This window comes from Herpailurus yagouaroundi, unplaced genomic scaffold, assembly GCF_014898765.1.
Source record: "Herpailurus yagouaroundi ecotype Mexico unplaced genomic scaffold, PumYag 182, whole genome shotgun sequence".
Taxonomy (NCBI): domain Eukaryota; kingdom Metazoa; phylum Chordata; class Mammalia; order Carnivora; family Felidae; genus Herpailurus; species Herpailurus yagouaroundi.
In genome coordinates, this window is record NW_024412413.1 from 46,737,673 (window position 1) to 46,809,761 (window position 72,089).

The following is a 72,089-nucleotide window of genomic DNA, read 5'->3' on the forward strand; positions in this document are numbered from 1 at the left end:
AGGAAACACTGAGTTTTGTGCCAAAACAACTAGAAAGTCTAAAAAATATCTCTAATTATGGTGATGATGAGAAGAAGTTGGTGATTTGGGGAACAGTTGTTTTATTGATAAAAGATGGTTGTTTTATCATACCCTTGTATCTCCTTAGAAATCCCTGAGGGGAAAAAACAAAAATCAAAGCTTTTATTTACTCTTCCATTCATTCAGTATGTGGTTGACACAGTTCATGGTAAGACAGACACAACGTTGAAGAAATCTAGACCCTGGTTACTTGCATGCTAGTAGAGAGAAAATACAAATAGACAACTAAGTCTAATGGAGAATGTTTAAATTGACTTATTGGGGGGGGGATGCTATAAGAGTTCAAGAGAAGGAAGAGATCTATTAAAAAAAAGCCTCATGTGAGAGGTATCATTTGAATTCAGAATTGAACAGATCTGATTGTATGATTGAGTTGTTGACATGGGAGAGCACTTGGGACAGGGAGAATGGGAGGAATAAAAGGATAGAGCTGATAAAAACAGGAAAAAGGAAGAAAAATCCATATTGGTTGACATCGGTGGTACCAGTTGGGAAGTCTTTTTTTTTTTTAATTTTTTAAATGTTCATTTATTTTCGAGAGAAAGAGAGAGTCAGAGTTCAAGCAGGGGAAGGACAGAGAGAGACGGAGACACAGAATCTGAAGCAGGCTCCAGCTGTCAGCATAGGGTTCGATGCAGGGCTCAAACTCTGAAACTGCGAGAGCATGACCTACGCAGAAGTCAGAAGCTCAACTGACTGAGCCACCCAGGTGCCCCTGGAAGTCTTAGGAATATAAGAGTGGAAGGGGAGATTGGGAGATTGGTGTTGAAGGGCCTTGAATGCTCTGCTAAGGAGTTTATATTTTGTTTAGGAAATAGGGAATTATAAAAGATATTTTTGTTAAGAAACTTAAAAAATTGAATTCTTACTCTTACCTTACTCTTACTCTTACTCTTACCATGAGTGATGAAAGATTATTTTGGGAGAAAATTCTTCATGGGTCCCACATTTCTGCACAACTTCTGAGCAAAGACATTGAAAGTTTTTGGTTTTTTTTCCAAGAATGTCCTTGGAAGTTAGAGGCAGAGGGAAGATTTTTAAGGGAGATTGAGATGTAAGAGATTGGAGTTTCTTAAACTCAGAGTTCCTCAGTGTGATACAAATTTACTGTGTACTCAGCATTCATCTGGACTGCTGGGCATCTTTACTATGGGACATAGGGATCAAGAGACCTGATATAAACATGAAACTCATAGAGTTTGCTGTGCTGTGAGTTGTGAAGTCCTTTGTTCCTGACCTGGGAGTCTCATGTCTTTTGACAGCAACCATTAAACTGTAGCAAATTAACTTGTTAATTTGTAAGTGGGGTAAAATCTCCTAGCCTTCAAAGTTCATGACAGGCTGAAATCTTGAAGTTCCAGGAGACAGTTATTATAACTCAATAAGGCGCTATAAGGTATTGGTAGTGGACATAAGTCTAACATTTTCTAGAGATAGAATTGACAAAATGTATCCATACATTGAGAAAATAATTCATTAAGAATAATGGTTTTTGAGGGGTGACTGGGTGGCTCAGTTTGTTGAGAGTCTGACTTTGGCTCAGGTCACGATCTTGCCATTCCCAACTTCAAGCCTCACGTCAGGCTCTGTGCTGACAGCTCAGAGCCTGGAGTCTGCTTTGGATTCTGTGTCTCCCTCTCTCTCTGCCCCTCCCCTGCTCATGCTCTGTCTCTCTTTGTCTCTCAAAAATAAACGTTAAAAAAATAATGGGTTTTGAGCCTCAGTTTCCCATGGGATGATGCTTATCTCATTAATAAAAAATAGGATTAAGAGAATTAAAAGGGGGACAGCTGGGTGGCTCAGTCAGTTAGGCGTCCAACTTCAGCTTAGGTCATGATCTTGTGGTTCATGAGTTCAAGTCCTGCATCAGGCTCTGTGCTAACAGCCCAGAGCCTGGGGCCTTCTTCAGATTCTCTGTCTCCCTCTCTTCCTGCCCCTTCTCCATTTGTGTTCTGTCTCTCTCTCTCAAAAAAAAAAAAATAAACATTAAAAGAAAAATTTTAAAAAAAGAGAATGAAAGGTACACCACATAATGGGAGAGAATATTTGCAAAACACATATCAGATAAAAAGACTGATCTCCAAAAACTTAGCGATAGGAAAATAACCTAATTAAAAACTGGGCAAAAGATATGAAAACATCTCACAAAAGAAGATACACAGATGGTAAATAAGCATATGAAAAATACTCAAATCAATTGTCATTAGGGAATTGCACATTAAGCCAACAATAAGATATCACTACACACCTAATAGAATAACCCAAATCCAGCACCAACCCCACCAAAAGCTGGTAAGGATGTGAAGAATCAAGAACTTTCATTCATTACTAATGGGAATACAAAATGGTGAAGCCACTTTGGAAGACAGCTTGGCAGTTTCTTACAAAATAATCATATGCCATGCAATCCCTGAATAGCCAAAGCAATCTTGAGAAAGAAGAACAAACCTGGAGGTATCACAATCCCATATTTCAAGATATACTACAAAGCTATAGTGATCAAAACAGTATTGGGATGCCTGGTGTCCCAGTCAGTTAAGCATCTGACTCTTGATTTCTGCTTAGGTCATGATCTCATGGTTTGTGAGTTTGAGCCCTGCTTTAGCTCTGCACTGGTGGTGCAGAGCCTGCTTGGGACTCTTTCTCTCTCCCTCTCTCTCTGCCCCTCCCTTGCTTGCTCTCTCTCTCTCTCTCTTAAAATTTTTTTAATTTTATTAATTTTTTGCACGAGAGAGAGAGAGAGAGAGAGAGAGAACACAAGTGGGAGAGGGGCAGAGAGAGAGAGGGAGACACAGAATATGAAACAGACTCCAGGCTCTGAGCATCAGCACAGAGCCCGATGTGGGGCTCAAACGTGGGAACGGCAAGATCATGACCTGAGCTGGAGTCGGAAGCTTAACTGACTGAGCCACCCAGCCCCTGCCCCCTTCTCTTAAAATAAATATAAGTAAACTTTTTTAAAAAAGTCTATCAAAAAAACAAAAACAAAAACAGCGTGGTCCTGGCAAAAAATGGACACATAAATCAATGACACAGAATAAACCCACACTTATGTGGTCCATTAATCTACTACAAAGGAGGCAAGAATATATAATGAGGAAAAAACACTCTCTTCAATAAATGGTATGGGGAAAACTGGATGGCTACATGCAAAAGAATGAGACTGGACCACTTTCTTATGCCATTCACAAAAACAAACTCAAATGGATTAAAGACTTAAATGTGAGACCCGAAACTATAAAAATCCTTGGGGTGCCTGGGTAGCTCAGTCGGTTGAGTGTCTGACTTTGGCTCAGGTAATGACCTCACTGCTTGTGAGTTCGAGCCCTCCGTCAGGCTCTGTGCTGACAGCTCAAGCCTGGAGCCTGCTTTGGATTCTGTATTTCCCTCTCTTTCTGTCCCTCCCTCGCTCGTGCTCTCTCTCAGTCTCTCAGAAATAAATAAATGTTAAAAAATTAAAAAAAAAAAGAAACTATAAAAATCCTTAAAGAAAATATAGGTAGTAATCCCTTGGATATCAACCTTAGCAACATTTTCCTGGACATGTCTCCTCAGGCAAGGGAAACAAAAGCAAAAATAAACTACTGTGACTACACTAAAATAAAAAGTTTTTGCACAGTGAAGAAAACCATCAACAAAATAAAAATACAACCCACTGACAAAGAGAGAATATTTGCAAATGATATGCCCTATAAAGGGTTAATATCCAAATATATAAGGAACTTGTATAACTCAACACCAAAAAACAATACCATTAAAAATGGGCAGAGTATCTGAATAGACATTTTCCCAAAGAAGACATACAGATAACCAACAGACACATGAAAAAATGCTCAATATCACTAATCATCAGGGAAATTCAAGTCAAAACCACAATAAGATGTCACCATATCCAAGGCAAGAAATAACAAGTGTTGGCCAATGTGGAAAAACTTGTGCTTTATTGGTGGGAATAGAAATCAGTGCAATCACTGTGGAAAATAGTATGAATGGTCCTCAAAAAATTAAAAATAGAGATACCGTATGATCCAGAAATTCCACTACTGGGTATTTACCCAAAGAAAATGAAAACACAAATTAAAAAAGATATATGCAGGGGTGCCTGGGTGGCTCAGTTGGTTAATCATCTGACTTCAGCCCAGGTCATGATCTCGCTGTTTGTGGGTTTGAGCCCTGCATCAGGCTCTGTGCTGACCCCTCAGAGCCTGGAGCCTGCTTCAGATTCTGTGTCTCCCTCTTTCTCTCTGCCCCTCCCCCACTCATGCTCACGCTTTCTCTCTCTCTCAAAAATAAATAAAATTTCAAAAAAAATTAAAAAATAGGTATATGCATTCCTATGTTTGTTACAGCATTATTTACAATAGCCAAGATAAGGAAGCAACTTAAGTGTTCATCAGGAGATTAATGGATCATGAAGATGTGGTTATACACACACACACACACACACACACACACACACACACAATGGAACATTACTCAGCCATAAAAAAGAATGAGATCTTAGGGGCACCTGGGTGGCGCAGTCGGTTGAGCGTCCGACTTCAGCCAGATCACAATCTCACGGTCCGTGAGTTCGAGCCCCGCGTCAGGCTCTGGGCTGATGGCTCAGAGCCTGGAGCCTGTTTCTGATTCTGTGTCTCCCTCTCTCTCTGCCCCTCCCCCATTCATGCTCTGTCTCTCTCTGTCCCAAAAATAAATAAACGTTGAAAAAAAAATTAAAAAAAAAAAAAAAAAGAATGAGATCTTGCCATTTTTGACAGACAACATGGATGAACCTAGAGGATATTATGCTAAGTAAAATACCAGGCAGAGAAAGACAAATACCATATAATTTCATTTATATGTGGAATCTAAAACAAAACAAAAAAACCCAAAAAACAAAAATGTAATCATAAATACAGAGAAGAAACTGGTGATTGCCAGAGGGGAAGGGATTTGGTGGGGGGGGAGGGGTAGGTGAAAGAGGTGAAAGGGATTAAGAAGTATAAACTTCTAGTTATAAAATATATAGGGGCACCTGGGTGGCTCAGTCGGTTAAGTGGGTGACTTCAGCTCAGGTCATGATCTTGCTGTTCCCAAGTTCAAGCCCCACATCTGGCTCTGTGCTGATGCTCATAGCCTGGAGCCTGTTTCTGATTCTGTGTCTCCCTCTCTCTCTCTGCCCCTCCCCTGCTTGCTCTATGTCTCTCTCTGTCTCTCAAAAATAATAAACATTAAAAGAAATTTTTTTTGAAGAATAAAATATATAAATCAGGGGGATAAAAATTACAGCATATGGAATATAGTCAATAACATCGTAATAACATCATGTGGTGACAGATGGTAACTAGACTTCCGTGAATATAGCATAATGTAGAGAGTTGTTGAATCACTATGTTGTACACCTGAAATTAATATAACACTGTATGTCAACTATACTTCAATTAAAAAATAAAAAAAAGAAGCTGCCATAGCCAACTCAACCTTTATCAATACCACCCTGATCAGTCAACAACCATCAACATCAAGGCAAGACCTTCCACCAGCAAAAAGATTTTGACTCATCGAAAGTTCAGATGATTGTTAGCATTTTTTAGCAATAATTTTTAAATTAAGGTATGCACATTGTTTTTTAGACATAATGCTATTGCACTTAATAGACTAAAGTATAGTGTAAGTATAACTTTTATATGCACTGGGAAACCAAAAAATTCATTTGACTTGCTTTATTGCAATATTCACTTTATTGCGGTGGTCTGGAGCCAAACCCACAATATCTCCAAGGTATGCCTGTATATAAATTCTGGCTATAAATTTGGGATTTCCACATTCCTTCCTCAGTTTTGATAATTTGCTAGAATGAGTCACAGAACTTAGGAAAGTGCTTTACTTACTATTATTGGTTTATTATAAAAAATACATGTTTGGAACAGCCAAATGGAAAACCCATAGGAGAAGGTATGGGGGCAGTTGCTGTGTGCACAGCTTTCATGCCCTCGCTAGACATGCCACCCTCCCAGCACCTCAATGTGTTCACGGACTTGGAAGCTCTCTGAACACAATTGTTTAGGGATTTTTATGGAGTTTTCATTACTTAGGCAAGATTGATTAAATCAGTGGCCCTTGATGATTGAATTAACCTACCCTCCCTGGAAGCCAGGGGGTAGGGCTGAAAGTTGCAATTGTGCCTTGGTCTTCTGGCAACCAGCCACTATCCAGAAGTCCTTTAGGGACCCATGTTATCAATTACCTCATTAGCATGCAGATGACATTATTATTCCTTCTGAGATTCCAGGGGTTTTAGGAGCTTGTGTGCCGGGAACCCAGGGGGAACAAAGACCAAATATATTCCTTATTATGCCACAGGTATGTACTGTATGATTCCAAGTATATGACATTCTGAAAGAGGCAAACTATGGAGACAATAACCAAACCAGTGGTTGCCAGGAGTGGAGGGAGAGAGGGATGAGTCAGTGAAGCACAGGGCATTTTTAGTGCAATGAAACTCTACTGTATGATGCTGTAATGGTGGGTGCCTGTAATGATACATTTGTCAATACCCATAGAAGGTACAACACCAAGAATGAACCCTAATGTGAACTATGGGCTTTAATTATTAATAATGTATTAACGCTGGCCCCTCAGTTATAACAAATATGCCCTACTGATGCAAGATGCTAAAGAGGAAGAAGCCCCCTGGTGGGGGGCAGGGGAGGGAGATTAGAGGAACTCTACACTCTGCTCGAGTTTTCTATAAACCTACAACTGCTCTATAAAAATAAAGTCTATGAATTAAAAAAAAATAGTAAAGAGGAAGACGGTGATTGGGAGAGCAAATTCATTAATTTGACAGTTTTGAGTTTGAGGTCCTGAGATATATAAAGATATCAGTAAGGCACATAAAGCAATTAAACAGTCAGAGGGTCAAAAGTGACCCACCAAGGAAGGCCAACAAAATACTGGGTAAAAGAGCAACAAAACTGATAACAATAATTTATCCTGGTGGTGAGAATAGAGGGACCACCACATTCAGAATACAGCTTGTATCTGACTGATATACCTCTTGAAAGACATGCCATATCTAGGCCTCAAGCCTCCAGCAAGTTTGAGAGGAACTCGCCCTGTTGTCATCATTAACTTCTAGTTTTGGAAGAACTCATTTTCTTTTTCTTCTGGAGAGTAATCTAACATGTCCCAAATTGGTCTTTATTCTCTGAGAATACCATTGTAATCAAAGCATGGGCCAAAGTGGCCTTGTCCCACAGTAGATGCTCATAGAATATTGTTCTTTTATACATATCTGTCTGCTTGCATAATCTCCTGATATAATTAAGCCCCCTTTCCCTATCCTGAAAAATTGCGTAAGTATTTGTTTGGTCCTTGATCACTGACTTCCCCTTTATGTATTTAGACTCTGTCTCTACCCAGCTGGCATAGAGCTTATACCTTTCTGGCTCCCCTCTGATATGACCCAAAGCAGATCTTAAATGCCATCTGCAAGCCTGTCTGTTGGCATCTGTCCAGTTATCTGTCTTCTCAGATTTGAATTGAAACTCATATTTAAATTGAAATTAAAAAATTTAATTTTCTGGATAGCTAATATATTTGCATAGTTCAAAAATCAAAAGCAAATAAAAGATATACCATGAGAAGTCTTGCCTCCACTCCCTAGTCATTCCTTAACCTTAAGTTTCCTTGTTTATTTAGGTATTTTATAATTATGTATGTGTAACCAAGTCTGAGCTCGTTCTGCTCACCGTATGACAGGCTGATGAGTTGAGAGGCAAGATATTGGGGTAAGGAAAGCAACTTTATTTGGAAAGCCAGCAAATCGAGGAGATAGTGGACTATTGTCCCAAAGAAGTATCTCCCGTCAGTATGAAATTTGGGCTTCTTTTGTCAGTGAAAGGGAGAAGCAGGACGGGGTTGGATTCAAAAGGTGACTGACATCTGTAGGCATCTAAGGAAGGTCATGTAACTTCTTCATCCTTAGTTGATCTTTGCGTACGGCATCTGGTCATGTCATTCCTATAAATCTTAAACATAGCATAGGTAGTTCTGTATGTACCTTTCTTATCTCCTTGGGTGAAGTAGGTTTGGGGTAGAGTGGTATTTGCAAATGTTAGCTGTAACATGCCAATGTGCAGGGTTAAACAGAACTTTCTAAGCTATACATCATAGCAACAAAGGAAATAGAAGCAATATGGAGTCAGACATGCTAAGTTTCTCCCTGTTACATGTATATTTCTGTAAGTTGCCTAAGAAGGTTGTTCTTTCTGGAACATGGTATGATATAGCTATTAAAATTCTGACCATTAGTTTTCCTTAACTTCCCATTTAATACTGTTAATATTTGATTGGATTTATTAATTCTGTTGACAAGTAATGTTTCTTTCTTATTAATATCTATTGTGCAAGTTACGATTCTTAGTTACCAAAGCATTTGAGAGGAAATTTACCTAAGAACTTAAAAGAATTTAGTATCCAAGAAACTCTATATTTCTACTTTTCCTGTTATATATTGCAGTTTACTAACCTGTGATCTGCATTTATGATTTCCTACAGACTTTTATAGAATGAATGAAGAGTTTAATTCTACATGGTACAACATCATAATTTTAATGGTACATATGTTAAGAAACCCTCCAATTTAATTTACGTGGGAACGTATTTCCACATCCCTCTGAAATTCCCAGTGAGTGCTCCCCTTTACAGTGAAACTTGAAATAATTGTCTAAATGATTTTACTTTCATACTTCTCATTCCTTCTTCAACCCTTTCTAATTGGACTCTGTCTTTACTATGTGATTAAGACTAGTCTTCTCTCAAAGGCAGCAGTAATCTCCATGCTGCCCAAACCAGTGGTGATCGGGAGTGCTCATATTTCCAGACCTCTTGACATCTGCCCTATCTCTCCATAAGACACTTTCCTTTTCTCGCTTCCTGGAGACCACTCTGCTAGTTTTCCTCTTGCATCACTTGTAACTGCTTTTTAGTCTGATGTACTTACTCCTTTGTTAAACTTTAAATATTGGTATGCTGCAGGAATTGGGCCAGGGTTCTCATGTTTTATCTATGTATGGCTTCTCCTTAGATCATCTTATCCAGTACTTTGGCTTTAAATATCTCCCATGTGGCAAAGATGCCCAGGTTTATATCGGGCTCTGACTTTGTCCCCGAATTCCAGATTCATATAGTCAGCTGCCTACCTGACATCTGCACGTGGATGTCTAATAGGCATCTCAATTCTGAGACGTTCAAAACAGAACTTCTCCCTCAGTTGTCTCCATCTTTGTGGCATCACTATCCACCAAGTTATTCACATTAAAATCTTGCCATCCATGTTCCTCTCTTTCTCTCCCCTCTCAATGTTCATCTCCCCTCTAAAGTCTTGAATCCAATCACTTCTCTTCCTCTACAGTGCTGTCACCCTAGACCAGCCACTAGCATCTTCTGCCTGGATCACTGCATCATGTCACTGCAACTGCTTGAAACCTGCTGTATTAATTTGCTAGGGCTGCTGTTACAAATTACCACAGACAGGGTGACCTAAATAACAGAAATTAATCTTCTTGAAATTTTGGGTGTTAGAAGTCTGAGATCAAGGTGTCAGCAGGGTGGATTTCTTCTGTGGTCTCCCTCCTTGGCTTGTAGGAGGCTGTCTTCTCTTTGTGTCTTGACATAATCACTCCTCTGTGTATGTCTGTGTCCTAATTTCCTCTTATTATAAGGACATTAATCATATTGGTTGAAGGCCCATCTTACTGACTTCATTTTACTTCAGTTGTCTCTTTAAAGACTTTGTGTCCAAATATAGCCACATCTTGTTTGTTTGTTTATTATTTTGAGATAAAAACTTAACATGAGATCTATTAACAGATTTTCAGTGTCCAATAAGTTATTATTGCATATAGGCCCAATATTGTAAAACTGAAACTTGATGCCTCCTGATAAATAACTCCCCATTTTGCCCTCCTGCAGTCCCCAGCATTTTGGTCTCTGATTTTTATGAATTTGATTATTTTAGGTACTTCATTTAAGTGGAATCCTGTAGTACTTGCTTATCTTTCTGTGTGTGGCTTAGCTCACTTAGCATAATGTCCTCAAAGTCCATCCCTGTTGTCACATAGTGCACAATTTCCTGTTTTTAAAGCTGAATATTATTTCATTTTATGTTTGTATCTCATTTTCTTTATTTATTCATATGCTGATCACAATTTAGGTTGTTTCCTCATCCTAGCTAATGTGAATAGTGCTGCATTGGACATGTAGTACAAATATATCAGTGAAAACCTGATTTCAATTCATTTGGATATATGCCCAGAAGTGGGATGGTTGGATGATACAGTAGTTCTATTTTTATTTAGTTGAAGAACCCCCATACAGTTTTCTATAGTGGCTGTACCATTTGCATTCCCACTAATAGTATGTAAGAGTTTTATTTTCTGCACATCCTCACCAAAATTTGTTAAGTTCTTGGATTTTTTTTTTTTTGATGATAACTGTCCTAACAGGTGTTGGGTGATATCTCATTGTGGTTTTGATTTGCATTTCCCTTATGGTTAGTGACTAAGCATTTTTTCATATGCCCGTTGGTCATTTGTATGTCTTCTTTGGAAAAATTTCTACTCAAGTCCTTAGCACATTTTAAAATTGGGTCTAAGCTCCAACACTGGTAGGTCAGTTTACTGGGGAGGACCCTCAAAAAAGAGTACTGGATAGGCAAAGCAACCTCTACTTTACCTGGGAGTAAAGCCGGGAGCTGGGAGATCTCCTTCTGACCATGTGACATGGCACCAGGGGAAGCAACTCTAGGAGGAAAGTGTCCTGAATCTCCTTACTGACATCAATAAATCTGCTTTTGTGATTGCCCAGCATTCAAGAGCCTTTCACTTAATTTCTAGATTTCCCATAAAGAGCATTTGTTCATGAATTGTTGCTTAATTGGTCTGTTTGTGGGCAGAAGGATGGTCCAGGGCCTCCTACCCCAGCATCTTTCTGATCTTGCTAATATAGTCACATTCTGAGTTATTGGGGATTAGGACTTTAGCATGAATTTTGGGGAGCACGATTCTGTCCATAACACCTACCCTACATTTCTAATCACATTTAAATATATCCACTCTCTTTTCCCTATCTTACACCTCTCTATAGGATCTGACCTGAATCTGCTTCTGATTTCATCTCAGACCTTGCCCCCCATTAACTCATTATGTTACATACACATCAGCCCTTTTCCTCCAGCATGCCATGTTTGTGCTCACCCTAGGGTCTTTGTACTATCTGTTGCCTTTGTGTGGAATTTTCTGACCATACATCTTAACATGGCTTGTGCCTTTTTCTCATGCAAGACTCTGTTTCTTTGTTTACAGTGTATTCATTTTTAATAATAAGGGTATCACTTGAGAGCTTACTTTGCATAAGGCATTGTGCTAAACATTTATATGTCCTATTTGATAGAAACAACACGCATAGTGGTTGAAAATTTCATAGTTTGGAGCTAGACTGCCTGGGTTCACATCCAGGCTTTGTTACAAACTATGGGAATTCAGGAAAGTTATTTAACTTTTCTCTGCCTCAATTATTTTATCCTCACGGAGACCATTTATCTTTATTCCAAACAATTTGAACCTACAGAAAAGTTACAAGACTGATACAAAGAATCCCCATGTTTCCCTGCCAAGAGATCCCAGTCATGTTGAGTAATTTCACCAGTAACAACTTTTTTTATAGCAAAGGCTCTAATTCAGGATCACATTTCCCCCAAGTTACGTGTCTCTCACCAGTCTCTTTGAATATGGAATAAGTCCTCAGTCTTTCCTAACTTTCCTTGTCTGAGCATTTAAATGATTTCAGGCAGTTATCTCATAGAATGCCCTTGATTTGGGCTTGTTTTGTGCTTCCTCATGATTTGACCCAAGTCAGGACTCAGTTTGAATGTCAAGTTTTCAAGCTTCCACCTAATGTAAAGTATTTGCCTCAGTTACTTTGCAACACGAGATCCTGCCATTTTTCTCTTCTTAGTGTTTTCTTGCATAGTTATTTGTATATTTGTTTGTGTGTGTGTGTGTGTGTGTGTGTGTGTGTGTGTGTGTCAAGTTGGTGGAATATAAAGTTCATAAGGACATTGTGGACTTTAATTTTCTTTTGCAGTGTTGCATCCTAGCACATGTGGTGATTATATCTGCTAGTCACTGTGGTAGGCAGTAGGAATATAATGGGGAACACAAACAGGTGCTCTTTGTTATTCTTAAAAAATAAGTTAGAAAATATAGTTAGATAACTTGCTATTTAGACATTCGGTCAATGCATATTTATTGAACACCTACTATGTTCTGAACCCAAGGGATATGTTATTCTGTGAACAACACAGAAAGTGCTCCTGATCCCCTGAAATTTACATTCCAGAAAGGAAGCAGACAATAATAGGAATAAATAAATATGTAATGGTGTGAGTGGAGAGGATGAACCATCTAGCTCTTATAGATGAAGAGGATTCCAGAAAGAGGAGGAAGTGGGAAGGCCCTGAGTCGGGAATATACTTGGCAAGTCTGAGGATCAACAAGGAGTCCGCTGTGGCTGGAGCAGCATGAGCAGCATGAGTGAGGGTGAAAGTGGGAGGAAATGGGGTCAGTGAGGCAGCCAACGGCCCATCTTGTGTGGCTTTGGATTTGATTCTAATTGTGATGGGAATCCATTAGAGCGTTCAAAGCATGGGAGTGACATAATCCTTTACTGCACAGAGAATTGCTTTATGAACTATTTCCTTTTCAGAGAGCTCCTTAGGGGATTGGCTGAGAATCTGTGATTCTCAAGAAACTTGAAATTTCTGGCTATTTCTTATACATCAGGCCCTGAACTGGTAGCTAGAAATCCTGGAATGTGTTCCCAGATTTGCACATTCCTTTTTGAGGGACCTTGGCTAGGCCAATCTTCCTGGCTTAACAGCACCTCTTCACACTCGTGGATTCAAGAAACCATGAAGAGTGAATAGGAAACAGAGCAGAGCACTTACGGGAATTTTCTGGCTATCTGAAGCCTCAAGTATGAATATGGTATAAATAAATTAGTATGCAGAAAGAGTCTGGCCCTATTCCACAATTAGAAAAAAATCAGTAAGTTCTCTTTTGGAATATTTTCTTAAGGTTTAATGATTAGTGTAGGCTAAATGAGAGGTCAACTTGATTGTGTAGAAAGCAAAAACAATTCCTCAGCTTTGTTTTACCCATAGACACTTTAATGACCCCAAGAGTATCTTACTTAAAATTTCTTTGACTTCCTCACATGATTCGCCTACGGATGAAGCATTTTCTGAATAAATCAATATGCTAGTAATAAAATAATTACTGGGAAGAGTTAGGGAAGGATACTTTAATACCTGAATATAAGTGAAAAATGGAACTCGAAGAGAATTCTGGGAGAAATGGTGTATTCCATTTCTGGAAATAGTGCATTTAGATATTATATTCCTAAATATGTATAGTTTTATTTGATATGGATTGAGATTGGGGTGATCCATTTAAACAGTATGATAGAGGGGCGCCTGGGTGGCGCAGTCGGTTAAACGTCCGACTTCAGCCAGGTCACGATCTCGCAGTCTGTGAGTTTGAGCCCCGCGTCAGGCTCTGGGCTGATGGCTCAGAGCCTGGAGCCTGTTTCCGATTCTGTGTCTCCCTCTCTCTCTGCCCCTCGCCCGTTCATGCTCTGTCTCTCTCTGTCGCAAAAATAAATAAACGTTGAAAAAAAAATTAAAAAAATAAAAACAAACAAACAAACAAACAAACAAACAAAAAAACAGTATGATAGTGAAGAAAATGCAGCCAGGCACGGTCGTTGTGGGAACGATGGTTTAGGTGTTTATCCACAGGTTTTCTGGTTTTCTCAGTTTTGCTTTCTCACGGTAAGGGAAAATCAAGTCTTTCAAGTGCTCAGGGAAAATATAAATAGGACTCTCTGTAGTTTAAAAAAAAAATTCAAAACAGAGTCTGAGTTGTTTTCTACCTGGGCTTAATTTGGGATATATTTGGTGCTTCTTATAAAGGTGTGAAATGGAAGTTTGGGATTTCCTCATAAATGACCTTTTACAGCGACCTTCTGTTATTTTATTTTCTCCTGGGAACTAGAATAGCCATGCAATACATTCCCACTGTGTGAGGTTGAATAAACCTTTCTAATTTAGAATCAGTCACTTGTGAGATCCTAATTAGCATTATGAGTAAAACGTCTATGTTTATTTCTGACCAGTCATGGGATACGCCTGTGTTAAATTCAGTGTAACGTTTTGTTGGCTCTTTCAGTTTGAGAAACTGGTGTCTGATATAAGCATGAAACATCCCCACCCGCGTATTTTTTCTTTTTCTTTTTTAAATTCTGTGTTGGTGGCCTCTGCTCATTTCCCTACCTCTTAATCACTGTTACCTCAGAGCCTAATCATGCCTGGCAGCTAATGTGTACCTTGTGAGCTGACCAAACAAAGGAATGATTCAGAGAGAACTCAGAGAAAAGCAGGTTGGCATTTACACTTTAAACTTAAAAAGCAAACAGCCAGGCAAATTCAGCACGAAAATGGAGTATCCAATGATCCTGGGCTGGAGATGACAGAGCTCTGTTTTGTATTCTTCATTCTCCTGTTAAGTATTCTAGTCTGTATGTGGGCACACATCCTGATTTGGAGAGAAGGAAAATAGGATTGACCTCGGAGAAACCAACCAGTAAAATCTATAGGACTGGACCAAGAGGGCAATCATTTTTAAGTGAAGAATTTAAAAAATATGTAAAATGCAATTAAAATGTGATCTTGGAAGCAGGACTGAATTGTAATTATGGTCGAGTAAATGGATACCCAATGTTCACGTCCTCTTGCCTGGGGATAGACTGTGATCACAGAGAGGGCATGGACTGAACAGAGGACAGAGAAGGCATCTGGAGGAGAAGGAGTTTGTGGTTTGTCACAGCAATGTTCATGGAGAGGCTGCTGCCTCTGCTGAGGGTGTCATTGGTGGGTTTGGCTGTGGGATCCCTGAGATGGTGCTAGACTCATCAGCCTATCAAATCTTAGCAATGCATCCACCGACTCCTTTACTGAATTTCCCCTCCAAGAGACCACGTGTGTATGCTCTGGCTTCCGTGCTGCTTTCTGACAGGGAGTGGTTTTTCTGGTCAGCCACTGTCTTATGCTGGATGGCTTAATGGGTACATTTCTCACCATAAACTAAGAAATTGACATTCTGGCTCCTGTGAGATCATTGAAAGTGAATCTGTCCTAAGAAGCAGATCACTTCAGGAAAGGTTGGCAAAGCTGAGCTTCGGGGGCTGTCAAGCCAAGGACCCGACCCTGGACCCCAACGAGCAACTGGGCCCTTTCTCATCTTACTGCAAAGCGTGAAGAGAGTATAAACACTATAGTGAGATCTAATAAGAATTCATGGGCATCTCTAATCCATCATGGTCAACACTGCATTTGTAATCACTGTACTATTTTGCCTCAATCTTCACTAATGAACACTTAAAAATGGATTTTGGTGATCTAAGGTCTATTTTCTTATGCACGTTTTCATATTTTTCTTTTTGTAACCAATATGGTTAGTGACTTTATGTCTAGGTACAAATCATGACAATTTTAGAGCGAAAATATCTGTAAAAGAGGAAGAATATTCATTGGCTATCCATTGTTCATGAACACCATTTTGGTACTTTACAAAGACAATTCTAAGTCATTTATTTTTGAGCTGGAATTAACACCACAAATAGATATTGTTGTTTCAAAATTTCCTGCAATGGAAGGAGACAGATCATTCTCATACCAGATGCTTCCCATCCCCAGTGGGAATATGCAAGAGGTTTTTATGAGCTAGGCTCCATAAGCACACAGGATAGGAAGCATAGAGTATTATGTTCAAATGAAAACAGAAGAAAAATGCTGGTCTTGGGAATGTTGGAATTGGCCTAGAGGACAAGAGCCAGGCCTCTGCTCCTGTGAAAGGGATCATAAAACCTGTAAGTGAGCAACCTTTATTTTCCAAAACTAGGAAAAAGTTTTTTTTTTTCAAAATGAGAAATGCTAAAGAGCATCAGAACTTTCTCTTCACTCTAATTATTTAGAATGCATGACCTCATGTCTTCATGTACTTACACACCCACACCTAAGTAGTCATAAGGAAGAGAAACTTCAACATCATTTCTCTCGCTAGTGCTATTAGCCTTTGAGGAAATTAATATTTACAATGCTATTAAAAAACAATATAGTATATAGTGACAGTGATGATGGGAAAATATATAACATAAAATAGAATATAATCTTTTCTCTGGGAGGTGGGTAGAGGACAGCTTGCCCTGTGCTATCAGTGCCATTCTAAGAAATCTGAAATTTTTCCTGACAGGAAGCCATCTTTAGAATGTTTTTTAAAATGTTTATTTATTTTTGAGAGAGACAGAGAGAGAGAGAGAGAGACACGCTCGTGTATGCACACGCACACACACACACACACACACACACACACACACACAGTGTGAGTGGGGGAGGGGCAGAGATAGAGGGAGACGCAGAATCTGGAGCAGGTTCCAGGCTCTGAGCTGTCAGCACAAACCTGACATGGGGCTTGAACCCACACAGTGAAATTATGACCTGAGCCAAAGTCGGGAGCTCAACTGACTGAGCCACCCAGGAGCCCTTTAGAATGGTTTTTTTTTTTTTTAATTTTTTTTTTCAACGTGTTTTATTTTATTTTTGGGACAGAGAGAGACAGAGCATGAACGGGGGAGGGGCAGAGAGAGAGAGGGAGACACAGAATGGGAAACAGGCTCCAGGCTCTGAGCCATCAGCCCAGAGCCCGACGCGGGGCTCGAACTCACGGACCGCGAGATCGTGACCTGGCTGAAGTCGGACGCTTAACCGACTGCGCCACCCAGGCGCCCCTAGAATGGTTTTTAACCAGGAAAATTACATAGTCAATAAGTATTCATGAAAAGAATTATGGGAAGGGAAAAAGAGAAAATTCTGGAGTGTTAAGGCAGATAAGAGGGGGAAGAGACTGGCAGGAAAACTAATTAAGATTCTAGTGGAATGGCCCACGTATGAGATGATAACAGGTTGAATAATGACAGTAGGTAAAGGAGAGATGGGGGAACCAGATTTGAAGGAAATTGAGGAGCTCCGTGAACTGTGGGGAGTGACTGGATACCAGGCAAGAAAAAAAGAGGACCACAAAGGGATTCCACAATATTTAGCTTGGGCAAGTTTTATGTGATCATAACATTTACCAGGATAAGAATTCAGAAGAATGAACTCCTTCATACAGATTTTGAATTGGACTGGGGATTCTTTTACAAAGAGTAATTTTTCTGTAAAACACATCCATTGATTTTTATGTTTCAGGGTTCCACAGTGATTTAACTAAGGCTTATATTCTTTACAAGCAGATTTAAAAAAGTATATTCCAAACTGAAATTTGTTAAGTACTCAATACATTCTTGTCAACAAAACAGCATTTTTATCTGTATATTTCTTTTGATTTTACCTCTAAATGATAATCATTTGTAGGACTCCAAATCCATTTGGTTTTTCAGTTCAATCAAAAACTCTTTCTTCTTTCAGCGATGGATATGCACTATATGCACTATTATCTCAGTAGAAGTAGGAGTGAAATTATTTCCATTTTCTAGAAGAAATAGCATAGAACACCAACAATTTTAATGATTATTTAAATATTAAGCCATTCTTTTTGAACTAATCCTAAATTTGGCCTTAGCACTAAACATTATTGGCGCTCATACATTAAAAATACATTTTGTTCATAGTCAGGGAGTGGAATTGTTTCAAAAGCACCTTTGTATGTTCATGAAAAGTAGAAAAATATTCTTCCAACTAATCCATTTTTTTTTTACAAGCCCACACTTGCTTATTGTACAGAACTTAACAAAGATTTAAAGAGGTATTTCCCCCAACAGCATTTTGAAGTATGGGGTTCTTTCCTTTAGGGGGAAAAGAACTCCCTTTTAGATGCAGGATGTGAAAATTAGCATGACCCAAATTGTTTATACAAAAGCAGTCCACACCTCCCTGATTAGGTCAGAGAATTTTGCCTTTACCTGCAGCAGCTGCCTTCTATTAGCACTAGAAACAAACTGTACCATCTATGGTCGCTGAACTGTGAGCACCTTCACATTTTGATTTTTTTTTGTGTTTTGTCCGAGAGGACCCAGAATCCAGAAACTGGGTTGGTGGAGAGGAGCTGTTGCTAGGTATAACTTATCAGAGAATGGTAAGTACAGTGCCTGCCTTAACAGTAAACTGAACTATCAAAATAGCTGCACATTATAAAATGAACATAATGGGGCAGTCAGAGAATGACTCCCGAATTTTTTTTCTTTTCCACTGTAAGAAATAAAGATAAAAACCGTATGGTCTTATCATAGGCAGGGCAATCTCTTCTTTCTCACTTCCTCTATGAGTCACTCATAGCAGCTCCGTGTGGACTTGTTTTGAGTTTTCGTTCAGAGGCTTTGCAAGGTGGTACCTGTAATGGTCGTTCCCACTCTTCTGGGGTTAAGAATGAAAGGTGGCTACGTGTAAGCCTTCAGATTTTGCAGATTTCTCGATGTGTTTTATTGCACCCGGAAGAAATTGTGCATTGTTGAGAAAATACAATGCAAAAACGAGTTGAGACACAATGCCCCTTTATCTGTAAGCAAAACCAGTCTTACTTCTCTAAAGTGGAAATAGAGAGCAGGGAAGTTGTGGGTTCTGAAATCCAACAACCAAGTATCGCTGTGCCACTCTCTCCCCGACCCAGCGCCACTCCTTAACTTGATATCTGTTTACTTTAGAGGAGGCAGTTTTGGAGAAAGGATCATAAATATCCTGGCCCAGTGCCCCAGGAGCCATGACAAGCAAAAGAACATAGTCGCCTAGAGATAGCCCTTGTGATATTTAAATGTGTGGGTTAATTTTTTATCCACTTTAATAACTGGATTATTCCCCTCCACCCCTCCTTTGCTTTCTATTTCTGCTCGGAAGCCGTGGGCACAGAAATCTCTGCAGGCAGATTACTCCTGAGCATATTGCAGGACAATCCTATAACCAACAGATACATTTGCAGCATCTGGATTCCTGATCTTTCTTCGACATGGCAGGTGTGAGTGGCTGTTTAAAATATTCTATGTTTATCTTCAACTTCTTGTTCTGGGTAAGTGTTTTCTTTTTTTCCTAATTATCAATTTTATGCAAGAAAGGGGATCTTGATATCAATAGCACAAATAAGAACAGACTCTGCACTAGAGAAATAGGAGGAGGAAGAAAATGTATTTTCCATTTACTTGTTTGGATTTGTTTGTTCTTTCTTTGGTTATTTCAGTAATTGAAAATGAGCCAGTGACTCAAGAAAGTAGACTTCAGGATCTGCGAGGGTAAACATTTCATAAATGTTTTGATATTGTTGCAAAACAATCACAGAAGAAAAAATACCCTTTAATTAAAGGACAACTATTCTTAGTTGTATATCATATGGGCCTCCCTAGTTTTAAGGACCTTGTGGGAAAAATTTGGTCTGATTCCACCAGAACCCAGCCCCTGAATTCTAATCTTTACATCTGGGTCTGAAACAGGTGAGCGGTGGGTTGTCAGATGATAGACATGAGGAAGGGATCGTTTTCAGAGACCCAAAGAAGAAACAGTGAGTCATAAAATAACTTGAGAGGGAAACAATAAAATTGTTTAATCAAGGACAAATTAAACTTTCATCATGGAAAAAATAAAAATTAAACTTACTAGGTTTATATCAACCACTGAAAGTCAGTATTTTGATTTTGATGTGTCATCACCCCACCTTTTAATCAACAGCGTTGGTATTTTAGCAGGTTCTTAGGTGGTTTTTTTTTTTTTGAAAGCTTATTGACATAAGACAGCAAATAAGTTGGTAAGTAGCATCAAATGTTAAAAAATGGAAAAATAAGATCTGGAAGGCCAAAGGTAAAAGGCAGGCTGGGATGTTGGAAAATTGCCATTATCACTTTTAGTATATATGGTACAGTTAAAGATTGTTCAGAAGTAAATCATTAAAAATAGCCCAAAGTTCTTAAATGAAAAAGTCATTTTGTATACTGAATTAAAAAATGGCTTATGCGGTGTAAGCAGGAGAGAATTCTGGTTTGTTTTTTACCTGGTTACCTTTGGTAAACAGGCAGCTGGTATCTATGTTAGTAAATTTCTGTCCAATTAAAATAATGATGTACCTAATTAATCTCAATTGCAGGAATACAGTCTTATTGTCCAAAATTACTTTCATTCAATGTCAGTAGCCCTAATGACTACAGATGAAATATTGATGAAGTAAGCAAATGAGGATATAAATAAATAAAATAAAATAAAGAAGAAAATTTGTCTTTTACTTCCTCTTTTCCCTAGGAAAAATGGGCTGCTTTTGCAAATATTAAATGTAGGTCATGAGTATATACCGGTTTTTTAAAGTTACTCCAGATTAATTTCTTCCCTTGAAATATTTAAAATTGGTTAAAGCTTGAGAGTAGAAGATAAACAAAGGAATGTCTCTGTACTTTTGATTGGCCTTGTTTGTAGCTTTTTGTTACGGAGAATTTTGAACATTCACAGAACAGAAAAGGATAATCAACCCATCACCCAGCCCCAACAGCCATCATGACAATCCTTCCGGGTGCTCTCATCCACTTTCTCCACCCTATATAAATTGAAGCAAATCCTAGATATTTCACCTATAAATATTTTAATATATATCTCTAAAAGAGAAATAATTCTTTAAAAAATATAACCACAGTGTTAAAATTTAATAAGAATTTCTTAATCGATTATGAAATATCCACCTAGGGTTTAAATTTTTAATTGCTTCATACATATTCTTTGAATCAGAATCTAAATAAGGTTCAGACATTGTGATTGGTTGATATATCCTTTATGTCCATTTTCATCTTTAGGTTCCCCTTCTGTCTTCATCTCTTTCTCCCCACCTTGAAATTTTATGAATTGGTGTCATTGTTTGTGTTATCACATTACCCACAGGCTGGAGTTTGCTATTTACATATCCATGGTATAGTTTATCATGTTCCCCTGTCCTCCGTATTATCTCCAATCTAGTGATGGCATTTGTCACCTTGAAAAGATTCAGGTTGCTATTTGGGTAGGAGCACAACTACTTTATAAGTGACGTTGTGTTCTTTCTTCACACACTCTCTGACCATGTCACATTTTGTGATGTTAGTTGCCACTGATGCTGGAGAACCTAAGAATCAGTCCATTAAGAGTTCCAAACTGGTGATACTCTGTGCTCGCTTCGGCAGCACATATACAAACTGGTGATACTCTATGTCTATCACCTTTTCTTCATTTATTAGCTGGAATATTTTCAATAAAGAGAAACTTGGCATTTACTGATTGGTTACCAGTAGTATCCAGTTTTTATTAAAAAAAAAAGGCAGCATAAAGGCTTCTTACTCTTCAGTTAACAAAATGATGGGTTAATTTGCAGGATCATACAACAGTAATAAGCAAGTATTTCTGTAAGTAGCCTTCTGATATAGTAGATTTAAACTCTATCACCATTCTTATCTTTGTTGATGTGCAATTTGTTTTACCTTTGACCACTGGGGAGTATTTTCAGTGAGACCTTTTGACATGATCTCAACAACATAACTTCTTCCCCATTTGGTATGAAAAGATGTTCCAGGCTTACTTCACTAGTTCCTGCAATATACCTGGAATCGGTTTTTTTTTTTTAATTTTTTAAGGTTTCTTTATTTCTGAAAGAGAGACAGAGTGCGAGCGGGGGAGGGGCAGAGAGAGAGGGAGACACAGAATCTGAAATAGGCTCCAGGCTCTGAGCTGTCAGCACAGAGCCCGACGCGGGGCTCGAACTCACGGACCGGACCGTGAGATCATGACCTGAGCCGAAGTCAGCCGCTTAACTGACTGAGCCACCCAGGCGCCCCTGGAATCAGTTTTTTCTTCAAGAAGTCCTCATATTTGTTTTTAAGAAACTATGACCATTGTCTTTTTATGGTACACGACGTACATGGGCCATTTAAACAACCCAAATGTGAAAATGCTAATAAATGCATGGCTCCTATTTTAATAAGATGTTCCTTAGTAAGATGTTCTAAAGTGCCTAAACTGGTGGCAATCTTCAAATCACGAAATCATTAAAATATATTTGTTGCATAAAAACAGCATATAAATTGCCGGTTGCTATTAGGAATACATCAGAGGTCAATGTTTCATTAAATAGCTAATTGGGAATTTGAAATAGATCTGAATTTTAAATTTTTTTTTTCAACATTTTATTTATTTTTGGGACAGAGAGAGACAGAGCATGAACGGGGGAGGGGCAGAGAGAGAGGGAGACACAGAATTGGAAACAGGCTCCAGGCTCCGAGCCATCAGCCCAGAGCCCGACACGGGGCTCGAACTCCCGGACCGCGAGATCATGACCTGGCTGAAGTCGGACGCCTAACCGACTGCGCCACCCAGGCACCCCTAGATCTGAATTTTAAACTGAAATGATAAAGACACATTAGGAAAGGGGCATGCTATATGTTTAGGATTATATATGTAAGATTAGAGATCTGTACCATGCTGAACCTAGATATTGTCACTGCTTTCCTGGGGACCTCTGATTATTTTATGGTTGCTATTGTCTCTTTGTTTTCTGATAATGAATACAAAGTCTTTCTGATGCATTATATTTCAGTTAGACATTTCTAATTTCGCTGGGGTAAAAGGCCTTGTTCTTTCCATCAACATATTGGTACGACCTACAATCTCTATATGACATATCTTGAAGTGTAGTCTTTGAGTGAGAACAATGGTGGTAAAGACCAATGATAACTTCTCAGCCAACAGGTGACATCAATATTCTCATTCAAAATCTAGACAGCAGGAGTCTCTGAGGTTAGGGAATCACTGCTATTTCTATTCTCCCCTCTATCCCCCAGCCCAAAGTTCTCAGTTAGGATTTTATGACTCTTCATAGGAAATTAGCGATTTGTCACATTCCTAATGTTTACTTAAGTAAAAATTTTAATGGTCCCACTGATGTGGTTTTCTTATAGATATCCATGGCTTTATGTTTTCAAATGCATTCTTTCTGGTATAACTTGCAAAACTAAGCTTTTGCAAATTAGGGCCAGATGTTGAAATATCTCTGAGATATGCATATGGTCGTGTAAGCTAAACATACCAGTTTCTTTTGTGAGAGAACTTGAGATATGTCACATAAATAGGCAGCAATTTTCATTTGTCAGAATTAGCATTTGAAGAAGAACACGTGGAAGCAGAAATCATTCTTAATCACTGATGCTAGCATTTGATGTAAGTTTCAGTGAATGGAAGGTGCCGTAGAGAATGGATAAATTCCAGGTTCAAAGTCTATTTCTCCCAGTCTTGTGTGTGAACAGATGAGCCGCCCAAATTTTCTTGTGCTCCTCTCAGATATCTGAGAGGGAATATGGTAGATGCTGGGGCATATGGTAGATGCTCGGATATGGTAGTTGTCCAGATAAACACGGGACACAGCCGTTAGCCCAGGGATGCAGTGGAACCCCTGCCAGAAGTAGAGAGCTATGGAGAGGCCAGCCCTGTGTGCAGGAAAGCAGAGTGAAGCCACATTACCAATCCCAAATGAGGTAAGGGGAGAAGGAGAAGCCAGGTTGTAAAAACCAAATGTATCAGCAACTGCAGGAAGCCAGTGTGTGAAGCAGTGTGAAGAGAGCAGAAGGAAGTCAGAACTTGGAGAGAGTCCAGGAACCAGACTTTTGATATTCCTCATTGTATTTTATGTGGTGCCTGGGTCTCTTGGCTGGCTGTGCTGAGAGCAATGAAGACAGTTAAGGCAGACATAACTGAGATAGGGGAACCTTAAAAAATCAGGCCCAGGGGCCCCTGGGTGGCTCAGTTATTTGAGCTTCTGACTCTTGATTTCAGCTCAGGTCATGATCTCAGGGTCGTGGGATTGAGCCCCATGTTGGACTCTGTGCTGAGTGTGGAGCCTGCTTAGTACTCTCTCTCTCCTGTCTATGCCTCTCTCCGCTTATGCCTCTCTCCCTCACTCCTGTGCTCTCTCTCTCTCCCAAAAAACAAAGAAAGAAAGAAAGAAAGAAAGAAAGAAAGAAAGAAAGAAAGAAACAATCAGGCCCAATTAGATTACATCCTGTCAGTTGTTGAAATCTCCCATGATAAAGACTTGACTGTGGCTAGAATGTGTGAACTTTTTATATACAGTGGCTTTCTGACACTGTGCCATCAGTGTAGAATTACAACAATGACAGAAGCCCAGTGTAGAATTACAACATGGAAGCCCAGTGGTTGAGAGTTCAGACTGAACCTCAGCTCCTTCATCACTAGCTGTGTGACCTAGGGGAAATTAGTTAACTTCTCTGTGCTTTAAAGTTCTTCATCTTTAAAACTGGGGATCATAGTAGTATCTACTTCATGGCGTTGCTGGGAAAGTCGTTGATTGAGTTAATGCATAGGAAATAACTCAGAACAACGCAAAAGAAATGTCCAAGAAACGGACATTTCGACCAATGTTGTATAGACATTTTTATGAGACAAAAATATGAAAGTACTCTGTGTAGTGATAAATCAATTCCAATGTTGGAGTTTGAAACAGAGGAGGAAATAAGATGGCAAGAATTATGATGAAGGCAGAAATTCTTCTATTACAAATTAGGGGAATGGAAAGGAAGCATATTTTTATAAGCCGACTTGAGATGTAAATCCTCAATTCACTCTACATTGCTCTGTGGCCTGGAACATGTCCGTTGACTTTTCTGTGCCCCAGTCTCTGTATTTGTAAAATGAGGATGATAATTTTACCCAGCAGAGTTAATTGTGAAGATTAAATAAGATACTTTCTCAAAGCCTATAACCAAGGACTGTCATGCAATAATAGTTCAATGAATGCAATTTTCCTCAATTCCAACCATTATATTGCTTTTTCATTTTAAGTATTAGAATCTGGTATGGTGGGGCGCCTGGGTGGCGCAGTCGGTTAAGCGTCCGACTTCAGCCAGGTCACGATCTCGAGGTCCGTGAGTTCGAGCCCCGCGTCAGGCTCTGGGCTGATGGCTCAGAGCCTGGAGCCTGTTTCCGATTCTGTGTCTCCCTCTCTCTCTGCCCCTCCCCCGTTCATGCTCTGTCTCTCTCTGTCCCAAAAATAAATAAATAAACGTTGAAAAAAAAATTAAAAAAAAAAAAAGAATCTGGTATGGTAACATTTTATACCTCATTGGCTTTTAAAACTTAAATATTATTTTAGCCCTACTCTGGTCCTCTTCTCGCCTCATGGGGCAAGGGATCGGCGGGGCTAGAGAACTATGCTCACTCTGAGCCTGGCCTCCACTTTGGGGACTTGGGACCCCAAATTTCCCTTCCCAAATGGCTCCAAACCTGTGTCCAGAGTCTGCACAGGCCCTTCTCCTGAAGCGATCAAGGGGGGCTGTTTGGCAGAAGGGGAGCAGGTTGTAATGGAGCTGGCTTGCACTGAGGTATCCACACTCATTCCTATCATGTCCCTCAGAGTTCAGGACGGAACCGGAAGTGAGGGCCTGGGCGGGGCTGGCTCTCCCCAGGCCACCAGCTGCTGGTAGCAGATTCTGGGGAGTCAGAGCATTCTAAATCAAACCTCATCTTCCAGGTCATTAAGTGGGCACCCTTGTCAAGGTTGAAGCTAGGAAACATTTTATATATGTTTATTACTGTGAATTCTAACTTCTCAATATAGAGACCTGTGGTCTGTGGACCGTCTGTGATTTGTGTCCTTGCCCCCCGGGGGGGCCCTGCAAACGTATGTTCAGGTCTGCAGGTGTTACTGCCATGGCAGTTGTGCTTTTGACACAAAGCGATAAAAACATCCCTGAATTTGCATTTGTTTTATGATTCAGAAACATTCGGGTGCTAATCAAATGCTGAACATCTCTCTTTACCTATTTTGAAGTTATGTAAATTTTAGTGATTGTGTGCTTTCATGCAGCAAAGATAACCCGAAGCATGTTCACCCAGACCCTACTTATGTCAGAAAGGAATGTGTTTGATTTCTTTCCCCTACATTTAGAGCTGTTTGAAATTAGAATTTGCAGCAGTTGTACTGGGTGTTTGGCTTACTTACTAGGTTTAGAAGATACCCATGAATGCGACTATAGAGACACTTTGCTGTGTACTTAATACTCATTGTTACAATAAATACCAGTCATTTGGGGCTGAAGATAGCAAAACCATGAAGGCAGAGCCTGCTAAGAATTGAAGTTTTTAATTGACTCCACTGGTTTAGAGCAGAAAAGCAGTGTGTGAATGGCAGAAGGCCGTGTCAGTAAATCAGAGCTGCATTAGGCCATGGCTGTGGAGAGAATGTAGAGTGACCTCTCCTCCAACAGGAAGTCTGAGAATTACCATGACCCACGTTGTTAGAGAGTGAGGCAAAGGGCAGACCCTACTCTCAATGAATAACATAGCAGACAAGGTCTCATCTTATTCAAGGATGAATAAAGGAAAATCTAGCCCAAGTCCCAGTAAAAGGACTGAGGAACAAGTGACAGGGAATGTCCCTCTGAAACCTTAGAGGACAAGCACACATCCCTGAAACACTCCAGCATCGTGGAAGAAGGATCCTGAAATCGGTCTCCACAATGCAATGCCAGAAAATAATAACTCCCTGTGAAACAGAGGAGAGAGACTATGAGAGAAGAAAAAAGTTAACCGGAAAAGCATAGAATGGGAAGAAAAGGAAAATGGATACAATAAAGAAATGGTTCATGTAAACCCGATATGCAATGATAGAATTAAAATCCACTCTAGAAACTACATGAAATGGATACAGTGATATAGAATCCCAAATTGAGAAGCTCTCCCAGAGGAAAATCAAAAAGAGATAAATGAGGTGGAAGAAGACGGTAGAACAGAGAATGGAAAACCAGGGCAATTTGTATTCCTGAGGAAGAGGATACAATAAATGGAAAACAAATAATTTAATATAAAAAATTCACATAAGCAACAGTTGCACACTCTGCATTATCTTACCACGATACAATGAAACTAGACTTTAAAAATAAATGTTTAAGAGAAGAATAAACTTGAAAATTAACAACTTTCCTAAAATGTTAGTACTGTCTTAAAATGTTAGGGCTGTTGGGATTCTCACCGCCTGTAATCATGGTGTCTAGTGTCCTGGGATTACCATAAAGACAAATCTTGTAGTTTTCCAGGTTATCCATTTGGGTGTGTTCTTATTCTTTCATAAACTTTTAGGAAGCTTTCCCCTAAGCTTATTTATCTAAAATGTATCCATTCTGGACCAATAATGATGTAGCTCACAATCCATGCTCCCTCATAGCATAGTGCTATGCACTTCCTTCCATGTGCAACACTCTTCAAATACAATGTGATAAAATCCAAAGATAGAATTGAGGGGCATCTAGGTGGCTGAGTTGGTTGAGAGTCTGCCTCTTGGTTTCAGCTCGGGTCATGATCTCACGGTTGATGAGATCAAGCCTGTGTCAGGCTCCGTGCTAACAGCACAGAGCCTGCTTGGGATTGTTTTCTCTCTCTCTCTCTCTGCCTTCCGCCCCCCACACCCAAATAAATAAATAAACTTTAAAAAAAGATAGAATTGAGAGGAAGGAGTAGGGATGATTGGCGGACACACTATCAGAGAAGAGGACAGATCAGCTTGTTCTATGCCATTTATCCTTGATCTAGATGGTGCTTCCATTTTTCTTCCTGACACTTTGTAGTTTTCAGCTTCTTTCCTGTCTCAGTCTGCTTGGATTGCCAAAGCAAAATACCACAGGCTTGGTGGGTTAAACAACAGAAATTTATTTTCTCGCCATCTTGGAGGTTAGAAGTCCAAGATCAAGGTGCCAACCAATTTGATTTCTGGTGAGAGCTCTTTTCCTGGCTTGCAGATGGCTGCCTTCTTGCTGTGTCCTCGCATGTTTTTTCCTCCATGCATCAATGCAGAGAGAAAGTGTAAGACACAGAGACAGAGACACAGAAGTCTCTTCCTCTTGTTATGAGGTCACCAGTAATGTCAGATTAGAACCCCATTACACAGCAATTAACCTCATAAAGTCCTATCTCAAAATACAGTCAAACTGTAGGGTAGGGCTTTAATATGTAAATTTGGGGGGATATAATTCAGTCCATAGCATGCTCAAAAGCAAACATCAAAATTATTACCTAATTTTTTAGAATGCTGGCTCAGACAAAATGCAGCCTAATTCCATAAAAAGAAAGAGGTCTCATGAGAGCTGAGTAGCAACCACAATGATCTTCCTTCAAAGAGAAGCCAGAATGGGGCGCCTGGGTGGCGCAGTCCGTTAAGCATCCGACTTCAGCCAGGTCACAATCTCGCGGTCCGTGAGTTCGAGCCCCGCGTCAGGCTCTGGGCTGATCGCTCAGAGCCTGGAGCCTGTTTCCCATTCTGTGCCTCCCTCTCTCTCTGCCCCTCCCCCGTTCATGCTCTGTCTCTCTCTGTCCCAAAAATAAATAAACGTTGGAAAAAAAATTAAAAACAAACAAACAACAAACAAGAACAAAAACAAAAAAACAAAGAGAAGCCAGAAGGTGGGCACTGGGGGGAAGGAGGCCTGTTCTGCCACGTCTACTTTGGGCTCAGAGGCCCAAAATATCTACTCATTTCCTTTACAACCTGATCAACAGAAAGTAGGACAGAGCTGGATACTTATTTCTTGATTTATACTCTCAATTATTTAAACAACATAAGAAGGCTGGAGACAAACGCCCAAAACCAAACTGGAAAAAGGCTCAAAGAACCATTATGATAGCCAGTCTTTAACAACTGGGATAACATAGGTTAATATCAACCATGACTCTAGAATGATTATTCTTTTTTTAAAAAAAAAAGTGTATTTATTTTTTGAGAGGGAGAGAGAGAGAGAGAATGGGGGAGGGGCAGAGAGAGAGGGAGACGGAGAATCCCAAGCAGCCTCTGCACTTCAGTGTAGAGCTGGACTTGGCACTCAACTTCACACACTGTGAGATCATGACCTGAGCTACCCAGGCGCCCCTGGAATGATTATTCTTTACAGAAAATCAATTTACTTTTAAAGTCAGTCAGCATAAAATTTAATGATTTTATATCTTTAAGACTAAGTTTTACATGCCAATATCTTCAAAAAGATGAGAATGGCATGTTCTCAACATTTGTTTCTTCTGTTTTTAAGAGGAAGTTTGAAGAAAAAATAGAGAGATAGGAATGGAAATGATAGTTTGCCCGACTTCAAGATTTCTAAGAAAATTGATCTAATTGTAAAGATTGAAATTGGGCAAAATACTCTTGACTCCTGAAATAATTGGATGTTCTTTCTTTAGGAAAAAAAACCTTAATTTTGGGGGGGTGCCTGGGTCATTCAGTTGGTTAAGCATCCAACTTCAGGTCAGGTCATGATCTGACCATTCAGTTCATGAATTTGAGCCCTGTATTGGGCTCTGTGCTGACAGCTCAAAGCCTGGAGCCTGCTTCAGATTCTCTCTCTTTCTCTCTTTTTGCTCTTTCTCTTAGAAAAATAAAAATAAACATTAAAAAAATACTTAATTTTTTAGAGCAGTTTTAGGTTTACAGCCAAATGGAGAGGAAGGTACAAAAATTTCCCATATACCTACCCTCACACATGCATAGCCTAACTTGTTATTAGTGTCACTCACCAGAGCAGTAAACATCCGTTATAATTGATGAGCCGCCATTGACACATCATAACCGTCCAAAGATCATAGTTTTCATTAGGGTCCTCTCTTGGTTTTATACACTCTATGAGTTTGAACAAATGTATAACGGCCTTGATATGTATCCATAATTATAATGTTTTATAGAGTATTTTTGTTGCCTTAAAAATCATCTGTGCTCTAGCTCTGCATTCTGTCCCCCCCTCCCCAGCAACCCCCAATCTTTTAACTGTCTCCATAGTTCTGCCTTTTTCAGAGAGTCATATAGTCCAAATCATGCAGTATGTAGCCTTTTCGGATTGGCTTCTTTTACTTAGTAATATGCTTTCAAGCTTCTTCCATGTCTCTTCATGATGTGATAGCTTATATTGTTTGTCTGAATAATGCTTTCTTGTCTGGATGTACCACAGATTATTTATTCATTTGTTCACCTACTAGAAGACATCTTGGCTGCTTCTAAGTTTCAGCAAGGGTGAACAATGCTGCTGTAAATATCCTTGTGCAGGTTTTTGTGTGGATAAATACCCAGGAGCATGATTGCTGGATCATATAGTAAAAGCATGTTTAGTTTGGTAAGAAACTGCCAAGCCATTTTTGAGAGTGGCTGTGACATTTTGCATTTCCACCAGCGTCGAATGGGAGGGTTCCTGTTGTTGCTTCACATTTTTGCCAGCATTTGGGGTTGTCAGCATTTCAGATTTTGGCCATTTCAGTGGGCGTGTAATAGTGTCTCATTTTGATACACCTTCTTTTAAAGTTAATGTTACAGGTGACTTTTGGTGACTGAGAAGACTAAAAGTTATCATTCAAGGAGCAAATAGAGTTGATTTCATAGGATTTCTCAATGATTTGAGATCTAAAAGCATTGAAAAAGTAAACTAAAAAGTCACACAGAAACAAGCAAAAAAGTTAAGAGTTTAAAAAAACCACAGTCTTAGTCTCTAGGACCTCCTACAATTTTCTCATTGATAGTCTCATAAATAAATATCAGATAACGATAATAACTATAATACCTATTTGGATAATTAATACTGTTTTCAGTTAAGCTAAAAGCCAGGCCAACTATTAAGGCAATCAGTGTAAATCTGCTTGAGAAGAAAAGAAAGAAAATATCAGTGAACAAATTGAATAACAAAAATCCAACTGCTGTAGATTACTGAAAACCTCAGAGGGTCTCATTGTCATTCAACATAAATTTTTATAGACTTACTTATTAACACAGAACTGCGAAAATGAGCATTTATCTCCATCTGCAAGGGAAATTAGGATTTAGTGGAAAACAGGAGGAAAAAAATGAGGGTTTTCAGGCTCTAAAGCTGTCTTTTCAGTGGTTTGTATTTTATAGTGTGTGCGAGTGTGTGCCTACAAGATCATTAAATTGTATAGGTTATTTGGCGATTTGAGAAAGAGCTTTGGTTTTCTACTGCGTTTGTTATTTTGTAAGAGTTGGAGCACATAGAAGGGTGGGATTGGATCAGGAGAGGTGCCAGATTTTCAGGATGTGACTGTTATCTCACAGGGTTCTAGCTTCTTTACCTGAAAGAAAGGGTTTGAACTCAGATGATGTTTTCTGAGATCTTTTAGTGAACACAGATATTCTGCCCTTATTCAGCTGCTCATGGTATGTCCTATTCCCAAAGGCTTTGACTCTATTTCCACGGCAGGCTTCATGAGACGCCATTAAAAGTGAGATTGTTGGGAGCACCTGGGTGGCTCAGTCGGTTAAGCGTCTGACTTCAGCTCAAGTCATGATCTCATAGCTCATGAGTTCAAGCCCCATGTTGGACTCTGTGCTGATAGCTGGGAGCCTGGAGCCTGCTTCAGATTCTGTGTCTCCCTCTTTCTCTGCCCCTCCCCCACTCATGCTCTGTCTCTTTGTCCTTCAAGATTAAATAAACATTACAAAAAAAGTGAAACTGCTGTTTTGACATTCCAAGCATATGGCTCAACCATGCACAAAAGCAATGATACTACAAGGTCACCGGGCTTCAGAGGACTCGGGCATTTCTCCGTTAGAGCACTATACGGCTGGAATAGTCTAGAAAGTCTTGCAAGGCCTGCTGTGTCTGTTATGTTACCAAGTTTGTTCTCAACATCTCTATTTGATAATAGATCTTTGATTTTTTTTTTCGAGGCTGCAACATATATATCTGAAACGAAACAAAAGCAAACCAAACCCTGAAAGACAAGGGTTTTCTTTACACAAAAGTAAAATGTGTTTCACATTTTATGTGTTGGCTTTGGTCCAAATTAAATAATCTGGTAAAGTCATTAAATGCATTTAAGAGTTTAAGTACTGTTGCTCATTGTTCTTCCTCTCTGGGTAAGCTTTACAACCTAAAAGTGCTGGTTTTTAAAAGAGTTTATTTGGGTACAAAAAGTGTTGTAAACCCTTGTTGTTTACCTGCAGATTTTGTCAGATGTCCTACTGTTCTCTGTCTATCCTGATTTCTTGCTTCTTGAATCTTGAAGGAATGTTTGATAATTAGTTATTTTCTTCCTTTTTGGTTCAAGACAGCTTCTTAGAAACAAACCCAGGGCTCTAGTAAGGATATTTTGCCTTTAAGCTGTTGTGACTTATCTTTTGTGTATTACAATCTAGCAAAAACAGAGTTCGAGTTGAAACATGAAAAAATCATTTTTCCCCTCCCCTGTAGTGGTGATGATTTCTTGTCTGTACACCCATGAATGGATCATGGGCAGGAAAAAGAATTATTCTTATCAAATTTACCAGTCACAGAAGAACATTTTAGCAATTACCTGCATGTGAATATACCAGACTTTCTTTTAGGTGGTAATATATAATTAATGATAAACCATTGTAACCGGAAGGCTGGGAGTGTGTTCAATCAGAGTTGCAGTTCGCCTTGGTTGTCTAACATTTTTTTTTTCCTTTCTACAGCTATGTGGCATCGTGATCCTGGCAATAGCGATTTGGGTACGAGTAAGCAAAGACGGTCAAGAGGTAAATAAGCTTCTCTGTTTCCAAAACAGTTTATTTCTTTTATGATGAAAGTAATGACAATAATAGTGTAAATATTTCTGGAGCATATTCCTTAATTGCCTCATGTAGTCATTTGTGCTGGTATGTGATTTTATCACTTAAAAATTCAGTTTAATTAATCAAGATCACTCACTCACTGTGTGCCTGGCACTTTGCTAGGCATGGATCAAGCTTTCTGGAGGCGGGAGAGGTGTTATGCCAAAGATAGGGAGATTGCCATGAAAGTGGGGGTTGAAGGGGCCAAAATGGAAATCAGCCTCCTTTGTTATTTGCATAGGCCAGGCTGAAGTGTGGCTGGAGGGTACAGACTACCATTCCTCCACATCAAGAGCAAATTTTGCGATACGAGGTATTGACAATCATTTGGCTGATCCCAAGGTGGGAGGCTGGTCCAAAAGTAAAGAAGGTGAGAAGTTCTCTTGGAGAAGAAGAATCTGGATCTGTGTTTTAAAGGCAACAGGTACCACGATGGTTGGCAATTCCTGCGTCAACTGGCATTGAGGGTAACTCCTTATAGCAGTAAGAAGCTGGTCACACTAGCATGACTCAGCAGCGGGCTGGGGGTGTCCAGCTTCTTGCTCTCTAGATAAGATCAGCGCGACCCTCTTTCCTTCACCATGCACCATTCCACGCCCTGCGGCAAAGCTCTTACCAAGATCTCCACGGGTCTGGAGGAAGCTTCGTTCATAGAGTCAATTTTGGCTCCAGTCTTTCGACTGCACGTGTGCCCTTTCTGTTCCATACCACGCACACATTTGTGAAGGTGGAAAGAGAGTGTGTGGGAGAAAAGGGGAGGGCGTGTAGGGCCGTTCTCTTTCTCGGTTTTCCCCGGCATAATACCTTGCATTGTTGCCTGGCTCTCCTGCTCCCATTTTCCCCTCTCCCTTCTTCTCAGGAGCACTCTCTCCACCCAACCCTCACAAAATTCCTAAATTATTGTTCTTAATTCTTAACCGTATGCACCGTAGTCCCCTTGTTCTTTGTTGTCTGGGCTCTTGCCAGTATTCAGGGTCGCATCTTCTACTGCTAGCGCCCTTTCAAGGTATTTATTTGCCCAAATAAAATTTCTCTCTGTAAGAGGAGTTTTGATTCTTAGTTGATAATCATTAAGATATATTAAGCCAGCAATTAAAGCAATGTATTTTCTGTAAAAACTTATTACATCATGATTAAGCTGAATGCCTTTGGAGACAGCCTCGTTGTAAGAAAGATTGAAAACAAATTAACATCTGTTCTGATTCCTTTCCTAAACTGGGTGACTTTTCTGCCCCTTCCTTTCCTCCCTCCCCTCCTCCCTTCCTTCATTCTCTGTCTTCTCTTTTTAAAAATTGCTTTCTACCCTTAGAGAACCTAGGGAATCAGAGTGACAGCTGCTTCCTCATTCTGTGCCTACCCATGATGAAGAAATTGGGTGGGAGACAGGTGTAGCAACTAGTTGATAATACCCTAGTCCATCCAGACGTGATGTATTTTTTTATACTGGTAAATGTTAACTGTGGCTTCCTGGTGGGCTTGGGCTCTGGGTTTGAACGCTAGAAGGGTATTTGAAGATGCGCTGAATCTCTGCTATCTAGAAGCGGATGTCTGACTTTGGAACTCATAATTAAGCACAGAGATTAAACAGCCACCTATTGAGAGGGTGCTTTGGCCTTTTTAAGATATGTGTGCAGCCTGTATTTTATTTGTGTTATTTTATTTCTGGTTGATGTGGGAACATTTTCTTTCCCCCAAGTGCTTCTGGTAAACAAATTTGGTGTTTAGTCTGTTAAGAAATTCCACACATTGAATGTATTAAGAGAAAAACTGCTGTCCTTGAGAGGGTGGGACTCCACATCCGGGGACACGAATGAATTACTAGAGCTAGGCAGCATCTTCGGTTACATTTTTACTCTTGCGTTCTGTCAGCCTCACGCCCTGAATAAAAGTCCTTATCTGCCAGGACATCATTAACCAGCTTGACTTCTGTGAAACTGGCTTGATTTGTCTTTATCTGCAGTCAGTGACAAAGAATCAAGACTGCAAAAAACCGAATTTAGCAGTGGAAAAACAAAGGCAACAGTTTTAGAAGGAAAAGCATGAGCATAAACACAGAAAGGAAGAATGTCAGGGAGGTCTTTGTGCACAACCTCTAGCGTATCTCTTTGTGCTAAAAATGTCCCTCTCATAAGGACACTTTGTTTTTCCTCAGGGAAAAAAGCCTATGGACAGTCATTCTTGTCCCAGGAGATCCCTTATAATCCAAAGATCAAGGTTCAGCCATTAGAAATTCTCCCCTTGTCCTAATACACACAGACACTGTTCATCCAAGACAGCTTTTAAAACTCTGCTGTGCCTCTCCTGGAACAAACAGCTGAACTCAGATTTCCATTTCTTGCCTGAAAAAGAATAGCCACTTGTGTAGCTGGACTTGAAACAGTGACCTCCAGGCATCCAACACACTGCTTTCTGGCCAGTAGTACCTGGCAGGGGGTCACCCTGCCCAGACCAGTCTTAGGGAAGTACTTCACTACGTGCTGAATAAATGCTGGTTGCACCATCCATCACACTTGTAGATATTTAACTTGTTATTTCTATATCTGGCCTATCTAAGCAGAGTTCTGATAACTCAGACAGTGAGTTATTCCTCTCAGAAGCCTTAAGTGTTGCCTGCACCAGCCACGACATTCTAGTGAAGGGGTATTTGATGGTGGGGGGGGGAGGGGGGGGGAGTAGAGTGGATTTCCTAATGCTGGCCTTCTTTTTTCTTTTCTTTTCTTTTCTTTTCTTTTCTTTTCTTTTCTTTTCTTTTCTTTCTTTTTTCTTTTCTTCCCCTCCCTTCCCTTCCTTTTCCTTTCCTTTTCTTGTCATTATCTATTTTGACCCAGATGTCATGCATGTTTATTAACAAAACTGATTTCTTAGCTCCAATATGAGCAAGCAAACAAAAATCAAACAAATAAAAAACCTGAAAAAAAAAGTCTTTGGGACATAACCAAGCTCTCTAAATCTGTAAGTTGAAACATTGTCTGTAAGCATAGACTTTTAGAGACAAAGAGGCCTTAGATACCACAGAAGCTGACCCAATTTCCTTTATAAATGGGAAACTGGGGCCCAGCAGGGTTAGTTGACTATTCCAGGGATAAATAATAAACTTAGTTATATATAAGGACCCTGACTAGAATATAAATCTTTGTTTTACTGCTTTTACAATTTCAACGCATTACTTTCCACTGATCATTGAATGAAGCTTTCCTCTAGGCTATGAGTTGATTTTTAAAGTCTTTAAAAATGTATGCATCATTATCAGTAGTTTTTTGTTTTTGCTTTTTGTTGTTGTTGTTGTCGTTGTTTTGTATTTCCTGTTAAGGGAGCTAACTTACATGCTGTGCAGCAGATTCTAGTCTCTGAGTTAGTCTAACAAGTAGTGTTCCACTTGGAAATAGCCCAGTAGATAGAGATCATACAAGACAGATGGGCCATATGGAGTACTCATGTATAACACAGGCACAAGGCTTCACTTTTTGATTGTGATATATCTAGAGGACAAGTGGTAGATTGAGGCAGGGTATGATGAAGGTGATGAAGGACAGTATGTGTGTTGCTGGAGAGAAGAACTGAATTACAGAAGATGGGTAGCCCAAGCCAACATAAAGAGCTCTAGGATGTTTTCTTCAATATCCCATTACTTAACAGGCAAAATAAAGAGTTTCTGGAAGACTCTGCAGACTATACTTTCTGGGAACAAGGAGATAGAATTATATGGAATATCAAGAACTATACTTATTTTCTTAGTTTTTTTTTCAAACCTTTTTAAAAAGTTGATTTATTTATTTTGAGAGAGAGAGAGAGAGAGAGAGAGAGCGAGCACAAGTGTGCGAACAGCAGAGAGAAAGAGAGGGGGATAGAGAGAATCCCAAGCAGGCTCTGTGCTGTCAGCTGTGGAGCCCAAAGTGGGACTCGAACTCATGAACCGTGAGATGATGACCTGAGCCAAAATCAAGAGTCAGATGCCACCCAGGCGACCCTATTTTCTTAGTTTAAATGTTTTTGATTGTCTTGGCAAATATATAGACCTCTGTAATCACCATTGCAGTCAGTATGCAAAGCATTTTTATAAACCTAGAGATGTTCCCTCCTATCCCTTTGCTGTCAGTTCTGTCTTTCCTTCCTACCTCGCTCAAAGTCAAGCACCGCTGTGATTTCTGAGTTACCTGTTCTTGGATGTCATATAAATGGAATTGTACAGTTTTGAATATGGCTTATTTAGCTCACCGCAATGTTTTTTGAAATTCATTCATATTGTCGCGTCTGTCAGTAGTTTGAGAAATTTGCCTTTCTAATTTAGATAATTAAATTGGCATAAAAATGCATGCTTTACAATGCTACTCTTACATATAAAACACAAAACATGCAAACCAAAGATCACATCATGGGTGAAAGTACTTGTCCTAAGCTTTTAAAAATAATTGGTATTTTAAAAGCCTATTATATTTCTTCCACACCACATGGAAGTTGGAAGTGTTATTCAGATAAGTAACACCTCAATAGATTGTAAGCTCCTCAAGGGCAAGGATTTTTGCTTGTTTAGATCACTGAAGTATCTCAAGGTTCTAGGATAGGGTCAGGCACATACTAAGTACTCAATGGATATTTGTTGAAAAACAAACACCAAAGAAAGGGATTTTCTGTCATTAATTTCCTTTCTTATTTTCAGATTCTCAGCCCTGGGGATTCTAGCACTAACCCCTATGTTTCAGTGAATATCTTGATTGCTGTGGGTTCTGTCATCATGATTCTGGGTTTCCTGGGATGCTGTGGTGCCGTGAAAGAAAGCCGCTGCATGCTTCTTTTGGTGAGTTCTCCAGACAAATCAAAATACTCAGTCTTTAGACTTGGGAGGATTATCTCCCATCCCCGTTGTCTGTCAAAAGAACTTGCCAAGATTGATGAAACTTTAACTTTTGTTTAAAGAGTTTGATTATAGAGAGTACTATTTTTAGCTTAGATTAGAGGTACCCTGAGAAATTTCATTTATTCATCCATTCATTTATTCATTCGTTCATTCATTCATTCATTCATTCACTCTTACTGAGTATGTGCTGTGTGCCAGATACTGTACTAAAAGACATAGATGTTAAGACACTAGGGAAGACTGACACGCAAATTATTAGCTACAAGTGTGAATGGTCCAAGAAGAGGAGGGCAAGAGTACAGGAGAGAATTTTCAAACTAGGAGCAGAAGGGAATAAGGTGGCTGTGTGGGTGAGGGTGTGATGGGCTTTCCAGGGAGAGAGCCTGGCAGGACAATGCTGGCACATTTAGAGAATTACAAGGCCTTGGGTATGGCTGGAGCGTGGCAGGCAGAGGCTGCTTTCAGTAAATGATGGCAGATGGGTCTGAATGTGGACAGCACCAAATCATATCCCACGGTAACAAAATTATAAGGGACTGAAGTAATCAAATTTGCTACTTAGAAAGCTTCAAGGAGGATGGATTGGGTTGGGATAACCCACAGACATTTACTTTTCACATGTACAATAGAATGATAAATGGGTGTAGAAAAATATTAGATAAAGACCAAGACGTATTTGTTAAATGAAATCTAACATTAGAGTTTACAGAACTCATTTAAGCTTGTTCCTCCAATAAAATAAGTATTGTGTGTGTCCCTGAAAAGATATTTGTTAACTGTTTGTTTATTAAGAGAGAAGGTAGAGACAGAGCTTTAGCAGGACTTTAATAGTATCCCTAGTGGTTACTTTTTGATCAATAGGTCTCATTTGCAGTTTGGGGGAATTTAATTACTCAAGGAGCTGGTTTTAAAAAGAGAAAACCTAATCTGTGGACCGCATTCTTTAAGGTTATGATTCAGTAGACCTGAGACAGGTTTCAGGAGTCTACATTTATAACAAGACCCGGGTGATTTTGGTAGCGGTAGAAAACTTGTTTTGAAGTCACTTCTGAAATTTGCTTTAAAGTTTGTGTGAGTTTGTGTTTGATGAAGAAAGAGGAGAAAGATAATACACAAGTAACTGTATCTAAGTTTTCAAACTTCTCTCCACTCAACATCACTCTGATGTCTACAGTCCTATCCATACATTTTTGTTTTAAACACTGCTTGATTGGTGTCTGAAGCAAATGTTTCTGACCACTAATGGCCCCCAAATTGGCTTTTTGAGGCAAAGGGTAGAATAAATGAAGAACACAGTTATTATTCCAACAGTAATATGATCCCGACTGGAGAAAGAAACGTCATGCTCAAATGTCCCAAGATGTCACTGAATGCCCTGGAGATAATATGTGTTCCATTTCTTTCTTTTTCCAGTTTTTCATAGGCTTGCTTTTGATCCTGCTTCTGCAAGTAGCAGCAGGCATCTTAGGAGCTACTTTCAAATCTGAGGTGCGTACACATGACGTATGATGATTTTGGAAAAGTCTGAAAAATCAAAATAGTACTTTCTGGCATGAATAATTTAACAATGCTTTTCAATTTTCAGTCCGAGCGCATTCTGAATGAGACTCTCTATGAAAATGTAAAGCTTTTGGAAGCAGCAGATAATGATGCCAAAGCATTCCAGAAAGCCCTGGCTGAATTTCAAGAAGAGGTAATTTGAATTTGTAGGTCATCTGGGTAGTTTGCCATAGGTTTCGTGTTTACCTAATTTTTAAAGATATTATTTAACATTAAAACATGTCTCCACTTTGCAGGTTTCGACTGATTATTCTGTCACTCTGCAATAGTAAAAATCCAAGAATATTTCTAACTCTGTTTCCAGCTTCTTATGAGGTTTTGAAGCAGTTTAGAAGGACAGAGATTAAGAAATCTTTATGATCAATCAAGCCTCAGTTGAGCCAAATCAATAGTTGTTTTCATATTTACCATTTAGTAGGGTAGTGTGTTTGGAGCATTTTGAGAGTCTCTCTCTCTCTCTCTGCCTCCATATCTGCCCCCTCTGTCATAAAAATAATTGTACCTACCATTTATTGCTATTTAGTGTTACTAGACTTTACCTTTGGTAGCTCATTTCATTCTTAAGACAACTCTTTGAGATGGATAATATTATCTTTATTATCCCTATTTTACAGATAAGTAGGTTAGGGCTTAGAGAGGTCTGACAGCTAACAAGTAATGGGATTGGAATTTGAACTCAGCTGTCTGACTAGTTAATTTTTTAAACTGGCATATCAACCCCTCCCTTATTTAGTTATTGAAACTGCTTCTCTGTCATTAGGGTATAGTCAAAACTTGGGCAGATGTTGAAGGTGTTACATTCTCTGGCTCTTACTTAATATTTTAACGTTAGTAGGCACTACCCCATCAAACAAAATAACACAAAACCACCCTAGTCCAGTCAGGTTTGTCTACTCAGGCTCCCTTACATAATTCTGCCTTCCTGACTTGGCATCATTCCCTACCTTATCTTAGAAATTACTTACTCCTTTTCTCTTTCTTTTAAATATGACACATGCTTTAAGGTGTGTCTAAAAAATTGCTTTGTGAAACTCCTAATCACACCTTCTTTGTTCGGAGTTCAAATCATATTAGCTACATGGAAGATTCATTTCACATATAGAAATTCTCAGAATCTTAGAGGAGAGCTGGACATTTAGGGCATTTGACCTGACATGACTTGACATGATTCATTTAACATGATCCATTGATTGGAGTATTTTATATTTATGTTCATCCAGTCTCTCATTAAATATTGAAGAATTGTTGGGGTGCCTGGGTGGCTCAGTCAGTTGAGTGTCCGGTCATGATCTCACAGTCTGTGAGTTCGAGCCCCACGTCAGGCTCTGTGCTGACAGCTCGGAGCCTGGAGCCTGCTTCTGATTCTGTGTCTCCCTCTCTCTCTGCCCCTCCCCCGTTCATGCTCTGTCTCTCTCACTCTCAAAAATGAATAAATGTTAAAAAAATTTTTTTAAAAATTGAAGAATTGAAAGTGCCCCGATTTTTGCCATCCCATCCCATTTACGTCCACGTCTGATGATTAGCATGTTTTTTCTTAATTTGAAACAAAATCTGCTTCCCTAGGATTTACATCATCTAGTTCTTCCTTCTGGAGATTTTTTTTTTTTTCAACGTTTATTTATTTTTGGGACAGAGAGAGACAGAGCATGAACGGGGGAGGGGCAGAAAGAGAGGGAGACACAGAATCGGAGACAGGCTCCAGGCTCTGAGCCATCAGCCCAGAGCCTGACGTGGGGCTCGAACTCACGGACCGCGAGATCGTGACCTGGCTGAAGTCAGACGCTTAACCGACTGCGCCACCCAGGCGCCCCCCTTCTGGAGTTTTAGAGGGAAAAGAAAATCTACCGATGCTTTAGCACATTGCAACTTCTTTGACAATGGCTGTTGTGACTTGTAAAAAGCTTTGCTTTTCAAGTTGAAACATCCTTGGTTTCTTGAACTATTTATCAGATGACTTTTTATTCCAGAGCATTCCCCAGTTCCTGTTTGAATAGACTCCAGCTTGTAAAAATTCTGCTGAAAGCATCATTTCCAAGAGCTGAAACGTGATAGGAGTCAGTCCCTGCTTCACTTCCTCTGTGTTGTGCTTTTCCCGGCTTCCCCATAGCTGCATTTCTTGATCCCCTCCCCTCTAGCATCCTACTCTAGAGCCCAGACCAATCCAGGTTTAAAGCAGGAATGATTTAAGCAACCCAATTCTTTCCCTGGGTGGGACTGAGCATCCTTGATCCTCCCAGGTGGTTGACCTAAGACAAAATGTACTGTAGGTATCCACTGGATCTCTGGATTGGGTCCTGAATCATCTTTGCTGCACATTGTTTCTGATATCCAAGATCTCAGTGCCAACCATGGGATTCTAAATGTTCTGTGTGTTGTAGCACGCTTCTGAATTACTTCTGTTCTTGTACACTAATCCTATGCCTGAAGCTTCCTGTTTCACAGTACTATAGTTCTTTCTTAATGTCCATTTTGAGTCTCTTTCTTTCTCTTTCTTTCTTTCTTTCTTTCTTTCTTTCTTTCTTTCTTCTTTTCTTTCTTTCTTTCTTTCTTTCTTTTCTTTCTTTCTCTTTCTTTCTTTCTTTCTTTCTTCTTTTCTTTCTTTCTTTCTTTCTTTCTTTTCTTTCTTTCTCTTTCTTTCTTTCTTTCTTTCTTCTTTCTTTCTTTCTTTCTTTCTTTCTTTCTTTCTTCCACCAGGGTTTTTCCCTTTTAGTAACGGATAGGATTAGGATAAAGAGTCCTACACCAAACTCTGGCTGGATGACCTGGGGCCCCGCCACATGACAAAAATTGTAGACACTAAGTGGTTTTCTCTTTGAATTTCAGGGAATTCTCACATGAACTCTCTGCTAACATACTAATGGAATGTGCCCCTCTCAGATTCTTGGTGATGACTATTTGTCTAGAGGTTGTTGTATTATTCCGTGCACAGTGCCTTGTTCATTCAGCTTTTATAACACTTTCAACAAGTTTTGACCAACTTTTTCTTCAACTTGGCTCACAACTGATCTGGTGACCAGATATCATACCAAGTTTAGCCTTTCTACCTCCTACCCTGTCTTCTGTTTCTAGGCTTCCCTGAGGAATCCTGAGGTATATTGTATTCAAAATATGGACTGATTTGTGAGTGCATACAATGGGACTTTCTCTTTTTTGATCTAGGTCTCTATATAAATTAATATTATTCTAGATTATTTAGTCAGAAGCATGCGCAATTAATCATGTCTATCGCGGACATGATAGGAAGACAAGAAAGGAGGCTATTTCAAGATTGCCCTCTTTGCTAATATGGATTGACCTTGGGACCAGCTGAGGTCCCCAGAGCCAAAAGCCTCTGTTGAACTTGTTGGTTTGAGTCCATTGTTTGAACTAACTTTGGAACTTGATTCCAGTCTTCAATGTGTTAACCATCACTCTCAGCTCTACATCAACTACAGAGTTGAAAAGGTACCTTCCAAATATTTATCTAAATCATTGATATCAGTGTTGAACAGATCATGTTCATGTGAGAGCATCATGGAAACAACAACCACTGCAAAATAGAAACAACAGCAATAATACCTAACATATACTGAGTACTTCCTACAAGTCAGGCACTGGGTTAAGCACTTCAAATCTTCACATCAATTTTCCCATTTTTATCTTTACAACAAATCTACAACTTACATACTGTTGGGAACAACTACTATTATCTGCATTTTTACAGATGAAAAAACTGTAGCACGGAGAGGTTAAGTAATGTGGGTCACCCAGTGAGGAAGTGAAGGTTTTCTCAATATCCTGGCATTACAATGCATCTGAGCCTAGAAAACAATGTACTCTTGGTTCTGTTTTCTTCAGCAATTTTTTTTTCTACCTTTCTTCATGAAGAGTTGAACAGTACATGAAGAGTAGAACATGAAAAGGACATGCTCTTCATGAAGAGCAAATAGGACAAGATGAGGGACAGTTATTTTTCTCTTTCATCTAATAATATGATGTGCCGTATACCCTGAGTCATTGGGCTTTTGGTTTCCTTGTTTTTCTTCCCAAAACACGACCACAAATTCTCTAAGTGTTTCAGTATATTCTGGGCCTTAAACTTCCTTGACATTATCCTAAGAGTTTCATCCTTCATTTGCACCCCTCCCCCATTTTGCAGATGTCCATGTTGAATTCAGACTTATGGGAAGCCTGCTAAGCCACTTTGTCCTTTGAGAAGCCTCTCACTCTTTTCCTCCTCTCCTCCAAAAATGATCAAAGATCAAAGATGGAAATATCATTTTTTTAAAACCTCTCATCTCTTTTGGGCAAAAGTTTTTTAAAGAGACCTTGACTCTCTCATGAACTCTTTGGAAGCTTCTTTCCCAAAATCTAGGATACATAGATTTGATTCTGCCCCTCTCTTTTGTCATTTAAAACTAGGTGGGTTTTTCATCTTTTCTCTGACTTCCTGAGACTTATGCATCTGCAACCCTATTTTTCGTTCATTCATATTAAAGTCAAAATGGAAGATTCCTGTATTTTTGCTTCTACATTCAGAGAAGTTGGTGAGGTGATTTAGATGATATTTTAGTATAACAAACATCTTAATAATAGTTTTAGAGGAATATGATTCAGTGTATTGACAACATTTTTATCTTCTTTAACGATAGCTTTTTATATCTATTTTTCATCCAACAGTTTAAATGCTGTGGTTTGGTCAACGGACCTGCTGACTGGGGAAATAATTTTCAACAGAATTCCAAGTCATGTGCATGTCCAAGTCCATCAGATTCTTCTTGTACATTGTATGATGGCAAATATGTTTACAAACAGGTGAGGACAAATCAAATTTGATACAGTAAGTGGTTCCATTAATTTTTTTTCACAATGAAAGTCTCTATAGAAAAATTAAATTGCAGTGATTACAATAGGAATCATGATATAAAGTCCCAGGAATTTCCCAAATAAAAAATAAATCTTATTTAAATATAAAAGCAGATATAAAAAAGTGAAATTAGTTCATTTTTTTCTGAGTCTGATATCATTTGAAGTCAACTTTAATAGATCAAAGAAACATCCCACTGCAAGGAGAATGAAAGTACAAGCTAACTGATGAAAGTTTATCATGTCCTTTCTTTGGTGACCTTAATCATTATTCTTCTCTTTTTTTTCCTATTTTAACATAAATCCTGGAAATCTATATTTTCACTTTAGTTGTCAAATAAAGACCTCTTTTTCTTATGAAATGTTCCTTTTCTCAAGTAATTGCGTAGACCTGCCCTTTCGGGGTTGGGCTCTGGATACTAAATGTTATCAAAAAATCTGCCTAATTTTTGCTCCAGTTGAGAAGTTGCCTCAGACATTGAAAGTATATTGAAAAAGCTGGGTTTATCTTTTATGTGTTGTAAATGTCACATTTGTGTCACTTGTAAACATCAACATATGGATGTCAATTTCTTATTATTGCTTAATTCATCAATTAATATTGACTCCCTCCGATTCTCCAGACCTTCTATTGGCCACTGGAAATCCATTCTTGACAGGCACAATGTCTGCACTCATGGAACTGATGTTCAAATCGTGAAAAGAGAGAGATAATTAGGCAACTTCAATCAAATGAATTATTGGTAATTCTTAGATAGGGGCAGGCACGAGGTATTATGGAACTCTGTCTAACTCGGTCTTCAGGGTTCAAGGTATCCTAGAGGATATGATATCTGTCTCTTACCAGAGGGCTTTACATAAATTGTTCCTTCTGCCTGGGAGGAATGCATACAAAAATGATAATTAATATTAATGTTTAATGTATTTGCTGTTATTCTTCAGTGCCCACTATGTCTCAGACAGACCCTTGCTAAAATCGCACATACTTCTGGACCCTCTGGGAGATCATAATCTAGTTGGCAGAGGGATATGTTAAAGCTATTATAATCCAATGAATTAATTTCTGTAATACCTGAAGGTTAGTTTGATTTTGCCATTGGCTTAGTAATGGCTACTAAGGTTAGTTACATATTAGGAAATAGAAAGCATCTCAGGGGAAATTTCTCTCCTGCTATCACATCCCTTTTTACTAATCCAATCAAAATAAGGAGACTTTTTTCTAAAGGAAAATTGCTATTACCAATATTTAAAATAATTCATGTGGAGAAGTTATCTACCAGACTACAGAGCTACCATGTTGTTTTTAATTGTCCGAGTGGTATCACTAAACAGTTTTATTTTTACTTTTTATACTCCTAATTTAGTGCTGCAGTATCTGCAAGGAAGGGGGGAAATAAATATGGTGTAAATGAGTGCAGTTTGTACTTTGGATAATGAGGAACTTAGTAAATTCAGTTGCAGTTGTTATCTGTTTAAGATTCAACTCAAAGATGTTTTTCCTCAGGATAGATTTTGCAAAGCTCTAGCATTATCCTAAAAAGTAATTGACATTCCCTTCAAATTCACACATAATTCAGCTGAAGATAGGCTGATAGCTGCACTAGTTTCCCAAAAGGAGGGTCATAAATTCATAAAATACTTCCATCTGTACTTGCAAACTTCTGTAGTTTGCAAGAAGTCTGGAAAAATAAGAAATCTGGAATGGCCATAATTCACATTTCTTTTTTTTTTTTTTTTGTCCTCTCCCTTCTGCCAAGATAACCTGGTTCTCTGGAAGGGAAAGAGGGAGAAAGCTCCTCAAATATAATAAATGTGACTTAGTAGATAAGATCATTAATCTCATAGTTAACCCTAAAAGACATAATAATTTACTCTAATGTTTACCACTTTGGATCAGATGTGAATGGAGAAACCAATTACATTCAAGAATGAGAGGGAAAAGAATGTTTTACTCATTTTTACGGAGAACTCTTATTTTATTAACCAGAGCAATGTTTTGTTAGCCCTTTGTGCATATATAACTATCATAGGGATAGTGATATATTTTCTGGCAATATGGATAATACCACTATTACATTATGTAGTATTTTTCCATTTTGAAAATTAGCCATATAATTTAAAATTGTTGGAATTTTTAGGTTTGGTCTGAAATGTTATAAGCTTGAAATTGCATGCTAGCTTGAATAAATTCAATAAATGTGGCAGATAAGCAGCTTTCTAAATTCTCTTTTTTATCTAAAGTGAGGACAAAATAGTGGACATAATATTTTTTTTCCTTTTTAAGGTAAAAATAACCCTGATATATATTATTAAGGGATTTTTTTTAAAAACCTTGTTCTAAAAATGAAAATTTGTTAGCTGAAACCCCAACTAGGGAACTCTTTGCTACAGATTACAAGCCTAAAAAATACACAGTCAAAGTGATAATAACTCTAAAATGAAAAATTGGAAGTTAGGATAAAATTATTATTTATGCCTAAAGATCCCTAGATTTAGCAACGAGACAGTTGAAGCAAAAGTTTACTTCTTGGTGCTTTCTAATGTATGAACAAACCACAGTTAACAATCTTTTGAGGAGTGTGGAGGGGCAGAGTGATATAATCCAATTCCTCTTGGTTGAGTGTGTTCCTCAGTAGTAATGTAAAAAGTCAACCCAATGGGCAAATATCTTAAAGTGAGGTCCAAGTTTTGATTCAAGGTAACTTCTTATGTTTTGTTTTTTAACAGCCATGCATTTCTTTGATAAAAGACGTAGTTGCAAAACATATTCTCATAGTAATTGGAATTGCGTTTGGACTGGCAGTAATTGAGGTATAGTATTATCTTGCAATGTTGATTCTTCATTCATTCCCTTGTTTATTCATTAATTCTTCCAACAAATATTTTTAGTGAGCCAAATGTAGACCAGGTTCTTGAGAAAAACATTGGGTAGCAACGCCCAAGGTCTAGCATCTTTTTCTAGCAGTCTTTGGTCTGGGGAGAGGATTATAATCTTATCAATCGAGCAGGGCTGAGACCATTATTTATGAATGATCTCTCTACGGGGAAACAAAAATTGAATTAATTTCCACCCAGTTCTTAGTCCTAGATAAGGACTAACAAGATAAATCTAACAATTTTTAAAAACTAGAGACAGTTGCCTTAAGGACTATGGACTCACTTGAAGAAGTTTTAAAGGAAATTTAAGGTTTATATATTTACTATCAACAATGTGATTACTGATGTTGAAAAAAAATCCTGTGTAGGATTTTTATCTTGATGGACTTTCCTGGCATGACTTTTTAAAGAATCCAAGGATGCTCTCTATATGGCCTAAAATTCTTTGCTAAAAAGATGAAATAAAACTATTTCAGAGAAGCATTTTTTGAATAATTCCAGATTTTGGTTAATTTAGATATAAAATGAGTCAATTCACTCTTGATTCCCTATCAGGACATTGGCAAGAATTCTAATATGTGATGTGTTTTCCTGGTTACTGCCTCTGAGGGCTGGTTAGGTCAGATGAGTGACTTATGCTTCACTGTCATGGAACGTAGTACAGGGTCCTCCTTGGGATTTCTGGTAACTTTCTACCTCTTACTTGTGCCACTTTACCAACAGAGAGGAATTTTGATTTTTTTTGTTTCATGTTTATTTACTTTTGAGAGAGAAAGAGAGAAGGAAAGAGAGAGAATGAGTGGGGGAGGGTCAGAGATAGAGGAAGACACAGAATCAGAAACACGGTCCAGACTCTGAGCTGTCAGCACAGAGCCCGACACGGGGCTTGAACCCACACACCTCGAGATCATGACCTGAGCTGTCAGCACAGAGCCTGATGCTGGGCTTGAACCCAATAGCCGTGAGATCATGACCTGAGCCAAAGTTGGAAGCTTAACTGACTGAGCCACCCAACCGCTCCTCCAACAGAGAGCAATTTTAGCTGGGAATGAAGCAATTTAGTGTCTAAGTGGTCTTTTGGTTAGTGGTAGAGTTTCCCACCAACCATTAGGGAAAGGGTAGGTACTATAAGCAGTAAATTGGGCTGTTGAGAATTGCTTCCTCGTAGTCCAAATGAATAGGTCTAAATATGACACATTCTCTGTTGGTAGATATGGCTGTCTTTCTTTTTGTCTGATATATGGTGGAAGTCAAATGGTGCCATATACTAGGTCTATTTTTCTTGATTCTGCCTTTTGTAAAATGTCCTTTGTTTCTCTGTTTTCCCTATTGGTTGTAGAGTTGAGTTAGGAATCACACACATATGCACTCATACATTTATAAGCATAAAACACACCACACACAAATATATGTTGGTGACTAGACTTCAAATGAATGTTTGAAAGATCAGGCTTTAAATGAGGTATTCAATGTAAGTGTCAATATTATTAAGTGTCAAATCCATGTTAGACTCGAATTCAGACAATTGACTATGACTGGCTACAACCCACTGATGCTTTTAAGAATCTTCTCAAAAGCAAAGCCAGAGAAAATAAGGACATAATCAACTGGGAAGATTGATGTCTCTCATATCTTAGCCAAAGACATTGCCAAGAATCTAAATACATCTAATGGAAAATGAGATTACAAGAGGAATAGCATTACAAGAGGAATAACATTTTATGAAATTGGTATATTCCATGTATTTGTTGCATATTTAGATATTTTACTGGTTGTTCTAAAGACATGTATAGGGAAAGACCTTAACAAAAAACTTCCTAAAAGTTTTTAGGTATGGAATTTATATAGTAATATCATAAATTATAACCATTTTATGAGTTAATGCCAGTTAAATTAAGTGTGATTTTTAGACTATATGTAGATATGGCAAATAGTTAGTTCAAAGAACTGCTTGACATTTTTTGTTGTTCATTCCCTCAATCTAAAATCTGCCCTCCCTCTAGATTTTCAAGAGAAAAAAAATCCATTTTTATATTCCCTCTCTTTTTATTCAAAAAGGAGCTTTGAAAATATCTAGTCTATAAAACTGTATCCAAAAAATGTACATTAGTCTGTCTTACAGGTGTTAATACTACTTGCCTAACAGGCCTATCTCCATTCTGTTTCCCAAATTCAAATTCAAGAAAACACAAAAATACATAGATAGAAAAATCACTCTAATAGCTTTTTTAAAAACCTGTATTATTACTATTTTATTGTTAAGGACTCCACTTGTGTGACTAGCATGAAGTCCAGACTGGGTTAACAGCAATGAGTCCTGGAGGCTACAAGCACTGTATTCTCTCTCTACCTGAGCTGAAAACCCAGACTCATGAGGCCTCAATCCCTGCCTCCCAATTCCCAGAAGATGCCAAAGCCAACTATATGGCAAGCTTCTTCCGAGGAGAATACGACCTTGTCTTCCCAGAAGACAAACCCTCTTACTTTGCTTTATGAGGGAGATAGCAAGCCCAAACCACAGACAGGTTGGGACTTGCACAGGCCCCCACGTAAAACCTCTTTTTAAGAAGGAAAAAGAAACAAATATCTTCCTGCAGAAATTACATTCAAACTCTTTCCATAGAAAAATCTCACATGAAAAAACTACCCACTGGCATTTAGACTTTTGGTGTTAATCTGTTTAGTCACAGGCTGTAGCAGACTGCGGCCGATGGTTATTTTCGAGGCTGTGTTAAGACCACATACCTGAGGAATTTTCCTCAGATAAGATGCTAGGGGTCTATGCAGGATGCTTTATTTTGTAAGAAAATTTTATCTATAGGCATCGGAATTCTCCTTGTTCAGAATTAACTGACCAGGTTATCATGTCTCTCCTTATTTGACTACAGCAAATTACAAGCATAAAACATAAGCAGTGCTTTCACTCTCATTTTAATTAGAAAAAAAAAAAAAAGAAGAAGCGGTTGATAATGATAGTCACCACTTTGTAGGATACAAGTTAGCTTGGCAGGAGGTCCCAGGAACAGAGCAGTTAAAAGAGGGAAAGGAGAACTGTGTAACATTTTTTTAGACTGCTTCACAATGTGGGAATTCACGCACACTACTTAGCAAGTTTATCCTGAGTCTCAGCATGCATTACCATATGACGAATCCCTTTTAATTATTTCCATTTTTATGAGCAACGATAAATTATCTTTTCCAAAGCAAGATAGTGTGACATTAAGTGTCTTGTCTGCCGATGAATGGTGGGCTTCCATTTCAAGGATGTGACAGTGAACGACAATAGAGATTTGTGTTATCCCAGTATTTTGACCACTTTCTTTACGCTGTCCTGGTACTTGTCTCCCAGACTTCAAGCTTGGGACAAAGGCAAAAAGACTGAATTTCAGTGCTTTTCCAGGTCATTCTAAAAGAATGACTTTTAGAACATTCTGGAAGAAAATCATATATTTTTTTTTTGCAGAGAATTGGTGTCTACTGCTTTGTTTTTAAGAAGGTATTGGCCATCAGTTCTCATCTGAGATTCGTTTCCAGGAAAGATTTAGTAAGCAGGATGCCTCAGTACAGTAGGAACATTGGAGATGACTAAGCATAAATGGCACCTCATGATCCTCCTGCTTCTGGTGGGGAGGAAACTTTCGATCTTTCCATCATTTCTACATCAAAGCCACAGCATGCAAAGCACTAACTGCAGGGCCAATTAGGGCAAGTTTTGGGGTCCCTCATTCCTTGGGAGAGCCATTTAATGAGATGGAAATTATGCCCCAGATTTTCAGCTGTACTTTTTCACTTCAAAGGAAATTCCTGAATTAAGCTATTCCCCACAGATTTAGAAGCTTTTTAAGAAAAAAAAAAGTTACTTTCTTCATTCCTCTTGGCGATGCCTAAAAATATGGCAAGAGAAATTCTAGACTCCTTGATTTTCTGCAGATGATCTAAACCAGATGATCATATAACCCTTTCATGGAAGCAGTAGGTGTATTTAGCCCCCAGAGGCCTGACTTCTCCAGAGCTCCAGTGTAGATGCCCCACAGTGTAGATCCAGTGTGTGTTTTCCAGAAAGGTAGGGTGCTCTGGTGGTAGCCAGTTCTGCACCATCAAATTGGGCCAGTTAGAAGCAGATCGGCCATCTAAAAACCCTGATTGAAACACAACAATACTCAGAAAGCTTTCTCAATGCTCTTTTGTCCCACTGGAGGCTCCAATTTCCCAAGAAGAGAGATAACTTAGATAAAATAAGATTAGAACTGTCAGTAGTCAGGATCTTTTCACATGTAATGTTCTTTCTATTTATAATGTCGCCATCATTTTAAGTTCCATGTTAATCTTGTTATTCTATTTTCTAGATACTTGGTCTGGTATTTTCTATGGTCCTGTACTGCCAGATTGGGAACAAATGAATCTGTGGATGTGTCGAGGTATCACCCATCAACCCCCTTTAAAATTTTGCTTTGGTTTTGTAACTTTAAATATATGAGTGCTGTACATGTTAGGAGCAGCTGTCTTATTAAAACGTCTCATTTAGCTAGATCACTGATATATTCCAGACATACTGAACATATTTAAGATTTGAGCGACCCAAGGAAAATGATATGAATGTGATTTTTACTTAAAATAAAAGTAACACTGTTTGTGCTGGTGTATTTTCATGTCTGATCATTGTGTTCAGGTGGTACTGTGCTTAAAACCTTCTTCTGGAGCCACCCAGTGGAATAATCTTCATTGCTAAGTGACAGACAAGGCCATAGTTAGTTAAAGCAGTGAATGTGGGCTTTTCAGAAGCAACACTCTCTTTTGTGTGCCGTATCAACCATTGGTGATAAGATGGAATTGAGTCTCAAGTTGAAAAATTGTGGCCCAGCTAAAAAAGTCAACATCTCTTTTCCATTTGTGCTCGTGTTTACTAATGGTATCTTTTTTCTCCTATCTATTGGGACGGGGTGGGGAAGGTGAGGCAAGAAGCTCCGAGTGCTGCCTTTTGGTCTTTGAATCTCTGGTGCCTCTTTGGACCTTCCTCTGGGACGTAGATATAACTGCTTTCATCTTTCTAGTTCTCAGACATTTTTACATTTTACTTTTTATTGGGGTATAATATACATATAATAAAGAACAACTCTTAAGACTCTACCTGTGTAAGCACTATCCAGACCAAGATACAGAACATTTTCAGCACACCAGATTGTCCCTTCATGCACCCCCCAGTGGTGTGCTAGGCTGGCTCACACCAGCTTGCCAGGCAGACTGTAGACGTAATCTGTGCTCAGTGATATCACACTGGTAACTTGAAATCCACCATGGTGGGAGTATTTATACCATGGGACCTGGCAAATGCTGTAAAATCAGGCTTTTCTTTCTAGAGCTGGCTGCTAAACATTTACCAGTATACCAGTGCTCTCAGCAAGTACTTCCCCAAAGGTAACCACTCTTCCGATTTCTATGACTATAGCTTCATTTTGCCCATTCTTGAACTTTCTATAAATGTAACAGTAAAGTGTGTACTCTGGCTTCTTTTGCTCAACATTTTGTTTGTGAGATTCCTAATTGCTGCACGCAACTCTAGTTCACACTCATTGCTATGTAATATTCCATCGTATATGAATATATCACAATGTATTTACCCATCCTCCTGCTGATGGGCATTGGGTTTGCTTCCAGTATGGTGCTAGTATAAATAAAGCTGCTATAAACATTCTTTTAGATCTTTTGGCACTTACAAGTACCGATTTCTGGATAGATATGCGGCAGTGGAATTGCTTTGTATTCATATATTTAGATTTAAAGGATTCTGCCCAAGAAATTATCTTTTTAATTTTTTAAGTTTATTTATTTATTTTTGAGAGAGAGATAGAGATAGTGAGCTGGGGAGGGGCAGAGAGAGAGGGAGAGAGAAAATCCCAAGCAGGCTCCACACTTTCAACATAGAGCCCAACGCGGGACTCAAACTCACAAACCATGAGATCATGACCTGAGCCAAAACCCAGAGTCGGACGCTTAACTGGCTGAGCCACCCAGGTGCCCCTATCCAAGAAATTTTCTAAAGTGGTTCTGCTAATCTATCCTCATACAAGAAAAGTAGGGGAGACTTAATCTCTTCTGAGGAGGAGGAAGGGAAAGAAAGTCAGTAATTATCAAATAGATCAGAGTGGGGAAGGAGTGGGAAACTTGGTGGAGCGGGGGTTAGGCAGCCTGTTTCTGTGCTCCCCTATTACTGATAAAGATAATTAACAATCTTTTTCTGCTCACTTATCATCTGGGAACTATACCAGAGAAACTGTATTTTTTATTATCTTGTTTCTTCTCACCACACCTTTATGAGCTAGATCCTATTATCCTCATTTTTGCAAGTGGGAAAATAGAGGCTTACTGAACTTAGGTAACTTGTCTAGAGTAAAAGCATTAGTAATTGACAGAACTGGGTCCAAACCTTGACAATCATCTTCCCAACTTTCCAAACAGTTGCCTCCCAAATGGATCATGCTGTATTTGGCTTTCCCATATATCTATTAATATACTTGCCACATTTTATTTTAATCATTGTTCATGTATTTGTCTCTGTTGGTATAGTGCAACTTTTTGAGGGCATTCGTTGTTTTTATTTGTCTTTATGTCTCCTGTACATATCACAGTGCTTGACACATAATAGGTGCTCAATAAATTGTAGCTAAAAAAGAATATTTAGATTATTCAGAGCATATATATATATACACCTAAAAATAATCTAAGCAATTTGCACAGAGTAGCTCATTTAATCGAGAACAACCTTCTTCCGTTAGTGCTATTATTAGGTCCATTTTACAGATAAGAAAACGAGATGAATGAGATGAACTTTTCTTAGGTCATGCAGCCAGCAAGGGGTGGAGTTGTAATTCCATCTCTGTGTCTCAAAACCTGTGCTCCTTATGTCATGTCCTTTTGCTCTACGTTACAGTATGGTTGGGAGACTAGATAAGGAAATGAATATGGAAGTGCATTTTATGTAGTGTCAGGCACATACTAGGATATTTTATGGTATCAATGATATAAAGAACCGTGTCAGTCACGGTAAACAGGAAAGCAAACATTCTCTTAGTTATTTCAAACAGTGGAAATACAATGCAGGGAATCGCTGTATTAGTCAGCTAGGGCTGATAGAACAAAATACAACAGACTCAGTGGCTTAAACAACAAACATTAATTTTCTCACGGTTCTGGAGGCTGGAAGTCCAAGATCAGAGTGCCAGTAAGATGAAGTTTTTGGTGAGAACTCTCTTCCTAGGTTTCAGACAGCCTTCTTCTTGCTGTGTCCTCAAGAGCAGGGGAGAGAGGGAGAGAGAGGGAGAGAGACAGATACAGAGAAAGGGAGCAAGAGAGCACTAGCTCTCTGTTGTCTTCTCTTACAAGGACACTAATGCTATCAAATCAGACCTCCACCCTTATGACTTAATTTGATCTTAATTACTTCTTTACTCCAAATATAACCACACTGAGGGTTAGAGCCCAAACATGAATTTGAGGGTCCATACCTACTGTTTACACAAGCGAAGGAAGAAATGGGATGGCAAGATAAACCAGAGATTAGCAACAGTGGGAAGTTATACCACCCTTAGAACCGGAGGGACAGAGATGGTGTCCCCAGGATCCAGGGTCACCAGGTGGAAGATGGAACCGTGGCAGGGGCCACAGAGGAAGGACTGGCTAGCAGGAGTAGGAGCTACGGAGGTGACTCAAAAACTGTTGTCACAACAGAGAAAGTGAGAAGGGGCCGGCCTTCTTCCCTCTGGCCCACTCCAACCTTTTGCCAGTACCTCCCATTGGCTGAACTCATCTAGAAGCCTGAGAACAAGGGAGCCTGGGAAATGTAGTTTCGTCTCATACAAAGCAAAGCTGAGAATGGCAAGGACTGGACTGAGCAGACCGAGAAGACTGTTGTTATAGCAACTGGACATTCAGTGAGCAAGCACAGGGGCCTGAACTTTATGATTAAAGGTAGTATGAAATTTTAGAATCAGCTTGCCAATTTACGCACGCGCGCGGGCGCACACACACACGAGTCCTACTAGAATTTTTGATTGTGAAAAGTATAATTGACATTTAAAATTTTCTCGAGAAATTATACAGTTTCCTGGATTCTTTCTGTTTGGGTCAAAATTTAAGGATTTTAAGGATAGAGAGGACTTTAGAATAGCTGCTCTTAACTGGGGGCCATTTGTCCTTCGGGGACTAATTGGCAATGTCTAGAGACGGTCTGTGTTGTCACAACTGGGGTAGAAGGAGAATGTTACTGGCACCTAGTGGGCAGAGGCCAAGGATGCTGCTAAATATCCTATCATGCATAAGAATGTGCCCCTACAACTAAGAATTATCAGTCCAAACTGCCCATATCAGTCACTGTTGTAATTGATTGAGAAACTCTGCTTTAGAGAGTTGCATCTGAATAATAAAATAGCCTCTTTTCAGGGGACAGTAAGGTATGTTACCATGGAAAGTGAAATGGAGTGGGTCAGGAGTCATCCTAGACCAGGCTCTGATAGGCTGCTGGCTTTATGATTTTTGCAAATCACTTAACTTGAAGTTTCTTCAATTACAATTAAGAAATTTTACCTACAAGAAGAGAGTTATCTGCTTGTGATAGCTCATCAAGATTTTATTTAATTTTGGCCTTTGGTACTGAAGGTGATTATGAGGAAAGCTTTCATTCTCTTCAAGTATATTAAGATTCATTTTAAGAATTAGTCATACTTGGGGCACCTGGGTGGCTCAGTCGGTTAAGCATCCAACTTTGGCTCAGGTCATGATCTTGTGGTTTGTGAGTTTGAGCCCCGTGTCGGGCTCTGTGCTGACAGCTCAGAGCCTGGAGCCTGCTTCAGATTCTGTGTCTCCCTCTCCCTCTGCCCTCCTTCTCTCTCTCTCTTTCAAAAATAAATAAACATTACAAAAAACTAAAAAACAATTTTTAAAAAACAGAATAAGCTCATACTTTACCTTCATGGCTCCCAGAACTAACCACAATATTCAAAGACATATTAAATTACTTAACAGCTATAAAATAATAAAAGGTAAATGTCATCAAATTGATCATTGATAATGTAGATGGAAAAGCTTCTTCCAATTAAGAGAAATGTAGGAATTATATTCATTATGCTTAAGACTGTACTGTTGCACTAATTTAGATATACACAATTATATAAGATTTTGACAAATGCTTCTCAAATCTGTCCATTTCTCTGCTTCCTCGTTTCTACAATCCTGTGTGATCTTTTTCAATCCTTCTGGATATAGACACAAGTAATAGTCTACTCAACATCCTTTGTTTCTTTGTCTACCTTACTGGTATATCCTGATCTTGTTGGAGTACAATGAACCCAACTAAAATATTTTGTTTCCCATCACCTACTGTAGTGAAACTCCTTTTTTAAAGTGTTTATTTATTTTTGAGAGAGAGAGAGAGAGAGAGAGATCGAGAAAGAGAGAGAGAGGGAGAGAATGCACAAATGGGTAAGGGGCAGAGACAGGGGACAGAGGATCCAAAGCAGGCTCTGCACTGACAGCAGAAAGACCAATGTGAGACTCAAACTCACAAACCATGAGACCATAACCTAAGCTGAAGTCGACGCTTAACCACCTGAGCCACCCAGGTTGCCCCAAAACTCCTCTTGAACATACGTAACAAACACACAAGCAAAGAACACACATAATTAGTGAGTGTTTCTCATTTTCCACAGTAGTAGGCTGATCCAATTTTTAATTAATCTCACAATATTGTAAGGACATCTTTTGTTTTTTTTATTTTTATTAAAAAAAATTTTTTTTTCAACGTTTATTTATTTTTGGGACAGAGAGAGACAGAGCATGAACGGGGGAGGGGCAGAGAGAGAGGGAGACACAGAATCGGAAACAGGCTCCAGGCTCTGAACCATCAGCCCATAGCCTGACGCGGGGCTCGAACCCAGGAACCGCGAGATCATGACCTGGCTGAAGTCGGACGCTTAACCGACTGCGCCACCCAGGCGCCCCAAGGACATCTTTTAAATGACTGAATTTACTGGATCCAACTTAGAGGATTAAAGTAGAGTTTTATCATATTGATATAAGAGACACTGTCTGATGTTCGTAATCTAAACTGACCAAGAGTCACATAATTTGAACTGTGCACAGTTGAAAAGTGCAATATCTTCTGTACCCCAGGCAGAATGGCTGTCTTGGGTGATAATGAAAGCCTTTTTCAAACACTTTCCCTTTAGAGCTAGCTCAGTACCAGACAAACACAGTTAGCTGGCAAAGTAGGATATTGTTCCAAATCATCTCAGAGTCTGTTTCTGGACTCTTCATTTTGTTCTGTCCTTAGATTGATACCATACTGTTGAATGTTATAAGACTTGATATAAAATAGAATAAGCTCTCTCACTTTGTTGTTCTTCATAAGTTTTGTGGTTATTCTTTGCCCTTGCTTTTCTGTAGAAATTTAAAAATCAGCTTGCCAGTTTACACACACACACACACACACACACACACGCACACAGAGTCCTACTAGAATTTTTATTGAGATTGTTTTGAATTTATAGCTTAGAATGGGGAAAATTGACAGCTTTACAATATTAAGCCTTTCATCCTTGGTATAGCTATCCATTTATTTAGATTCCCCTTAATTTCTCCTAATAATGTTTTAGAATTTCTCTTGAAATCATATGTAAGTTTAGCAAAGTTGTTGGATTTAAGGTCAACACACATGAGATTGTATTTCTACATACCAATGACAAAAGTTACATATTACAAAAATTTTTTAAAAGGTATCATTTATGAAAGAGTCATGAAATGTCAAATACCTAGGAATGAATCTAATAAATAATTGCAAGACTTTTAACAGAAAATTTATAAAACATTATTCAAATAAATTATATAGAAATACAATTTTTGTGTGTTGATCTTGAATCCAGTAACCATGCTAAACTTACTAATTAATTTTAATAATTTACCCATAGCTTATTTTATTTAAGGATTTTCAATATATATCACTGTGTCATTGGCTCATCACACAGCTTTATTTCTTCCAATACTTACACATTTTTATTCTTTTTTTTTTCCACTCTATCTCATTGACTAAAACCTCCAGTGGAATGTTAAACAGAAGTCGTATCTTCCATGGGCGTGCAATGTAGATACACAGGCTTTTTTTTTTACACATTCTGAAATTAGGGTTTACTTCTGCTAGCTTTGTGAGTAACCAAAATCATGCTAAAATTCAGCATAGCCCTGGGGACTTATGTAAAGAAAAAACATTTTAAGTGACATTCTCGATTAGATGGTTCATTAGTCTGAAAGAACAAAGAGATTTGGAGGAAGAGCTTGGACCCAGGAAAATAGTAACTAACTGCATTGGAGTGGTGACAGGGGCCAGCTCCCCAGACATATATCTTTCCCCAAGGAAGATGGTAACGGGCATTGGACTACAGAGAAACAGTGCTAAACACATTTATTTTTATATTACCAACATCCACCTTTGTCATTAGTGAGCATTCAGCCACGTGGAAAACAGTTTGAGTAGGAACATGAACTTTGCATATACTGCAAAAAAATACAAAAATCTGGATTTAAACCCCAGCTCCATCACTGTAGAACCACAGGCAAACCATCCCTTTGAAGCTCAGTTTCTCACCTGTAGATTGGGGAAAATGGTTCATACTTATTAGGACCATTATGAAAATGAAATGAGATAATATATGTATGCTATTGGTTATATCAAAAACGTACAGTAAATGTTAGTTTTCTGCCCCTTGTTGGCTTAAATTCTTCTTTGTCCGTAGTGTTGTATATTATTTTCTACATATTAGACTATATTCTTTTATCTTTATCTTTCTCTCTTCCCTGCCTCACCACCACCCCTAAGTGCCCACACTGTTCAGACACATAAGACCCTCAGGGAGGAAGTGAAAAAATGGAAAGCAGACATAGTCTGCTGTGATTCTAGCTTTTGCATTCAAAAGCTTAAAATTTGAAGGCAGATGTCTTAAATTCATGAGTTCTGGGCCTATTTGCCTTCAGATGTGTTTTGTATTGCTTCACAGTGTTTAAAATATTTTTAATAGCCCCTAGCAGTTAATAATTGGGACATGTAACATAAAAGTCTGGAAGATCTGACACAGCTGGATCTGCAATTTCACAAGGAGGAATTAGCTAGAACACTACAATGCCTGCTCCTTGAGATGGGCTGCTTGAGCTCCAGTCTGGCATCACCACCATGTGCCTGTTTCATTCATCTAAGTAACCTGTCAGTTGTTGTAAGCACTCCCCACCTGGGGACATTTTATGTATTTGGAGTGTAGACAAATATTTGGGAGAAGCAAGTGGGTGAGATTGTGGCATTGTTGACCCCTCACCATCTTAGAACAGATATCTCCCAGACCCAAACTGTGGGCAAGAGAGAATGAGAGGAGAAATGTGTGAGTGTGCCCGTGTCTGTGTGTGACTCTGTGTGTATATGTGTTTGTGTATGTGTGAACCCAAGTAAGACTTGGCTAAGCACCTGGGGAGGCAGCAAGCCCTCACAGAAGGAAGGACATCACAGCATATATAGAGTAGGCATGTAAATGTTCCAGTCTCCTGCCCAATTTTGGTACCAAACTAATGGAATAAAGTCTTGTCCTCTACTTCAAGTATGGATTTGTCCCTGAAGTGGCCATGAGAACTGAAATGAGGTCTTTTTCATGGGGCTCTGTGTGCAATTCTGGGGTCTGGTGAGTGATAATCAAGCTGGCTCCTCCAACACCCCCATAATATCTTGGCATTGAAACTTCCAGAAATGTGCTTAGATCGAGTTTCTACCTCTATACACTATATGTCCTTCTCCACTCCTCCCCACAGTGGACACTAACATAAGTTTGGTTACATTTCTTTATATTCATTTCAACGAATTGAGAGTATGGACTTCTATTCTTCTTGACCTCTTTGCCTCCAGGTCACCACAACTTTCTTGAAATCTTGTCTTGTAGCTTCCACAGTCCTACTGCCTGCTTATTCTTCTGCTTCCAACACTGTCATCATCCCTCCGACCCACAGTCAGATACTCGGTGCATTGGCTGCTTTTTCTGTATCTGTTCTATATTCTATTACTTATTGTCTTTCTCCTGGCATCCCTTTCACTTAGGAGTTTCTCAGGCTTCTAGTCTTAGTCTTCTTGTCCTTCCCCTTTGTCTTCCTTGCTGATCGTAACTATTTCCAAATTTCCAGCAGACTCTCAGGACTTCTAGATCCATAGCCCTCATGAGGACTGCTCTCCTGAGCCCTGAGTTGAATTTTTTAGCTGCCAAATACAGATGGTTTAGACAAATCTGCTTCTCCTTCTGCCTTTTTGATTTTGGCTATCAGCATTAACCAATACTTGGTCATCCAAGCCAGATGTCTTAGAGTCATCTTCAACACCTCCTGTTTGTTATATCTAATTGGTCACTCCATCTTGACACCTCTACTGTATCTTCCCTCTTCCTCATCCCTAGTCCCAGCCCAGGCATGAGACATCTGCATTTCTCTTCAGTATCATTGTAATAATCTTTTGATGTCTTTTTCTACCTTTGTTTTCTCTTCAAACCTATTCCCCATGGTGCCACAAGAATGATATTTCTAAAATGCAGATGTTACCATGTTACATTACTCTCTCCCAGGTTTAGAATTGACTACAAAACTCTTTTTAAGAACTAATTCCACTTTTCCCTGCTCATCTCCAGACACTCGTCCATAAGCACCTCACAAACCTTCAACTTTCTGTTTTTCTGTTATCCCTTTATATCTTTGCCATGCTGCTCCTTATGTCCGGAATGGCCTTGTTACTTATGTAGTTGGATTCCTTCAAAGTCTGGCTCAAATGTGACCTCCTGAATAAAGTTTTTATGAGTCCATGGGGACCTAATGAATTTTTCCATTCATATGCAGTTTTCCATAGCACATTATATTTAAATATCACTTATTCTAATGTATTATGGCTAGTTTTCTGTTGTCTCCATTTTATTACATGCTTCTCGAGTATTCCTAAGCTCTATTTTTTTTTAATTAAAAGAAGTTTTTTTTTTTTTTTAATTTAGAGAGAGAGAAAGAGAGAGAGAGGATGAGCAGGGGAGAGGGGCAGAGGGACAGAGAGATCTTACGCAGGCTCCATGCTCAGTGCAATTCCTGACACGGGGCTTGATCCTACAACCCTGAGATCATGACCTGAGCCAAAATCAAGTGTCAGATGCTCAACCAACTGAGCCACCCAGGAACCCCATTCTTGAGATCTTGAATTGAATTTGTTCCCCAGACCCTAGTATGGTACCTAGAATATATTAGAGGCTCATAAGTATACATTGTCATTAGTATTTGAAGAAAGCTATCCATCCTCATTTTATACAGCTCTTCCATTGAATATCAATATTTTTATTAAAAATATAATAGCAATAGCTACTATATATAGTACTATTATATATCAGGTGTTGCTCTAAGGAACTTATATATGTTAACTCATTCAATTCTCAAAATGATTCTATTATTAGAATTATTATCTTTATTTAACAAATAAGGAAACTGAGGCACAGAGACATTAGGTAAGTTGCCAAAAATTAATAGAGCCAGGCTTCAAACCCAGCCACCCTGGCTCCACAGCTTCCATTCGTGAACCACAACACTATAGTGTTTCTCTTGGAGAAAAAGCTAATTTGTTTAAGAAACAGAGTTTTAGGTTTTTTTTTTCCAGAGTAGCTAAATAACTGAGGGTAATAATTGAATATCAGAGTATATTGACATATTGCCATAAATCCAAATGGATCGGTCTCACCCTTCTATTTTGTGCACACCTCCATCACAACCTTTATTACACTATATTTCAAGGCTTTGTTTCCATGTCTGCCTCTTTAATCTGATTATAAACAATTTCAGGCAAAAAAATGTGCCTTTTTAACTTTACGTCCTCACCACACATAGCATAGTATCTCACAGATACTTGTTCAACCAATGTTTATTGAATAAGAATAAAGAATAAGAAGCAGTGCTTGCATTTTTAAAGACATTAAAATTGCCATACCATAAATGAAAGTTGACAAGTCCTATGACTTACAACCAATTAACTTGACTGCAGAAATATCTGCAGATTAGAATATCCTGTCCTTTTTAATGAGAGGGGTTTGTTGATTTTCTCCATCTATGAGTGGTGATTAAGAGCTATAGAATCTGTAATCAGATTTGTCTGGGTTTCTTTACAGGGCTTCTGTGAAATTAAATGGGACAATACATGCAAAATATTTTGGACATATGGTACAGTTAGGACTCAGTAGGTGTTAGCAGCTATAATATCATCATTATTATCAGAATAAATAGACAGCGTTGGCATTTAAAAATTTACTTATCAAGTTTTGATTTTGATTATGAAGCTTCTTCGCACTTCAAAGAAAGTTTAAGACCATCAGAGACTTCATCTTCAAAGATTTGAATTTTTAAAACGGATTTTGACACCAGCTATATTCCACAGAATAATAAATCTTCTCAGAATCTCCTTCCAAGACTGCTATCCAGCAATCATGTTGAGCAGTGAAACCAAAAAGACAGGGAAGGGCTCATGGGCCAGGAACTGAGCTGCATGGAATGACAGACAGCAAATGAAAAGGGATGTAATCCGGGAATCACCTTGATGTTCAACAGCATGCATCAAGCCGAGTGACGAGACAGCTCTTTTGGCATTGCTGGCGAGGTGAGACCCAAATAAGTCATGTCTATTTAATACAATCTGAGCATCAATTGTGGCAAAGCCAAGAGCAATAACTAACCAAGGCGAACACGACATTGCACCTGATTGTTCTATCTCCAAGAGTAATTTGTGACACTATTTCAAGTGATTCCAATAGAACATGTTGTTCTCTGCAGAAATTATGATTTGGGAAAACAGGTTAGGGTTCATGGCAAATTTTGAGATGGAAATAGTCAGGAATGTCATAAACAAGCAAGAAATCATTAATACGTTCATAACTGGAAGCCATAATAACTGGCAACTGGACTTCTTTTTTTTTAATAACCCCAAAAATGCTTAATATAGAAACAGGCAAGTCAAGAAAACTAAGCCCAATAAGTACTCAGAAACAAAATGAGAATCAAATGTGTATAATGAGCACTAGGATGTGGTGAGTATGTGTTGACTTGGGAAAAGCAGTCTCATGGGTCTGAAAGTTGGAGCCATGGGTTGTAAGTCAGGCTGTGGGCCTGGCTCTGTGTGATGCTGGCTAAACTCCCAATACCTTTTTTATCCTCATTAATTACCCCTCAGTGGTTTAAAATGCTGGACTTTGGAAAGCACTTTCCAAAGATCTAAAGATCTAAAAATCCTTAGATAGAAAGAGCAAGTTTCTGATGGAAGAACCAACTTTCTTTCCTGGGAAGCATCCAGCCATAAAAAGCCTAAAAATATCTTGGACAGCATATATTTGAGCAGAAATTCTATTTTCCCTACTACTCAGATTATTCTCATATGTAGTTATCCTATATCTTTACGGTTAAATGGTAGTAATGTGTGTCTGGTGAAAGAACTGGGAAATTTCAATTATTCACTTCAGGGGAGCAGGAAAAAAAGGAATGGTATTGGGATTGTGAGGCCTTTAAGCCTCCAAAGAAAAATGGCTATTCATATAAGATTTTCTGAGATTGCTGGATTAAATTGCAACGTTGGACTATCTGTTGTGAAACAAAATGTTGATAACATAATTAAAATTCTTTAAGTAACAGGGTGCCTGGGTGGCTCAGTTGGTTAAGTGTCCAACTCTTGATTTTGGCTCAGGTCATGATCTCACAGTTCATGAGATCGAGCCCTGTGTTGGGTTCTGCACTGACACAGCCAATTCTGCTTGAGATTCTCTCTCTCTCCCTCTCTCTCTCTGCTCCTACCCCATTCATGGATGTCTCCTTATCTCTTAAAATTAAAAAAATAAACATTTAAAAAATAATTAAAGAAATAAAATTCCTTACGTAACTTATCCTAGGAAAATGAAAGGCCATACCGTGTACATGAAGAAATTGGCCATATCATGTACAAGATTTACTCAGTAGATCCCAGCTATTTGTCAGCCTTAAGATTAGACACCCCAATTCAGAATCTCAATACCAATGCCTGGGTCCCATTTACAGAGAATTTTATTTATTTATTTATTTATTTATTTATTTATTTATTTTAAAGATCTTTGAATTAATTGGTTATTATAACGTGCAGCTGCAGCTGAGAACCACACCCTTAGAGGAGTCCAGCGAGAATTGGTTCTTGCTCCCCAGTGGCTTTTTCTCTTGTGCTATTGAATTCCACAAATTCTCTCAGGCATGTTCCCTCAGAGTACCTGCACACCACCTACAACAGGATTACCTTGTTGTAATTAAATATTTTTATCAAGTAATTAAATATTTTCCACTCTTGAGCCTGTGTACCAACCTTATAAATTCAACATTGGGCATTCCATGGGTTCCATCTTGGCCCTAACTTCAGAGTGGAATTTGAGGCAGTTGATTCATGCTGCCTTTCTAGAGACTGGCTCTAACAATATATAGCCATTATCTCCCCAGGGTTCTGAAGCATATATTAAACTCAGCAGTCTCGTGTTGAAAGCAGCCAACATTGTTCCTTTTTCCATTGTCTAGCGTGGAATGGTTGTCTTTTCTTTAGACTTGAACCTTTGCTTCAGGTGTGCCTGTGGAGTAAGATGCGGTGACCTGCATTCTAAAGCTTCCCCCATCTGGCTTAGGATGGTCTAAAGGCACAAACATACCTTTCCTGAAATTCGAACTGGACCTCTGCACCCCATCCCAGGTATTACCACCCTGATGCCTCTGCTGAGGCCTGTGTGGTCCAAAGATTTGAGTGAAGCTGCCCATGTGTACAATCCTGGTCTACAAAACAGCTAATTGCCTGTGGACACAATGGCCAGAAGCAGCAACCACCTGCCAAGGTCAGGCTGAAGCAGTTACACAGTAAAAACCCTCTTGGCATACCAGACTCTATATGAGACTTTATGGAACCACCAAGGGGACATCCCTCCCCACACATTCAAGTCCATGGCCCACGAATCTAAGCCCTGTGAGAATCCTCTTGACGGTTATTTTGGTCTACTGTTCTATTCCTAATTTTATTTTTCAGTGTTCAAAGCACATACACCAACAGTTGGATTTGAGATAACACTCCCCAAATTATAAAATCCTGCCATAGAGTGAGCTACCCAAGAGATATACCAGTTTCCAAAGGGGAAAAAGGAGGAATTAAGCCAAGCAGGCCCAGGTTATAGCAGGCCCTAATTTACCATTAGATGAATCATTCTACCTTTCCCGGGGAAGAGAAGCCTGTGGGATAGCGAAATCTGGGGAAGATATTTTTTAAAAGTATAATTATACTAGCTTATAAACTGATAGAAAGTTGAATGCGATATGGTTATAAATGAGATATTTATTGGATAGCAGATTTTCAGCTTCAAATCACACCTAAGTAAGATTCTTCTTTGAGACTTATTTTTAAAGAATTATTTGACATGAATTATAGACTCTGAGTAAAATTGAGCAAGGTAACTAATTATGGATATCTTTTATCAACATGGGTTTGACTTTGATTTTCTATCTTTTTTGTTTTGTTTCAAATTACAAAATTTGAAACATTTAAAACACACAGACAAAAAAGGAACAAAACAGCTTCCCATGACTAAAATGCATTATTTGATCCAGGTCTGTCTCATACAAAAAAGATGTAAATCTTCTGGACACAGCTTAAGTCTTATTTTCCTCTGCCTCGTACAAAGTTTCTCTTCCTTCCTCCCCACAAAGAAAATGTTCTCCCAGAGGTTAATGTTTAAAATTCTCATGTAATTTTTTTTATGCTTTAAATAACCTTGTGATTTGAGTTTTAAAATATTAGATGAATGGTCTCCTGCCCACATCTTTTGGCAATTGACTTAAAAAAAAATTGAACATTGTGATACTGAGAGTGGTTCAAAGAGAGTGAATTCATTCTAGAAGATGTAGCATTCCGTGACCCCAGTTTATTCACATACCGAGAAACAGCTCATTCATTTCTGCTGCTTTTGAATTACCAGCGGGCTGTAGTCAGCGTCCATGAGCATATTCATTTCTCCTTGCACATCTATACTACAGTTACTCTAGGGACCATGCCCACTGTGGGGACACATGGGGACACACATCTCCAAACCAACGAACTGCTTTCCCAGATAATCGTCTCATTACTTGTCACACCAACCAACACTGATTGTGTGTTTTGACTGTTGGATGACTATTTCCCTTGGAATTTTATTATTTCATTTGTTTGAGTTTTTTGAGGCCTCACATGCAGTCGAATCTCTCCAAGATGGTTTGTGTTTGCTTGTACTAGTTGTCTGGGGATGCGACCAATCTGAGTGAACTGACGTTTTTCAGACCATCTTGGTTCTGAAATTCGGACCATACACGACTGTGAGTGATGACTTTGTTACAAATCCTCAGGGGAGATTTTTGGTTTGTACTTTCACTCAATGGAAAGCTTCCCATAAGTGTAAACTTACTGTATAGTAGGTTTATTTCCTCTTCATTTTGACACAGAGGATAAAAAGGTTTTTGGGTAACCAGTTTTAGGCTTTGTTAAGTATTCATTTTAGCTAAACCCAAGGCTTATCCTCCGTCCTTGCCCCATGCAGCCATCAAAATAAAAGCTCACAGTCTTTAGGACTTGGGGCCAGATTCCCTAGGATGGAAACCTGCTGTGGTACACATTGCATCACAGAATTCTAGCATTCCATCAGTTTTGACCTCTGTGTGCTTGCTTTTTGTTTTGTTTTGTTTTGTTGCCGGCTTAGCAAAGCATTCAAAAAGATTTTTTTTTTTAAATTTTTTTTTCAACGTTTTTATTTATTTTTGGGACAGAGAGAGACAGAGCATGAACGGGGGAAGGGCAGAGAGAGAGGGAGACACAGAATCGGAAACAGGCTCCAGGCTCCGAGCCATCAGCCCAGAGCCATCAGCCCAGAGCCATCAGCCCAGAGCCATCAGCCCAGAGCCTGACGCGGAGCTCGAACTCACAGACCGCGAGATCGTGACCTGGCTGAAGTCGGACGCTTAACCGACTGCGCCACCCAGGCGCCCCATAAAAAAAAAAAAAAAAAAGATTTTTAATATTTACATATTTGCTTAGAAGTTTAACAATTTAATTCAAAATATCTACTCTGTAATGTGCCAGAAACAGAAATCACAGTTAGGTCTTTAATCTACCTGTAATTTATTTTTTTGTGTGTAGAAAGTAGAGATAACACATTTTTTTTAACCTCCCAAATGAATAGCCAGTTATACCAGCACCATTCAATAATTAAACTGTTCTTTCTCCACTGATTTGTAATGTACCTCTATCACACGCCAAGCTCTTATGTAGACATAGATATAGATATATAGATATAGATATAGATGATATAGATATAGACATAGATACAGACATAGATATAGATATAGACATAGATATAGATATGTTCCTAAGTATTCTTTTCCATTCACTTAATTTTCTTATGTAACTTGGTAGAATCTCATTCTGATTTAATTTCTGTATGTTTGTAATTGAAAGATTAGTAAAATGTGAATCCTCCCCTTTAAAATTCTTTCATTAAAATTGTTTTGTCTGGTTTTAGGTTTTAATTCTTCTGTGTGATTTACAGAATGAACTTGACAACTACAACAAGAGAAAATTGTTAAGCTATTGATTGGTCTTGCAGTTAGCTTATAGACTATTTAATATCTTTACAATATTAAATCTTCCCATTTCTCTCTCTCTCTCTCATCTGTTTTATATCTTTCAATAAAATTCACCAACAAGGCATAATGATTTGAAATGTGTTTGCACATAGATAACAGTGAAAAATTCATCAGGACTTTGAAAAGAAATAGACAAACCCACATTCAGAATTGTATACTTTTAGCAAATATTTTTCAGTATTTAACAGAAGAAACTATAAAAAAGTTTATAGAAAACTCAAATTATGTTATTACTTATCTTGCCTTAATTGATACTTCTAGAACATTTCATCTAACAACTACAGGATACACATTCTTTTCCAGCACACATGGGACATTTGCCAAAATAGACCATATGATACATAGTAAATATTAATAAATTGTAAAGGGCTGAAATCAGACTGTAAGTTCTCTGACCACAGTGAAATTCAACTAGAAGTCAGTAACAGCAGCAAAGGTCCTAGAAAAATTCCCAAATGTTTGGAAATTAAACCACATACTCATATTTTGAGCAGCATGACCCATATTTTGTTTTAAAAAGAAAGATAGAATTGGAAAGTGTTTGGAATTAAATGAAAATAAAAATATGACATATCAAAATTGCAGGGGTGCAGCTGAAGCAATGTTTTGAGGGAACTTGCACTTTCAAGAAGCTATAAAAAGAGAGCAAATTAAATTCAAAATGCAGAAAGCAAAAAAAGAAAAAAGAAAAAAAACAAAAAAACACTAAAGATGAAAGAAAAAAGCAATGCAATAAAAACCAAATGTTTAATAAATAAAATCAGCAAAGGGAGAAATTGGTTCTTTGAAAAGATTAATAAATCGGTAAAATCAATCAACCCCTAGTAGTATTGACCAAGATAAAATACAGGCAAAAAATGTCAATATGAAGAATGAAAAAGAAGATACTATTATTGATCCTTCAGATATTAAAAGGATAATAAGAGATGCTGTGGACAAGTTTATGCTGATAAACTTCACAGCTCAGCTTAAAAGGAAAAATTCCTTGGGAATCACAACTAATCAAAACTACACAAAAAGAAACATAGCTTATGAATTATTAGAGCTAATAAGTAAGTTTAGCAAGGTTGATGGATACTGAAAAATTGTTTTTCTATATACTAACAACAAGCAAGTGGAAATTGAAATGAAAAATTATGCCTTTTACAATAGTATCAAAACCCATTAAGTACATAGGTTTGAACCTAATGAAAAACATGTAAAAACACTATGGTGAAAGTTACAAAGCAGTTTTGTGAGGAATTAAGCAAGTCTTAAATACAAAGTAGGAGTTGTCATGTTCATGAATATATCCCTTTGGTTACCATGAAAAAAATCGACATTGTAAAATGTCCACTCTTTCCAAGTCAGTCTATAGACACAAAGCAATCTCAATAATAATCTGAGCATTTTTAAGTGGAAATTGATGAGTTGATTCTAAATTCTCGTAGAAATGTAGCATCTAGAAGAGCCAAGACGACACTTGTAGAAAAACAAAAGCGCATGACTATTAGATATTAAGACTTACTACAATAATACAGTAATTAATACAATGTGGTACTGGCACAAGGACACACAAATAAACTCATGACACAGAATAGAAGCCAAGAGCACACCCATTTATATGAAGTCACCTGATTTGCGGTGACATTCCCCCGCAATTCAGTGAGTGAACAGATGGTGCATCAGTCGAGGTTCTGAAAGGAGATAGAAACCACACTAGTAGTTTGAACAAAGAGAAGATAATATGAAGCATTGCTCACAGAGTACGATGTTATTAACTACTAAAAGGGCAAACAGAGAATCCAAGTCTAACAACTGCAGAAAGCAAACTGCAGCCACCATCCCTGTAGTTGAGGGATCAAAGGGAAAAGCTTGAGAAGTTAGGGAAAGGGCTTGCAGGGCAGATTCTCAGCTCTGAGGAGGGCTGGCCTCAGCTGGTACGTCCTCAGCTGGAGGATGAACCTGTGTGATGGGTCCCAGGCCCCTGAAAAGGGAGTGTTGTTGCTGCACAAGGGCAAAACATTCTTTTGCCACCATAAGGATGAAGTGTTGATGGGCTGCCACACAAAGAGACCACCAGCCCCAGAAACCCTCAGGAAAGAAACAACAAACTAACAAACAGGAACAGTAGGTTTTCCTTCTCCTCCAGCTTTGACACCTCTTTCTAGCAAGTTCTATTGGTACAGCTTAACAGCAAGCCAGCTGGCAAAGCAGAAACATGCTTTGCAAAGTCTCAGCCCCAGCATCACAAAACAGCATACAGCTAGGTGGGTTTGGAGTTGGAAGACAGTAACTAGTGAAAAATTGGCACATGCAATGTTTGGAATAAATGTTATTGGAGCAGCTATATTTCCATGTGATAAAAAATTAACTTTAACCACTATTTCAAGCCATATATAAAATTAATTCAAGATGGACCATAGACCTAAATGAAAGAAAGCAAACTTTTAGAAGACAACAGGCTAGTCTGACAGCCTTGAGATGGGCAAAGATTTCTTAAACAGCCACAAGAGCCATCAACCTTAAAAAATTGATAAAATATACTTAAATAAATAATAAACTTCTGTTTATAAAAAAAATCAATAAAAGGGTGAAAAGGTAAATCAAAGACTGGGCAAAAATATTCAAAATACACATAAATGATGGAACAAAAACAATGTAATTATAAAAAGGACAGAATGAGAGATGGCTTATAAAAATCCAGAAATTTCACCAGCCAGTTATTGTCAAGTCCTCCAGTTCTGGGAATGGGGAGAGTCTTTGATCAGACTCCAATTCAAAGGACTTATGGATATATAGGATGACCCTCAAATTATTACAAAGATAGATAATTTAAAAATAACAAAGACTTGAAGAGGCAATCCACAAGAAAGACCATCAAAATGTCCTATAAATATATGCGTCATTAATTATCAAAGAAATTCAAGTGAAAATTATGGTAAGATACCACAATTTACCCACTAGGATTGCGAAAATTAAAGACTGGCGTTAATAAGCATTGCTGAGGATGTGAACCTCTCTTACATTGATGGGTGGTAAAAATTGGGATAATCATTTAAAAAAACTGACAGTTCTGAGAAAAGCTAAACATAAGAATTCTCTATTACACAAAGATTTCACTTGGGAGCATATACCTAACAAATAAAAATGTTTATGTGCACCAAAAGCCATACGCAAGAATGCTCACAGAAACCTTATTTATAATAGTAAAAAAACTGAAAAGAGGTCAGGAATTGTATCTTATTTGTCTCAGGATTTAAAACATCTTGCATAGTACGTAACAAATCATTGGTATTCAGTAAATTCAATAAGTATTTTGGAATATGAGAATGAAGGGAGACATTAGGAAGACCATGTTATTGGGAAACAAAGAAAAATAAAGCCTTCTGTCACTGGAGCATATTGTGTTTTTTATTCCTTCCCTTGCTACCATACATCAAAGCATTATTTAGCTATTCTGGGATTGCAGTACGTATGTCTTTCTCTCTTATGGTTTGTTTTCTTGATTTACATTAACTGGGTCTTCTCCAGCCCTGCCTCCCCTCTATGTCCTCTCCTTATGTTCTCTTGTAAAAAAAGAAAACAAAAAACAATCCTGGAACACCAAAGTATTTTTTCCTCCTTCTTTTAAGTATATAAAATGTATATTTCCTAAATACAAAGTTATATTATTAGCCAAGTTGATGAACAATGATACTTAGAAACCACAATTTTGAATGAAAGTCTTTTTTTTTTTTGGAGATTATATTCTTGTTGAATTGCCCAGATAGAATTTATTTGCTACCACAATGAGCAATTACCTATCAGGCGTAGTCATTGTAGAACTGCTTAGAATTACTTATAAAACAAAGTTACAGGTCAAGTAAAAATTTCCACAAACTGCTCTACCATGGTTCAGTTATTACCATCCTCTAGGAACTTAACCCTTTGAAAGGGGATAAAAGGCTCAGGAAATAAGAATAATTCCATTTATTTCCTTAATAATCTTATCAATGGGTAGTGTCAGATGAAAAGGAAAGCTAGTATTTTTTTTTTCTCAACGTTTTTATTTATTTTTGGGACAGAGAGAGACAGAGCATGAACGGGGGAGGGGCAGAGAGAGAGGGAGACACAGAATTGGAAACAGGCTCCAGGCTCCGAGCCACCAGCCCAGAGCCCGACGCGGGGCTCGAACTCACGGAGCGCGAGATCGTGACCTGGCTGAAGTCTGACGCTTAACCGACTGCACCACCCAGGCGCCCCATGAAAGCTAGTATTTTTAAGAATGGAAACATTGTGCTCTGACTCACAAAAGAAATCCAGGACTAGGGGCATCATCTTGGACATAACTGTGAAGTCAGAAATACGTTTCTTTTGTTCTCTTCTGCCTTGTCCTTCTGAACTCTTTCCCTAGCACCCTTCTTTCCACTACTCCTTCAACC

The 72,089-nt window shown here is 38.6% G+C and overlaps 1 protein-coding gene and 2 long non-coding RNA genes across 3 annotated transcripts; 2 read left to right on the plus strand and 1 right to left on the minus strand.

Annotated features, from left to right (window-relative positions):
* Positions 1 to 14,554: 14,554 nt before the first annotated feature.
* LOC121040746 (uncharacterized) lies at positions 14,555 to 17,706 on the minus strand. The gene is made up of 2 exons (XR_005795420.1): positions 17,577 to 17,706; positions 14,555 to 14,723 (listed from the first exon to the last, which is right to left on the minus strand). It is a non-coding gene; the product is annotated as an uncharacterized LOC121040746 (long non-coding RNA).
* A 1,079-nt stretch (positions 17,707 to 18,785) lies between these two features.
* On the plus strand, positions 18,786 to 51,581 carry TSPAN8 (tetraspanin 8). The gene is made up of 8 exons (XM_040491424.1): positions 18,786 to 19,244; positions 32,664 to 32,726; positions 37,459 to 37,596; positions 39,070 to 39,144; positions 39,242 to 39,349; positions 43,876 to 44,010; positions 46,789 to 46,872; positions 51,285 to 51,581. Exons 1-8 carry the CDS (start codon positions 19,185 to 19,187, stop codon positions 51,336 to 51,338), a joined length of 717 nt encoding a protein of 238 aa, XP_040347358.1. The 5' UTR covers positions 18,786 to 19,184; the 3' UTR covers positions 51,339 to 51,581.
* Positions 51,582 to 53,784: 2,203 nt separating this feature from the next.
* LOC121040747 (uncharacterized) lies at positions 53,785 to 63,650 on the plus strand. The gene is made up of 2 exons (XR_005795421.1): positions 53,785 to 54,903; positions 62,142 to 63,650. It is a non-coding gene; the product is annotated as an uncharacterized LOC121040747 (long non-coding RNA).
* The last annotated feature ends 8,439 nt before the right edge of the window (positions 63,651 to 72,089 follow it).

Excerpts from the sequence above, each read along its gene's own strand:
- TSPAN8 (XM_040491424.1), top strand. The coding sequence starts at position 19,185 with ATGGCAGGTGTGAGTGGCTGTTTAAAATATTCTATGTTTATCTTCAAC. Across the intron at positions 37,597-39,069 it reads GCCGCTGCATGCTTCTTTTG|TTTTTCATAGGCTTGCTTTT; the intron begins GTGAGTTCTCCA and ends TTCTTTTTCCAG. Across the intron at positions 39,145-39,241 it reads GAGCTACTTTCAAATCTGAG|TCCGAGCGCATTCTGAATGA; the intron begins GTGCGTACACAT and ends TTCAATTTTCAG.